The sequence below is a fragment of the Fringilla coelebs genome, assembly GCF_963513975.1.
Source record: "Fringilla coelebs genome assembly, chromosome: 9".
In the NCBI taxonomy this organism is placed as follows: Eukaryota; Metazoa; Chordata; class Aves; order Passeriformes; family Fringillidae; genus Fringilla; species Fringilla coelebs.
The window spans coordinates 3,787,600-3,859,688 of NC_140067.1; positions in this window are offsets into that span (position 1 = coordinate 3,787,600).

The window sequence follows — 72,089 nt, forward strand, 5'->3', positions numbered from 1 at the left end:
ATCTTGTAGTGCTGGAAGAATTTAAATGCTTCAAAAACATATGCAATAGAATGAAACTCTACAAAATTCCTTAAAAAAAAAAAAACAGCTACAAACATGCTTTGAATAAGACTTGAATATTGTGATATGTCTCTTGGATGTGGTTCATGTCTTCTGGAGATTTGCTGCTCTAGAACCCCTGTGACAAACAGCAGGATTTGTGCTGGGAAAGGAGTGTCATCCATTCCAAACTGACTCAAATTCTGGGTTGGAATTGGGATTTTTGGGGTGGGTTTTATTGTTTTATCTATTTTTTGCAGGCAAAGCCTAGGACTGCTGTAGGTTAAAAAAACTAGAAAGGAAGAGAAAGTAAATAAACCTTTGCTTTTTGATTTATTATGTTCATTTCACAGCTGTTTTGATACATTCTATTTTGCTGTCTTTTAGGTAGTTGGGAAAACAAATTTGGAAATTAGGCAAATATGATTATAAAATGACATACAACTGAGAAACCTAAAATCTGAGGAGCAGGTGAACTGCCTGAAACAACTTACTCTAGAGTATTTTTGGCTGATTTCTTAGTCTGACTCACTAAGACAATGTCATGTCCTGTGACTGAGTTTTAACTGAGGATGTCTGTCTCTTTTTTTTTTAATATTTAAATTTTTTTTAATGTTCTGAACACACTCCAAGGCTTTCCAAACCTGAGTGAGACGGAGTCTTGGCCTCAGAGACAATTTTGTAGAGGTAAAGGCAGCATTAAAGTCTCCATACAAAGAAAATATTGACTGATTTATGAGGGATCCCTGTATCTTTAAATCATCCTTTCAAAACATGTTATGTCAGCATAAAATTTCATGGCAGGAATAGTCAGTTTTAACCCCTTTTAGCTTTTCAAAGCTCAGATAAATCACTTTTGAATTCTATGTGACTCGTGAAATACAAGTGTCAGGCAAGTTAGACTCAAATACTGCTTGTGTTATGGGTTGTGGTGATTCTCATTGCTTATGCCCTGGAATAAGAAATGAATAAATGAAAGATAACAGCTCCCAGTTATAGCAGAGGTGAGGAACAGGTGATTCAAATAATTCCCATCTTGGATTTATGTTTTTAGATGAGCAATATTTCATAGGGTTTTGTGAGGGGGAGGAGAAGGAGAGGGAAAATTGAACAGAAATCCCAACAGATGCATTGAAGAAGCAAGAAAACCCAAAAGCAAAGTAAAATCTTCAGTCATGACAGGTCTGTGAAAAACTGGGTGTGGACCCAAGACCTTGGTGGGATCCCACAGCGCAGGAGTGTTGCCAGAGCAGTGAAATCCCCGCTAATATTGGAATTAGGGAATTGGGGGAAGCTGGGGCAGCTTCACTTGGTGCTTTTCAGAAGCACTGACTCGATACCAGCCTGTCATGGGACTGGGCTGTGTTTTTTCCTTTGCAATAGTTATTCCATCACAGTCAGGGTTCTATTTCTATAAGATTTTAGTATTGTATTTATAAAGATTTGCTGTGTAATTAAATTCTTGAGAAGTTTTGCTTCACCCAGTCCTTCTGATACACAGCTGATAGACCTATCATTTGGGATATGTTTCATATTAGGGAAATGAAATGCCAGTGCTTCAAAAGGCTAGAGAAAAAAACCCTGAAATTTATTAATTTAATTAATTTATTCTATAATTATTGTTAATGAATGGTGAGTTGGGTTTTTTTTTTTTTCCTTTTAAATTAGCTGTCCTTAAAGCACAAATGTGCATGAAGAGGTATTGCATGTTTCTGGAGTCTTTTCAGATTCCCAGCTACCAACCTCTTGTCTCTGCATGAAGATCCTGGATGTCTGAGGGGATGTGGAGAACAAGCTGCTTATTTTATTTCATGGCATTTCTCAAAGATATAAAACATGTTTTCATTCCTGAATTCAATAAAACCCAAATCATTTTAGCTAAAATTGAATTGTTCCCACGTCTGCCGCTGAGCCATGTGGAGAGGGCGCGACTGGCGGAGGCACTGCTGGATTTCCAGTGGAATTCTTCATCCTGCCTCGTGCTGACTGATGCTCAGCCATGCCCCAGCCCCAAGCCCCAGCCACCAGCCTGCAGCTTGTGTTAGAAAACATTTGCTTCGTTCTCCTGTGCAGAAACACGTCCACCAAACTGTTGGAACGTTTTGGCCGCCGTGCAGCAGGGATTTGGGCAGAAATCCCTGAAATTGAACGAGTTCCCATCAGCTGCCAGGGGCCATTTGTGGGGTTCTCTGGGAGCAGTGGTTGCCAGAGCCATTAGGGATCATCTCATGTGGGATGCAGACACCCATCCTGGCTGCACAGGGAGCAAGCCAGGATCTGGGAGGACTCTTCTTTCCAAAACAAATGTGTTCCACCTCATCTCCTTTACCAAAACCACCATCATCTAATTTTTATCTTTATTCTGCCTATTTTCTTTTTTTTTTTTTATTTTCTTTATATTTTGTCAACTCTTCCCTTTGAAAAAGCCTTGTACAAAAGGGAGAGATGGTAAAGAGACAAAGACCTCAGTGAAAATTGAGAGTGGGAAAAAACCTAATCAGCTGAATTTCTTTTTCCAGTTTGGGTGAAAATATACATTAAGAAACATCCATGGACTTTTCCAAATTAAGAAAGGATGTTTTATCCAAAGTATTTTCATTTAAACATTTTTATTTGCTTTACTGTGGTGCATAACTCCTGTTCAGCACTGGTAAATTCTACCTAATCATCCCTAAGGGCCCAGGGGCTGTGGAATTGAGCCTGAATTTGTTTCATGGGGAGCAGTGCTGGAGAGCTGCATCTCAGGGCCAGTCCTACATTTCTGCTCTTACAGATTTCAGGAGCATGCTAATAGGATTAGGTACTACAAAGCTGTCTTGCATTCAAAATTAATATCAGAGGGAGTGTGCTGTGGAACAGAATTTCTTGCATAGAGCACTGATAACAGAAGCACAAACTCACCATGAGATTCCACTGCCTCATCACCATCCCTGCTCCCTGCTATTCCATAGCTTTGGATCTCTGCTATCCCAAACCCTTCTCCTTTTCACATGGCTCTTTCTCCAGAAGTTCCCCTTGGGATGGACCTTCTGGACCACACACAGATCCCCTCCTGCTGGGGTGTTGCAGATGTGGCTGTATCCAGGGTTGTGATGCCTTGGACTGGCTGAATGAGCAGCACATACTTAATTTCTGAAAATACCTTTAGCTGGTGATTTTGCAAAAGGCTTGGTAAGGTTTGTCTCAGGCTAGTATGTTTCCTAAAGTGAGTGATATTTTTACTCTGCTGCTGGCCTCCCAACCTCCTTTCTTTTTATTCATTTTGCAAATTTCTACAGCACTGCAACCAGAAATGTAAAATTACCAAGTCAACATATGCTGGGTTAAAAATAGAACAAACATCAAATTCCTGCTAAGGGATACAAAGCTGAGTTTCAGATAATAGTAAACAGGAATTGACACAAGATCCAGCCCAGCATCCCCTCTCCAGCCATGGCCATGGGCTGGGGGAGTATGAGCAGGGCAGGCACATGTGATGCTTCTCCTCTGATGCTTCCCAGGTTCCAGCTGTTTTCTGCTCAGGGACTTTGTGCCAGGAGTCATTTCTGTGTAGATAGTAAGCATGAATAGATTTTCCTTCTGCAAACTTAATCTTCTCTAGCCTTAAGCCAGTGCAGGCTTGTGACATGCACAGTTTCTCTTGTTAGGGACAAAAATCACCTTTGTTTGTTTGTGTTAGACATGGCTCCACTTTGGTTTAAGGGGTCTTTGTGTCAGTAGTGGAAAATTCCAAGAAGCTGTCCCCATCCATGCTGCCCATGCTGTTTCCTTTCCCTCTAATAATTGCAAGCATTTGATCTGTTGTCTTTTTTCCTTTGCCTGTTGGTAGCACTGGGCTGACATTTCCATGGTACTGTCCATTGTAAATCCAGGATTTCACTCCCCTGCAGATGTGGTTGGCTCAGAGTCCATCATTTCATATGTGAGGTTAGGATTGTTTTTCCCACATGCATATTTGACATTTATCTCTCTTGAATTTCATCTGCCATCTCATATGTCATATCATTTCCTAAGGTCCTTCTGCAGTTCCTTGCATCATCCTTTGTCCTCATTACCCTGGATAAATTGATATGAGCAAACCTCCTCCCCCTGCTTTCCAAGAGCATGCTGGAGAGTGTAGATCCCTAATTTGACCAGTGAAGGAGACAGGATTTCAGTCCTGCAGGTCTGTGCATCTTCCTTGGTTAATTTTACTCAGTATTGCTTTGATAAATTTGGTGTGCTGGGAAACGAATCCATGTGTGTCCTGTCTGCTCCAATGAGTTTTGTTTGCAAGAAACCAAAACAAACTATGGCAAAATGACTGCTAACACTTCAGCTTTTGATGTTCATCATGTGTGCTTGCCTGAGTCCCTGAGCTGGTGGGTGGGAGACAAGAAGCAGAGAACAAGGATCACAAAAAATTTCCTGAACTATTCACAGTTTAATTCTGTGGATAACATGAAAAGCACCAATACAACCTGGAAAAGAAATGGAAGACTCAGAGGTGTCTCCTCTGATGACTGTGATGTAGGTGACTTGGAAGAAATGTGTCACTGGTGTATTGCGCTGCTTTTCAAAATGGGCACAGTCAAAGTTGTAGCAGGAAGGCAAAGACCAAAGAGGATTTGATCAAGTACATGAATATACAGACAGGAGAGGGAACAGGGTCCTGTGAAGCTCCTTTGCATTCCTCTCTCCTGCAACAGTAGCTTTTATTTCAGCTAACACAAAGCCTTAGTGGTTTTTGGCAGTATTTCAGGCGAATCTTCAGATAGGGATGAACTGTTCTTGAACCAAATCTCCAAAGGATTTGGCACAAGTGTGCTCTCCTGCAATATGAAATGTAGATTTTTGCTCAGTATTTATATTTGAATAGACATTAATGAATGCCTAAAGAAAATCACTATCTCCACTCTTTCTCTCGCTATTTGATTTTCCTTTGTCTGCTTAATGCTTATGCAGATTGTACTTATTGTACTGGGAAATCCTACCTGGTGTCAGTCTCCCTGCTGGGGCTGGGAGGTGCTGAGGGGCAAGGTGATGTGACAGAACATTTGCTGATCAAGAGTATCAGTTTCAGTCCTGCCTATCTGATGGTGATGCCAAACTGGAGGAAAATCCATCCCTTATTTTTTTGGGTTTACTCTCAATCTTTCCTCCACAGTGTGTGGAGTTGCTCTGTGGGTATCACTAAAAGGAAAAAGTACCACAGAATCCTGGAATGCTTTGGGCTGCCAGGGACCTTAAAGCCTGTTTTATTCCACCCCCTGCCATGGGCAAGGACACCTTCCACTGTCCCAGGCTGCTCCAAGCCCTGTCCCTCCTTGCTTTGGTCACTTCCAGGGATGGGACAGCCACAGCTCCCAGAATCATGTCAGGGAAGCAGCTGCTATCACAGGACAACAAAATGCCTGTCACCCTCTTGGCATTGCTGAATCAGGAGATTTATTGCTCTTCTATGTTCTTTAAGGGTGGTTTTTATGCACCACCTGTCAAGTTGCAAGTCCTTGGAACAGATTAGCCCTGCAGAAGGGATGCACCAAGTTTCCTGTAGACTTTGCACATTGCACTGAGTAATGATTCTCTATTAATGAAAAATTGAGTTTGTTTCATTTGCTGTCACGTTTGAAGCACGAGGATATTTTTCCTTCCCTAGGACTGGTTACATTTTAATGCATGTATTCAAAATTCAAGTCCAATCTAAAATGACCTATCAGCTATGATATAGTCAGGGGAAAGCATCAAAACATGATGCATTGAACATATTTTACATTCCTAGCCTAACAGCATCCTTGAGTTGATTTTATGCAATGCATATATCCGATATTTGATTTTGATGAGAGGGGCTGTAGATGCAGATGTACTTCTCTGTGAATATATTTTGGCATTGGTAACACATATATTGCTTTAATTTTGGATGCAGAAATCACGTTGATGATTTTTTTAAGCTGTGATTAGGCAAACACAGCTGAAAGGGTCAGGGAAACTGTCCAAAATGACTTTTTAGAGTTTAATATGGAAGGAAAAATAAATTATTATAAACCAGGCATGGCATGGCAGGTTCCAAGTATTTCACTAAGTTTAGCAGATGTGGCAGGTTCTCAAGTTATTAATTAACCTTTTATTAATCTCTTTTTTCAGTTAGACTGTCAGATATGTAAAAATATTTGATTTAAGATCAGCTGTATCTGAGTTGTGTGACTCAGAAGATATTGCAACTATCCTCATAGGCTGCTATTTAGGGCTGAAGTGATAAACTAAATAACATGCAAAAAGTGGTTAATTAGAAGCTGCCTGTTTGCTTCCAAATTTCTAATCAGATTCATAACTCCTGCTTCAAATGGATGGAATAGCTTTTTCTTTTTTTGTGCAAAAGTAAAAAATAAATATTTATCATATCAAAACCATTCCAACATTTCCCTGAGCACATCAGGATTATAAGACAGAGCTTTGTAGCTAAAATGAGTCCCTCAATGGCTTCCTGAGCAGAAAGGAAATATGAAACTATCTCAAAGCAGAAGTTATACAGAAAATTTCATACATCACACCTTATTAACATGCAGACTTCAAAAGGGATGTTTGAGGATAGCTGGAGACATCTGTAAACTCTGGGGCACACTGTGAACTCTGCAATGAGATTATTTTAGCACAAGCCACATCTTGTGGCGCTAACAGAGATTTGATAGAGAATTTTAAAAGTTTCCAATCCCAAGAAAAATGTCAACTCAAGAATAATTCAGCTTATTGAGCCCTGGAGATGAGGTTTCAGCAGATACCAGTCCTCCAATCCACTCAGGAGAAATCAGCTGCCCAGGAGCTGACTGGGGACTTTCTCCCCTGTGTCCCCCACTCATCCTTTACCTGCAGAACCTCTTGCCACTGGAAACCCAATTACAGTTTAACAAAGATTCACCTCAGTGCCTCGTGGAAAGCTTTGAAAAATGTTTTGCTTAAAGACAGTTCTGTCCACATCTGTCTAGGTGGGGAGCCAGCATCTTCTGAAGGTTTTAATGCCGTGTTGCACCCTCTCCTGAAGCAGGATATTGGCTAATCCTGACATTAGTGCTCATCTGGACCAGTCTCTTTATAGCTCCAGGGGCCGTGTGGGTCACAGTCTTAGTGCCTGTTTTCTTGTGAGACTGCCTTAGAAAGCTTTTCATTAAAATGAAATGTTTTCTCTTTCCCTTTAGTTTTTGGTCTACTTTTCGCATTGTGTCATTTCAGCCCCAACATATTCAGGATTTTCTCTTCCTTCCATGCCTTCCTTTTTTAAAACCCAGCAGGTAGAAAATCACTTTGACTAAAGCTGATTCTCACATTAAAAGCTGAGATTGTCCAGCTTTTCAAAGTATGTGATTATATAAAGTATCAAATACTGTGAGAATTGGATTAAAAAACCACGAGGGCTGATATGGAGACAAATGGTAATGAGCAGCAGGAAAAGACAGTGAGTACAAATACAGTAATAGATAGCAAATGTCAAGAGTTCAGCATTCAATTTTATTTCCCTGTTTTTATGAGGTGAATTTTTATTATATATGTCATGGGGATTGTGTGTGTGTGGTTAAGGGAACAGATGAAAAGGTGTATAGAGGAGAGAGGTTAGGGGTCAGGATAGTCAGAGGAATTTGGGATGAAGAGGACTGGGATGTAGTCAGGCCATGAGCACCAGTAACACATAAGGGATCAGATTGTCAGGCTCTATGGGATGCTACAGCATTTCTCCAAATTTGTGTTTGCCAGCTCCCTCAGTAATTGCACAAAGTTGATTCTCTGGCCCCAGGTGTGTTGCTTCAGTGTATAATAGGGATGGATCCAGAACTGCCTTCCTTGCATGGATGCAGAAAAAAACCCATGAGGAAAACCATAGGTTTCTGTCCATGCAGCTTCTCCTTCCCTCCTTGGGGAGCTGGCTGGGCATTTTAGGGATCAGATCTGATTGTGGAGACTGGGGCTCAAGCATGGTAAGATTTTCAGCATATTGCAGCAAAGAGAAGTGTTTTTCCAATTGAGAAGAGTGTCAGGAAAGCAAAGATGTTCCCCAGCATCCTGCTAAGCTGTAGACTCCACCAGTGAAAAGAATAATATTTATTCCATAGCTCCAAGTGAGCCATTTTCCAGCACTGGGTTCAGCAGCTCCATTTGCATGGTGCATTCCATGGGAGCTGGGTATGGACACTGGCCATGCCTCAGTGGTGCTGTGGCAGCTGCAGCCAGGCACACTCTGTTCTCTGCTGACTTGCTCATTCAGTTTTGCCCTTTTTCTGTTTTTTGTTTTTTTTTTTTTTAAGTCCATCCTGCCTTTTCTTTGTTCTTCTCATCTCTGCGTTCTCTAATGAGTGCCCAAGTGTGCTGTACAGCATGGCCTGAGCTCCTGCCATCCACACTGACCCATAAACCCTGCACTGGTTTGAGGATTAAAACCAGCTTCTGACAAGATTGTGCTTCTGAAGCTCCTCTTGGCCACGTCTCCTCAGCCTCCTGCCCTCTGTTTGGCAACTTCTGAAGTGCTGCTGCCTTTTGCCTGATTTAGGATTAAAAATGTGTCATTCCTGCCACTCCCTTATCCTCTGTCCCAGCTTATGTGGAACAGGAATGACCTGTGGCTTGTTTGAAAATAGGCTTTAGGGAAGAGGGTAGCAGAGATGCCCTGCAAAGTGATTGAATGTGCTTGGCAGGGAGTATTGAGTCTGGATTTCATCCACAGAGAGCCCAGGCAGGGAGAGCTCCTTCCTCAGGTTTGACACTGCCCTGGTTACACATTGTGGGTTCACTGACCCCTGCACAGCTGGGCAGGTGCTGTGAGAGTATCCTGAGCACATCCATGCCAGGGCTCTGCAAAGGGCACTTGTGAAATGTGAAACTCTTCTCTATCCCATTTTGGTGCCTCATGTTCGTTCCTGCTCCTTCAGTGACCTCTTCATCAAATGTGCTCCATTTAAAGATTCACAGTGAGATTTGTCTCCACTGCCAGCTTTGCAGCAGCAGCCTGCTCTCCAAGAAACCAAGCTGTGTGCTGTCTGCTCCATCAGTCATTCCCAGCCCGTGCTGACAGGGAGGATTCAGGATGGAGACTTGGCTGCTGACCAGGAGGCTCAAACATGGAATGGGCACGGGGCTGTCCTGTGCTCTGGGCTCTCTGTGCAAATCCTGGGGAAGAGAAGTTTCCTCTGTTTCTTAAGAAGGTCACCATGTAGTATCCCAGGCCAGGCTTTCTCTTAAATTTAGTTTTCCCCATTTTGGGGCTATTCTATCTTGAAAATTAGCATTCGATAACAGCAGCAACATTTGGTTGTTGGGTTTTTTTTTTCCTTTTCATTTTTTGTGAGGGCAAAGTTTTGGGATTGACAGCTTTGGCATCCCTTCCCAGCACTCCTCTTGGGACAGCACCGTGTCTTCACCACCAGCCTCAGGGACAACTTCACCAGAGCCACACCTGTCATCGTGTCTGCTCTCCCCTCTGCTGCTGTCAGGCTCTGTGTGCCACACGCATCCCACAGCACTGCACAGCATTTAGGAGCCTTTCAACAGTCTGGAGCCCTCCTGCATGGCTTGATGGATGAAAGGCTTGTCCAAGCCTTCAGTGGCTGTTTGGAGAAGTCAGAGTGTGACATGGTGTCAGGCTTTCTCGCGCCGTGACACGGCGCGCGTGCCGCACGCACCGAGGAGCTGCTGTCCCCTTGCACATTCTGTTTGCTTTCACACATGGCTCTCTGAAAGAGCAAAAGGTGAAAATGCATCATCATCAACTGATCTTCCTAGCTGGCTGAGGAATATTTCCTCAGCCGTGAGCTTTACAGAGTTTTTTGTGAAAGTTGCTGGGTTTGGAATCAGGATCGATGACAGGATTTGGGAGTGGGGAAATCAGAGCAGCATTTCAGGGTGGGGAGCAGGGACTGTCACCCAGCAGCAGTAATTGATGCATTACTGTCTATCATGAGGATGCAGGGCTTGGATCAGGTAGACTTGAGACTTTGCAGGGAAAAGCCATCAAACAGACAGTTATTCCCATTTTTGCAGGCCTGTCTACAAAAGCAAAACCTCTGATGTTAAGATCTGCAGTAATTTTGCAAAATTGTTTCCCCTTCTTAAGTGAAAATGAATTAAGTCATACTGTGAGCAGTATTGTGGTCAGTGCCTCGTAATGGAAAAATAGCAAATAAAAATTACTCCTCCAGCAATGATGGGTTAATGTCTTTTTAGTACCAAACAAAATGTTGATAGTTATTGCTGATGTATTTTTTTAATAATTGACTGGGATGCTTAATAATGCTATGTCTAATTTAGGAATCCAATTTATTGACAAAACCAAGTAAACAGACACAAAAATCAGTTTAATGCAATTCATGGGGAGGCATTGTAACTTCACAGCAGGCAAAATATAATAAGCACTAATGTAACCTTGTAAAATAAAGATTAAGTCAAAACCTCCCAGCCTGTCCAGAGTACAGCATGAGATGCTAGGGAGGCTTGGATGCCTTGGTTCAAAACCTGGGATCTCTGTGTCCAGCCAAAAAAGCTCTGGACTGTTGACCATTGTTTTACTTTTCACCTTTCACTTGAGCTGCCTTCAGTTCCCTTTTCAAAATGTCTTTCCTTCTGTGTACTCTTCACAGGATTTTGAAAAAACTCTTCCATCGTGGCAGGGCTTCCTTCAATCCTGTTCATCTTCAGCAGCTGAGTCTGTTTAGTGAGTTTATTAATTACCATGTTGGGCTCATTAAAGTGAGCACCTCATTTGGAGAAACCTCCTGGGGACTCCAGCAAATACACACGTACTCATTAGACTGAATGTTTTCCACTTGTAGATCAGCATTTTGATAATAAACACTTCATAATCCTAAGGAAAATGGTGCAAGTTGAAAGTTAGAATTCAGCTGAGGGTAGGTTTTTTGAGGGATTTTTTTCCCCCCATGGGCATCAATATGGCTATTAGCTCTACAGCTATGGGTCATCAAACAACCAGCAAAGTAATTTTTCACATGATTTCTGCACTGTGCTTAAAGAAATTCACCCCTTCTGTCCTGCTGGTTCATGCAGCTCATTATAGGACATTTGCCTTGGCTGTTGGCAAGTCCAAATCTGGAGGGCCATGCAATTAAATGCATTTCTGAATTTCTCACCTTCCAGCAAGGGCACAGTAACAGTGCCTGACATGGTTTAGCACCAGTGGCTGTGCAGTTTAACTCAGCATAGGTGGAAGATCCAAAGTCAGATAAAACTGTGGATTGGGTAACCTATAGCTGGCTTTAAAATTCAGATTAACAAGGTGACAATAAGGTATGGTGGTGCCTTGGCTGTGATGTCTTCTAGGAGGGCTGCATGTGGAAACATTTTGCAAATCCTTGTGATGCAGTGGCAGGTCAAATATAAACCTGGGAGCATTTTAAGCTGGTCAGTTAAAATGCCTCTGCTGTGTGTAGGACTGTGCCCATTTTTTGGACTCTATCAGGCTGGCTCATTTGCAGCTGCAAGATCCCACTTCCCTCCTGCCTCTGGATGAGCTGTCTGTCACAGCTCTTGACTGCTGAGGGGCTGGAACAGTTTGGTTAATCCCTTGCAGGGAGATCTACTGCACCCTTCTTGCTTAATGCTGGAGAAAACAGTCCCAGATGTTTCTGTCTGAGAGGAGGATGTTTGGCCAGGCTGTTGGAGCTGTCATTTCTTTCCCCAGAGATGAGCAGAGCTGTGAAACTGAGCCCCAGGTCACGCCATGCATGGATCAGCCTTCAACCTCCCCCTTTAAATTTTAAAATCCCAAGGAAAGAGGCTAAAAACCAGCTGGGTGACTGGACGCTGCTGGTGCCCTCCACTGCTCTTGCAAGAGGAAACACAACACCTTCACTGAGTTTCTCTGGGGGCACTTAAGGCAGAGTTTATTTACTGTGTAACGTGGTAGTTTAGTGGGATTCCTGCCTGCTGCCTAATTAGTTCCACTAATTTATTTGGAATAACGCTTCCTCCCTTTCTGTTGAATGGCTGGAAGTGGGTTCTGGGAGCCCATCTATTCCCTCATTTAGCCCTTGCACACTTGCAGGATGCTGTGCTCCCTCTGCCAGGCCCATGATGGAATAACCATTACCTCTGTGAGTATTTTAGCTCAGCCATGCCCAAAGGCCCTTGGGGAACAATTGCTGCAGGCTCTGTGCAGACAGGAGGTGTCCTGGTCCATTAGGAAGCTGTGTGTTCCTGAGGAGCTCCAGTTTAGGGCAGGCACTGGAACACAGGGGTTCCTGAGAGCCTGAGATTTTTGGGTACTTTCAGTTTCTTCTGCTGCATGTCCTGCTGCCTGTTCTCCCCTCCCAGCCTTGCTTACTATCTGTTTATTTATCACCCTTAAAAATGGTGCAATTAATTCTATAACACACTATAGCAAATGCAAAACACAAGTGTGCAAATAATTCTATATGCAGACTTTTAGATAACTAAAAGTTTTTATTTTGGAGAGTGATTTGTGCAGAAGCAGACTTGGTACTGAATATTCCTGTGGAAGTGCTGCTTCTCTGCTCTCTCCATGGACAGCTGGAAAAAACCCCCAAAACCTTTGGGATTTCAGTAGGTGGGGTGCAAGAGAAGGGATCTCACAGGTGGTGCTGCACAGCAGCTCCTCTTGGCAACGAGGTAAGGATCAGCACCAGTGGGTCAGGATGCAAAAGTGCCAGACCTGGCCCCAGGAATCAATTCCTGTGTCAGATTCACTTCCTTCACTTCACCTTTGCCAGTGTATGCTCAGAGCCAAGAGGATGCACAGGCACTTTGAGCTCACACAATCACATGGATGCTCTTCAGCCTGTCACAGCTTCTCCTCACAATTTCACATCCATTTTAAAACTGTTTCCTAATCAAGGTGGTATTTTCATCTGGTCCTTTTCTTTTTGACAAAGGAGACTTTTCCCCTTCCCTGGCCTGGGAGCTGGAGGGCACTGCAGGCTGCTCTGCCAGAGCAGACATGAGCTAATCAGGCTGGCACAAAAATGGGCTGTTATTTATGGAGCCAGCCCTTTTCTAACTTTTCCTTTGTTTATGCAGTGTAATTTCAATGTCATAAATACTAAAAGGTTTACTGCTGGGAGAGGAGAACTTCCCTCATTCATCTCTGCAATTAAACTTCTTGTGCCCATGGTGGCTTTTCCTTTTAACTGCCTTTTAGGATGGAATCCAGGATTTTAAGAGGTTTCACTGACTGAATTTTTTTAATGAGGTCAAAGAGTTTTTGAGGGAAGTTGGAAGACAATTTAGGGTTGGGTTTTTTTTTGTTTGTTTGTTTGTTTTCTTTGCAGGTTTAGGCTTCATTTTTCAGCACAGTCCTTGAGTTCCTGAGTGATTTTGAACAATTTTTTTTCTGTGTCTTACTTTTACCAAATTTCTAATAGTACAAGCCTTATTATTGATTTTAACTGTCTTTAAAGTGTCCAGAGCTGTATGCAAGTTACCCTAGAGCTGGGTGCTCTCCCTGTAACCACTCTGCTCCTCCCTTTCTTTCTTCCTTGCACAATCTCTGCACCCTCTGGGCTTGTTCTGGAAATGTGCCACACAGTGACAAATATTCTAAGGGAAGGAATCCTATCAAAGAATGGGGAAAGTTACTGCATGATAATCTCAAGGAGCTCTGTGTGGTGTTTCTGTCAGCTGTAGGACAGGAGGTGCTTTTATTCCATGGGCAGAGCTCACCACCCTCACAGTAAAGAATTGGGATTCTAAAGATTTGGGATGGAAAAAACACCCAAGTAAGTTTGGGCTCTCAGTTATCTGCATTGTCCCTTTCAGCAGCAGTCACAGATTTGCTGGGTAAATTTTATCTTGAATAAGAGCATAAAGACATTCCATGGTCACTTTAGGGCTGTAATAGTTTTAAGCTGTAAGTATGAAGTTGCAATTGCAGGAGGAGCTGGCATGAATCAACCCAGTCTCATTTCAAACAGCTGTTTAATGAGAGCTTCTTGTAAGATCCCCTGTTAAGAATAGGCCATAATGAGTATGATGAAACCACCTCATCCTTGAAAACAAATTCCTTTTCATGGCTTAATTAAAAGTGCTCCTAGTACTTCTGTGAGCATACATGATAGCTTAGGAAAGGCTCTGTTTTAATTTATATAAAGAAGTCTCAATTAAGAAGCTAAATAGATAATATGTTGCTTTAATATTATATGGTGAAAACTGTTATTATTTCTGAACTTCTGCTATCTCCCAGTCAAATATATTTGTCTTAACAGTTTAACAGCTTTCCCTGAGAGACCAGAGTGACAGCCACGTGCTTGTATGCTTTTAGTTCTGTTTTAATGTGATGGAGCAGACTGGAGCAACTGGCTTAGGCATGATTTGTGGGTGAATTTTTTGGGAGATCGATTACAGGTGGTTGAGCCCTGTGAACTGTTCAGACCCAGATATTTTTAGGAACAGGCAGCACTAATTAAAGCTGCCTGTGCAATGAGCAGCAGTGCAGTTTACCCAAAATGCAGCAGTAGTGCAATCTGCTGCAGGAGGGGTCTGTGTTAGTGCAGGAGAAGCTGGATGAGCAGCAGCTGGTGTGGCCAGAGCAGGTTTGTCACCTCTCAGTCCCTGTCCCTGCTGCCCCAGAGCAGGAAACATCCAGGTGTGGGAGAACAGCCCTGCTCCACGCTGCCAGCAATTCCTGGCAGGCTTCTGGCTTGCTGCAGTGAAACATCCCTCTCTCTTTGTAGTTTCCTTGTAAGATGCTAATTAAAGGAAGAAATGTTGGTTTGAGAGAAAACTGCCAAAGTGAGTATTGTAAAAAGCAACTGTTTCTTTGCATTTGTCTGAAATTGCTGTGCCCTTGGGAGAAACATAAAGATAAGAGTTCCCCGTGCAGGGACTTCCCAGCTGTGATACCTGGGGGGGAGGGGACAGGAAAGCAGATTGGTTCTCTACTGTTTCCTTTGTGGGTGTCTCTCCTGAAATGCTGAGAAATCAGTGAATAAATGGCATAGAACCTCAAAAAGGGATCTTTTTAAAAAGAAGAGTGAAGTGTTGAAGGAGGGTTGCTGGCTTGGGTGAAGAAGTTTATTGAAGTTATTTCTTTGGGAAATGCCTTGTGTTCTGGCCTGGCCTTGGGCATGGATTGTCTTTTGGGGAGGTCATGGACAGCTGTGCTGGGCAGTCAGCTGGGGAAGAATTCAGAGTTGTGGATCCAGCTAGTGAGGAACAGCCTGAAGCTCCCAGTGTCAATGTAGTTCTGCCACAAAGGTATTGTCCTGTTCCTCTTTCCTTCTATGTTCTTGTAGCTGCAGCATTCTGATTTCCTAAGAGAAGGCACATTTGTATTTTGGACAAATGTGTTCTGATGTATCACTTGGATTGTTTTCACATTATCAGATTTTCTGTACTTAACAATGACCTGATATCAGTGTGCCAGTGGAGCATGGTGGTTCATCACATGGAAGTGTGGGAGACTCAAATCCAGGATTAAATTGGGACTTGGTCTGTACTGCAAATCCCTGACCTCTGCACTGAGACACAACAGGTAGTGTTAGCAAAAGGTTTGTTAAAAAAGAAATAATCACTAAGGAGTCTTTGTTTTCATAGTGATTTCTGGTTTGTCTCCTGAATGATCAGGCTGACACCTTCATGGCTGACCCTTTGCTTTCCACTCACTTTACAGCTCTGATCTTCTACTTTCAGTTCCATCAATACTGCAGGCTCTAATTTTTACTGATTTTGGGGTTTTCTTGCAAATGTCAGTCACACTGAACAATTTAGGTGTGATCTGTCTTTCTCAAGCTCTGCTTCATACAGAGTTGCTTCCCTGTCTCCTCTCAGTGGGTTGTTGCAGACAGATTTGCTTTCATGCTAGGTGTGAGATCAAACCCTTCAGCAGAAACTGCCCCTGATAGCATCACTTGAAAGTTTTATTAATTGCTCTTTGATGGTGCCTTGGCTTGCTGTTATTCTGTTGTTTCCCCTAAAAAGAGGTGTATTTGCAGTGCTGAGTGATGTTCATAATTGCCCCCCTACTTTGCCAAAATGCCACTTGTGAGAGGCTGAGAGATTGCAAATGTCAAGCGTGGGACCCATGAGGACAATCTACCAGTCACTGCTGAAATGATTTGAACTAGTGAACTCTTGTTAAAACTGTTAATTGCTTTTTTAAAAACACTTAATGGAAATTGCCACATTTAAGTAGCCCATAAAACCACGATGACACCAGCCTTAATCAGGTGTCACAAAAGCACATCCATTATAAGCTACCTGCCTGAAAACTTTGACAATGGAAATCAGTTGTGACAGCCTGGTGTTTACAGTCCTGTATCTCTCTGCCAGAGGAGAATAATTTATTTGTTTTACTCATGAAGAGACTCCTCTCTGAACTGCACCTTTATGTGCAATAAAGCTTATGGAAGAGAATGACCCCAGGGGACTCAGAAGGCTGTAGGATAAGGTAGTGCTACCTGGTTTTGAATATTTCATACTGGGGTATGCTAATTTGTTTGGTGACCTTGCTGCAGACTCAGAAAAACCATGGATAGCTCACTGAAAACCACAGTGCTGCGTTTTTCCAGGGATGTTTTTGTTGATTCCAAAATGTTGCAGGGAGGAAACTCTGGTGCTGGGCAGTGAAGTCCTGCTTGTTTTAGGTAATATAGTTACTTGGGACTGGGTTTTGAAGAGCAACACATATTTATGGGACATTCTTTTTAAAAAATGCTAAATGAGTTAGCTCTAAATCCTACTGAAAGCTTGGGTGAGCACTTTATTTATGAGAATACTGGGAGGTTTCTATTTGCCTCTTCAAGCTGTCAAGTTTGATAGGGAGGGTGTAGTGGGAATAACCACACTTCTTCTCTGGATTGTGTATCCATATGACCCACTGGAAAAGATCTTTGGAAAGAAAAAAAGATGGGAGCAAGCTTCAGGTGAAGGTGTTCACGAGAGAGAGGAGCATTTATGTCCTGTGCATGCAGGTCAGACTCAGCCTCCAGCTCGTGGCTGCTCAGAGCTGGGGATGGGTGTGCTGGGCTCCCTCCTGCTCCCCATGCAAGGCTGTTCCTCTCCTCAAACCTTCCCAAAACCAGGTCATTCATGGCTGTGCTCATCAGCAGTCTCAGAAGAGCCCTAAAAACAGAAGTGGCCCAGTGGAGTGACACACTTTCTAGCCCATTGCCGTGGGTTATTTCAGGTCATGGCAGCTCAGCAGGGACCTGCACCAACCTTACAAACCTGTTCTGTTGCTCAGGGTGTTGTTTGCTGTCCAGCCCCTTGGACCTTCACATATCCCACTCACATATTTTATTATACTTTAAAAAATAATATCTGGAATTGCTGTTGACACTAAGACTCCAAGAGAGCTGCTGTAGCAGCAGTATTGCCAGGATGGGATGTCTCAAGGAGGGTGTAGGAACAAACACTGGTATAAAATGCTACAAATCACCCATCCCAGTGTTTGCACCTTGGAGTTTCTTCAGTGCTATGATGGTGTTTCTTTTTTTCATGCTCCTGAAAGTTTTATGCTGGCTCTTGCCACAAGTTATTCGAGGTAACTTCAGGATATGACCTTAAATTCCAGTGATCTCCCTGAAAGACTTCTCAGAGCCCTTCCACTTCTTTTGGGGTGAAAGTTCACTTTATTAGACCAATTTAATTTACTGACTGCTCTGATCTTGAGCAGAGCTTGGGATGCATAAGGAGGTACCTTTCCTGCCAGTATCCTGAACTTTCCCAGAGCTGCTGTCAAGCAGCTCCTTGCCCCTTTGAAGCTCTGAAAGCACATAAATAAAAGTAAATATGAAATAAGAAGTAGTAGGTCTTTACTGCACTTGTGTGATATTTTGTAAAACCTTATTTACCTGTGGTCCTGACATTTTATACTATTATTACTTTTTAAAATATGAATTCTGAATAGTGCAGACAGATTACCAGCAGAGCTAAAGGTAATTTAAGACAGAAAATTTACAGTGGAACTTGAAAATCCCTTTTTTTTTCTTTTTTTTTCTTTTTTTTTTGAGGCAACTGTTCTAAAGGAAATGTTCTTAGTCTTCATTCTCCAAAGGGAAATTTTGTCTCTCCCAGTCAGGGCAATAAATAAAGGTGAAAGAACCACCACTAAAACATCCCTGAATTATTAATTTGCTGGAAACAGCTTCTCAGAAGAAAAAAGCCTCCTCAGGATAGCACAGGAATGTAAAATACTCATTATTCACCAAACACATAAGGACCTGCACAGATAAGTAATGCAGCTGGGTCCACACACCTGAAATCAGTGGCAGGTGTGAGCCAAGTTTAGACTTTTAAAAATAAAATATGTCTGGCTCAAGGCATCCCTTCTTTGTGAGTCAAATGGGGAACACCTCTGAAAGAAATCAAACTGCTGTAAGGTGCAGTGACATACATGCTTTAGGTTTGTATGAACAGGAAAAAGTTCCTGTTGCAATGCTTGGCCCATAGATTAAAGGCTGCAATCAGAAATGTAACAAAAGCCTTATGAGTCCCAGTTCCTGCTTCTGCAACCACATATCCTTTCACTGTGGGTATCTTTAAAACAGAAGAGAGGTGAAATATTACCAGTGGATCATTTACTATATCCCAACAGTTCAATCATCAGTGCTGGAAAGTCAATATTATATTAACTTCAAACTAGTCTCTACTGTAGTTCTCTAAAATGATGGAAATTCAGAGGTCCTGGTTTTCTAGCTGTGCATTTGGCTGCTTATGAAATGTCATATAAAAATGATGTTTTGGTAAGAGATCATTCCCACTGTTCTCCCAAAGGCAGCAGTTCTGGGTTACATCAGGTTTGCTTTCAGAATAGAGTTTGCTACAAAGTATGTCATATAAATTAAAATAATATTGACATAAGGTGGCCAGATAAGGAACAGGACTCAATGATTCTTATTGGAAATTGCTTGAATATTTCTCAAATTGAATGTCAGCAATAACTTCTGAATGTCTGTCAACAGATGACTTCCCAGAAGGTGTTTGTTTTCCACCCTGACCGCAGTGGAAGATCATTACCTGGGATATAGATTGTTTCATCTGTATTCTTCCTGCTGCTGCCTAATTGGCATCTACAGAGTGTTTTAACACCTGGATTAACAAAGACCTTTGTCTTCCATTTACAGAAGATAAAAAAGGATTTGAGCTTTTTAAACTAAGTGTATTTTACAGTATGGTAATAGATGAAACTGCTTCCTATCATATAAAATACAGTCAATTTTTGCTAAAAGCTTCAGGGGCTTCCCTCCAGCCCTTGGTCACCTTCTGTAAAGCAGCCTGGCAGTTTGCCAAGGGAGCTGGAAAATCTGAGTTTGATCCCCAAACTGCTGGATCCCAAACTAGTGAAATAATTTTGTGGAAATACTTTTAGTTTTGTAGCACATCAGCACACGGCAGGTGTGTATGTGGTGGTTTCCTTTAAATGCTGTGGGTTGTAGTCCATGCAGATCTGTGTGAGTCCCAATCTACATTTCTGAAGGCTGATATCTTGCTAATGTCTGATTTCAGTATTTGTACAGTTCACAGGAATCCTTCAAGGGTTTATTTGCTCTGTGTTCATCCGGGATGGAGTGAGTGTACCATGTAAAACAATATGTCAGCTCATAAACTCATGTACAGTGATGAGATGTGAGCTCGTTTCACTTTTATCACAGGACCTTGAATCAGGCTTGTTCTGCTGCCATGTCCCCAAACACCTCCTTGCAATGTGCCTGGAATTCACTGCTCTGGAATTGTGGTGTTTTGGTGCATCCCTCTGTGTTCTGTCAGGCTCTGGTGCAGGGGACTGGTTGTTTCACAGATGAGAGCCGGGAGGGATGCAGCCAGCACACCTGGGCTGCTGCTGCATTTTGGGTCCTTCCTGAGGAGCTCAGGATTGCCCACTGACAACAGCAAAACACTGTAAGCTGTGCTTCCTGAGACTCTCTGGACTGTTTGGGCTTCCTCTACCCGCTCTCATGGTTGCTGCCATGTGCACATTGATTTTTGTGCTTTTTCTCAGCTCCATCCTCCTCTGTGCCACATGAAGCGCTGCGATGAGTCCTGCTCGCTGTGAGCCACGATGGGACGTGGTACCTCAGAATGGAGAGAACCCCAGCAGGGTTCCTTTTCTTCTGCTCACCTGCAGAGCTGTGCAGGCAGAAGGATGGCTTCTTCCAGCCTCTGCTTCAGGGAACTGCTTTTACTGAGCACGATGTGCAGCATCCCCATTGTGCGTGGAGCGGACACGTCACAGGAGTGTGCACTGAAGAGGTTTAGGGAATTTATGGACTCGGCTCACCCACAGTGGACTTAGTGGGGAACATAATTCCTTTTACTTTTCCTGTTGCAGATCACAAAATGACTGCTTAAATCCCAGCATTCTCTCCCAGCTCTGAACGCCGTCTGTTAATCCCCTTGTCCTGCTGGTGACAGCCGCAGCGTTGGACAGCAACTGTTGCAGCAAACTTGGGGTTTTTTTCCCATCTTCTCTCACCATCTCTCCATGAACTGATCTGCCGTGGCTATGAATATTTTTGGACTCTCCCAAGCCTCTTTTTTTGTTGGCAGACTAATACTTGTCTCCTCATAGGTTGCTCCTTTGCGAGACGGGATGAATCACGCTCGGAGCGAGCTGTCGTGTTGTCTCGTGCTCTGGAGGAGCTACTTGTTATTTGTGCTCTTCATATCCTCATGACAGCTTGTCAGGGAAGAGAAGTTTTCCTTTATTTTCTCTTCCCTCCATCGTTGTTGACTAATTAGTAGCCAAATAGACAGCATTTGTTTTTGTATTCAAACTGGTGATAATTTAAGGCTTGGATGCAATCCAGAGCTCTGGGAGCAAATAATGAACTTTGGGGATGGTTAGGTGAGGATGTGACTTGGAGTGGGAAATTTTCCATCCATGATGAAGGTTTCTGTATTCTGGACTCAAAACAATCATGATTAGCTCTGAAGTGCCATTTCAACAGTTCATGTTAGACAGTTCAAGATGTCACACTCGAGAATCAGGGGGGATTGGTCTGAAATTTTGGATCTGACTCTGATCTCCTTTGTTTGTTCAAACAAGCTTCAACCAGGGCTTAAGAAGTGAAGTCCCTGAGCGGAGATGTTGTCTCCTTAAGATGAGTAGTTGTCATTTAAACTCCACGTGACTTTCTGGGTGACAGATCACCCTTGTACTTTGTGTGTTTATTTGAACCTGGCTCCAAACAGGAAGGCCACTCTCAACCAAGGCACCTGTTTGTCCAAAAGAGTTAAACAGCCACACATTTTTGTCCTTTGGAGAGTAACCAGGGTTTTTTTCAGCCAGTGATTAATTGCACAGAGCAGTAGGTGGCACACAGACATTTTTCATACCTAACACGTTCTGGAAGGGGGGACTCGTGGAACTGCACATCCTGCACCTCCCCAGCACAGCCACAGTGGAGAGCAGACCTTGTTGCTGGCAGCTTTCCTGATCCACCTCACCTCATGCGAGGAGACTCCATCACCTTCCCACAGTGGGACCAGATGTCCCAACATGCAGTGTAATATTGCAAAGAAGGGAAAAAATGAAGTAAAAAGCTCTGAGAACTAATCTCTGTTTTGTCGAACAGTTGGAGAGCTCCTGGCCATGGCATCTCAAACCTGACAAAATTACCCCAAAGTCACTGATTTTACATTCCATTTGGCAGTAGAAAACCTTCCAAAGCATTCAAATTCTGCTTTCCTTCATCAGCTCCATTGGGAGGTGAAATAATTCAGAGTAAGGGATTCCTGTGTTTCACTCAGGTCTGGGAATGATTAGGCATTTTTCTACAAGATTCCTTCTTTAAAGTTTTTCTCGTCTTTCCTCCTCCTGGCTGTGTTTGCAGTGCACTGGCACGTGTCTATCCAATTTGATGAGGACCAGCCATCTTTGGGAGGCTGGTTTAGAGTGAGACCTTTGCTGTAAAACTCTCATTAATGGCTGGAGAAAAGTAGTTGGGAATTTCATCTCTGTCCATGGAGCTGATTATCCATCCCAGGCTGCTGCCTTGGGGACAGGCTTAGACCCTGCAGCCTTAATGCGTGTGTGTATCAAGCACAGCTCTCCCAGAAGGTAGCAAGTATGTTTGCTATGCATTATTTATGGAATTCAAAATGCATTCTCCTGAAAATTACTGTGGACTGTGCACTTTTTTTGCATTGCAGCTGGAAACACGGGGATCTCTGATGTTGGGATGGGCACCCACCCAGCCTTGTGCCTTGCACAGGGCAGGACCATGAAGCACTTTGAGGTGTTTAAGAAAAGCAATTAATAGTTTGTCTGTTGGAGTTGAAGTTTCAGTGAGGGAAGATTAAAAAATAGCTGTGCAAAAACATGAGTATGGCATAGCAATTCTGGAAAGGCATTTTATTTTCAAACAAACAAACAAACAAAAAATCATACAATGTTTTGTCCATCTTTTTTGTAATGAGATGTACAAAGTTCTTTTTCAGATGTGGAGGTTTTCCAGGCAGGGTGTGTTTGTCCTGCTCACCAGGCTTTGTTCAGAGGTGCAAATTTGCCCTTAAAACTGTGTTGTGCTCACAGGGTAATTGGAGCACATGGAATTGGGGTATGCAGAGAATTCCACCACTCCTAACACCCTTCTCCATGAGTGTTCATCCTCTTTATCATTTGTGCACACCAAAAAGTATCAGGCAGGCCTTTTTTTAAATTTTGATGAAATTTTGGCTCATCCAAGCAGAATGTTGTTTCCAGTAGGGATGGACAGGCTCAGGATCTCCCTCACCACTCTCACCTGCATGGATTTAGGTGAATTTTGAAGCCTTATGGTGCTCTCTGTAGTGAGGAACTATTAGTGCCTGGACTCTCCTTTCTTCTTGTTCAGCCTGAAAATGTTGTCTGAGAGCCAAGCTTTAGGCTGTGCTCTGGCTGATGTATGGTTGAGCTCAACCAAAGACAGATTAATATTTGTTCTAGCAAATTTAGGGCTTGTTCCCATGCCTTTTGTAACTATCAGGAGTAGTTTGGGTGTTACTCATTAATGATATGCATCATCTATAAGGCAGGAGGATGAATTATATAAATTGCTGGCAATCTCCAGCCAGCATTTCAGTGTGGATTTAAAAGTTTTATTTTCCCCTACCAAGAGGTGTGCCTGGAGTGTGCCAGGGATGGCCTGCATGCAGGTAATGTACACAATAACTTTCTTATTCCCAGGTAATAAAGAGGAAAGCATCAGCACATTGCAGACATTAAAATGTATGGTTTCTCTGTGGCCTTTAATGAGGGTTTGCAGGAGTTCCAATGCTCCACAGAAAATATTGGATTTTTCTCCTACTTTCTTGCAGGGCCCAAAGGGACAGGAGGAATTTGCTGCGTGTGTGTTTTGAGGAGAACAAATTTAGGATGATCAGGGTTTTTTTTCCACTGGTTTCTCACACACACCCAACCTGGAGCTGGGTAAGCTCTTTAGCCATGCATCATTCCTGTGCTGGTGCCTGGAAGAGGTTAAAGTCCCTGTGTCCCTGCTTAGCAGCTGGAATTAGCCATAGGTGTGTTTTCCAAAGGCAGCCACTCTGCCTGGGCTTGGTTTGGTTCCCAGGACTGTGTAAGCTTGCACAAATGTTCTTTTAGATATGACAGTAAATCAGCTTTAGTTGTTTATTTTCCTTTTACATTTATTATCTATAAATGCACTAGCCAGTAGGTTTTCTGGCTGCAGTTAGCACTGAGATAGGAGGATTGAAAAATGTTCCCAGAAGGGACATTTGGGATGGGTAATTGTGATTGTTCACCCTGGAAACCTGACTCTGGGCTTGTCTTTTCCAGTCAAGGAACAGATACATTGTGTGACTTATGTCTTACCAGATCCATTTTGGGATCTCACACAATCAAACACTTGGAAACTTGTCACAGACGAGGGCAGCATCCACAGAAGGTGTTTAATGACTGATTTCAGGTAATATTCAGGACACTAATGAATGGTTCTCAGAGATTTTGCAGAAAGAAAATCAGCTGATGAACTTTAGATACTCCTTGGCTGAGGCTACATCTGGAGACAAGTCTGGGACACTATCACAGAATGGGTCAGGTTGGGAGTGACCACAGTGGGGCCATCTGGTCCCACCTCCCTCCTCAAGCAGGGTCATCCCAGAGCACAGGATTGCATTCAGACAGTTCTGGAATATCTCCAGTGAGGGGGACTCCATACCCTCTCTGCACAACCAGTTTCATTGCTTGGTCACTGCACAACAAAGAAATTCTTCCTCACATTCATGTGGAGCTTCCTGTGCACCAGTTTCTGCCCCTTGCCTCTTGTCCTATTGCTCAGCACCGTGGAAAATGTGGATTTTTCAGTGTATTTCCCTTTGTTTATGCATCCAGTTCTAATGGACTGGGGCATGCACACCTTTACAGCTCCTCCCTCTCGCTGGGTAGGGCATCATCCTATCTTCCCAAAGAGCTTCTTGGTCAGGCTTAAGTCCCCTGAGAAATGGTGACTCTGAGTGCCCTTTGCATCTCACCTGACTGTCACGTCCCCCCTCCAGCAGCACCGTTTGTTTTGGGACATCTGGTCCCCCGTGGGAAGGCGGCAGCAGGAGACAACATGAGATCAGTTAATGATTGTGAGTAGGTTCAGGCAATCTGCCAGTCTGAGCACTCAGCCCATTCTCCTTTTTTTAACTTGTCAGGAATTCAGAGTAAAAATATTGCAGCAAAGAGGCTCATCTAGAAAAGCAGCATGTTAATTACAGGAGGCAGTTTCTTGGCTATCAGTTGCTGTCCTGCACAGAATAGCTTGGAGATGTACATTTTTACTGTGGGGACACATTAAAATCTGGAGCTACTGGCTCTGCTTCTTGCTGTTTGATACTGCTACTGCCATTCAGTGAAATCTCTATCAAAGATTTTTTGGAACCTATAAACTGAAACCCCAGTTTTCTCCATATTCTCTGTCCACATAGACTGAAACCCCAGTTTTCTCTATATTCTCTGTCCACATAGACTGGAACCCCAGTTTTCTCCATATTCTCTGTCCATATAGACTGGAACCCCAGTTTTCTCCATATTCTCTGTCCATATAGACTGAAACCCCAGTTTTCTCCATATTCTCTGTCCATATAGACTGAAACCCCAGTTTTCTTCATATTCTCTGTCCATATAAACTGGAACCCCAGTTTTCTCCATATTCTTTATCCATATAAACTGGAACCCCAGTTTTCTCCATATTCTTTATCCATATAAACTGGAATCCCAGCTGTCTCCATATTCTCTGTCCATTTATCCAATTCTTTGACCATCAGATAAAGTTTCACTCCATCAGGTCAAATTTCCAAACATTATCAGGGAGTTTTGTGTTCAGATATCTGCTAGGTTTTAGAAATAGCTCCAAGTGCCAGTGGCTGGAAGTGATGCACCCCTGTCATGGGGTTGATGTTTTGTAATATACAGCAAGGGAGAAATGACAGCATTTCAGAAATTTATGGCTTATATGCCAAGATGTGGTAAAAATATGCAAAAAACATAGAAAAAGAGAATGCAGGATGATGAAAAGTTAGGCCCTTTGTATAAATTATCAGAGTAACATCAGATCTGTTTGCTGAGTGGCAATCTTTGTGTGATCCAGGGATCCAAAGCTATACAGCATATAACTCAGTCTCTGGGCAAGTTTTAATGTCCTGAAATTAAGGATGCAAATAGAAACCATGATGGGGGCAGTGGGGCAAAGGGATTGATATTTTAGTCTTTAGTGTCTACTTTGATCAGTTTGCTGCATGTTTTTAAGCCTCAAATTCATTTCAATCAGCAAAATAACAAACCCTCCCTCATTTCAAGCCAGCCATTTCCCAAATGCTACAAATGAAGGGTTTTACCCTGAATGATGGAGAAAGACCCTGCAACGACCCCAAAAATACAGTTGTCTGCTCTCAATTATGCTTGAAAAGAGCTCAGGGATTCCAGTGATGGATGACAGTATACAAATCTCAAGTAGCTTTGCTTAGTGTGTTTTGTGATATGATACAGGAGAGATAATTCTTACCCAGTGTCTCTTAAAGGAAATCCTGAGGGTGAATCAATTACCTTTCTTTTCTGAATCAATAGAGAGGGGATGTATTGCAGTTACTTGGTGCTTTTGCGAGTGCTCAAGCACAAAGGATGGCTGCTGATGATAACCACTGCAAAGAATGCTGTGCCATTTTTTTTTTCTCTCTCTTCTTTTAAGGACACTACAACCCCCTCAGTTCACACACTTTATCATTCCCAGTCACAATCTTTTCTCAACTAAGATTTAAGAGCGAGAGGAGGAAGTAAGCTCTCCAAACACACAAAACACAGCTTGGAGTCCTAATGGCAACACTTCCCAAGACTCTCCAAACCCTTGGCATTTGTGAATTTTGCCTCGAAGAACATCCAGATTGAGGAGATGGAGTAAGAGGGAATGGGATATGGGCTGACACAGTGGTGCTAGCAAAGGTTAAATCAAGTAGTTGAGGCTCAGCCAAGGATAAAAATACATATTTCTTGTATATTTGACAGAAAATACCTTTATATTTCTTGCAAGGTGTTTCTGTGTATCCCACCACAGACTTTTGTTCAAAAAAAGGTAAAATACTGCTGTGGTCAGACATCGTATTTTAAAATTGTCTGATTATTTATTGCCTTCATAAAGTCATTATTATGGTCTCAGAAGGGCATTAATATGTGTGTGTAATATGATTCAGCAAGAAAACTTCCTGAGTGGAACCCATATGGTAGCCTGAGAGTAGTTAAATTGTAGGAACACAAAGTGCCACGTGGTCTGTAGTTCAAGTTCTCATAAAAACTGTCTGAAGACAAGTGAGGACACGTTTCCTTTTGCATCTCTCCAAAGATCCAGGTACACCTGAGAGGGCTGCACAGGTCACTCTGGGTGTCTGTGCTGCCTGAAGAGCGTGGGGAGACAGAAAAATGGAAGCTGGATGACAAAGGAAGGCTTCTTAAGCTCTGCCTTTTTTGCCTGATTCCAGGGTCCCAGGAGGGCAGAGGCAGTCTGAGGTGACCGAGAGCTGCACTGGGCTTTTCTCTCTGCTTCCCTTGATCAGGAGCCTCTTTCCTCCTCAGAAGCTGAGAGGAATCTAAAGGCACTGCAGAGACAGCGAGGGGTCTGACCACAAACCAGCTCTGCCTTGATGCAGAAATGGATTTGCTTCTAAGAGAGGGTTCTGCTCTTTGCATTTTGTAGCTTGAATAGCAACAAATGTAAAAGGAAAAGAAGCCAGTGTGAACCTTCCCACCTGGTGTTGTGGCTGTAGCTCCTGTGTAACACCCCCCAAGCCTTTATTTGAGCACCACCCCCATGTCAGCTCAGGGTCCATGACCCATAATCAGTTTTATGCAGATCTTTAATGAGGGGGGTGTTTTTAATGTCTAAACTTAAATTAAAATGGATTCAGTGATGCTTTGTCTGGGAGTCAGAGACATAATATTCCCTCTGCAAAGAGCCTTTTTCTGCCCTGGAATATAGCATTTATCTACAGGTAGTTCAATAATAGAACCAGTTTAACAAATTAGGTGGAATTCAGGAAAGAAAGATGATTGTGTCTGAAAGGGAATTTTCTGGGTGAATAACAAAATAGTTTTGATATATTTCATTTTGATGGAAGACCAATCAGCTTAAAAGGGGCAACTACCAACAAAAATATTTCAAGGATATTTAAGGTCCAGGAAGGGCTTTTTAGAAAAGTTATGTGTGTGTAAAGTACTGACAGGGATATAAATGAACTCTGTCTGGAAAAGCTGGATCCTAGAAATGCTGTGAACACCAAGCAGAGTAGCCACAGATACAGCAGCACCACAGGGGTATTTATGAGTCTGAGCTGAACCATGTTCAAGTGCCAGAGCTGCTTCTGAAGCCCTGAATGGGACCTTAATCACTGAAGGTAAAAAATAAATCTGTGCTGTGACTCCATGCACTTCCAGAGGAGGAGGAAATGCATTTCTCCCAAGGTGTTTGTCTCTCCTCTTTTGCTGGGAGGGTTCCCTTTGGAGAGGAGATCCTGCCAGTTTTCTTTTATGTTCCTTTCCACTGAGTTATTCCCCTTGGTTTCTCCTTGCATTCTTGGAGGAGAGAGAAGCAGTTTTCATACCTTGAGGGTGTAAAATCTGGCTCTGCTGGGGTGGATGGAAATTTTTCTTTGACTTAAAGGCGATCAGAATTTCCTCCTCAGAGGCCTCTTAGGAAAACCAGATGATTTAATCTGAAGCATCACACGTTATGAGGATCATACATAAAAGAACAACATTAACCTCGGTGCCACATGCAGAATCATCTCTGAGAGAAAATGAGCAAAATTTTATAGAGTATTTTCAAGGCCTCCTCAGTAAGAGAAAATATTACAGATGATGAAGAGAAATAAGAATTACAGATTGAACCACTGAAAACCTCTTTTTTACACTGTCTCTTTAATTAGAAAAAATGAGTCCAACCAAGATGTATATCACCATTGATTTTTATAATAAGCTTTTAAAGCAAACATACGTGGTGTCACGGTGCTATTTTATAACATACACTGCTAACCATTTATTCTGTCGTATAACAGTTCACCAGCAGACATATTTCATTATTTTTTCTGTGTAATAAAAAAAGATAAAATCAATACCTATTATATGGCATACCTTCAAGGTTAAAAAGTACTAAATCTTGATGCTAACATCTTTCCTTGTATGCATCAATTTAGAGCAATATAAATTCAATACAAATACATTTTCTAGCTATATGATGAAATCTAGATGCAAAGTATAACAAAGGATTTGGACATTTGGAAACTGAACATCCAGAAACTGTCATTGGGCAGAATATTTGTGTTAAACTTAAATTTTGCAGGAAATCAACTATGGAAACTTGAGCAAGCAGGTGCAAGGACCAGATATTATTGGAAGTAAAAGTGATGGGATTTCCCTTATTGGGGTGTAGTTTTTGATCCAACAGAAAATCATTTGGCCTAATCAGGTGCAAATTAATGGCTTTATAAAAGTTCCACACAAAACTGGAGTGCTTTTCCCCAGCCCTGTGGCTGGCAGTCATTTTGCAACAATTACAGAGTACACTCAATTTAATGATGAATGAATTTAATTCAAAAGTGAGAAAGTGAAAATGGAAGTGTCAAAGCCATCAGCACACTCATCTTTGCTGGGTTATAGCTGTGACTTGAGGGCCAGAGTGGGAAGCAATGGGATAATGTTGCAGCCCATTACTGTGCACTTTGCCTCTGCTTCGAGGCAGCATCAAAAGAAGAAGCTCCAACACTTATCTCTGCTTATTATGAGTTATTTCAAGATCTAGAGTGATTGTGGTAGTTGTAAATGAGGAAGGACATGCTGTCTCTGTTTTGTATTAAGCAACTGAAGCTTTTGGCTTTGTGATGCAGAGATGAGTGTGTGGCAGGTGTGAAGCCAAGGACACTTGTTGGTGATGTAAAACACGCTGTGTGCACTTTGTATGGATTTCCTTCAGAGTTACAGCAGAAACCTTTTCTATCATTGCTGCTTTTTCATCACTCAGCAATTAATTGTGTGCTGAGATACTTATGAATATGCAATGCCTGTTTCCTGCCTGGGAGCAAGCTTCTCCTCTCTGCCTTGGAGGCACTTGCATGGAGTTAAATAAGAAATAGTTGAAACTCCTTGTTCAGAGTGACATCCTTAACATGCAGAATGCAGATGATGCTGGAAATGCTAATGAATGGATTCATATTTATGGGATAAAATTCTGCCCTTGGGTTCTCAATGCTGTTGGGCAGGAGGTTTACCTGGGTGCCATCCCTGTGAGGATCATCACCCCTTGTGCTTATGGGGAATGAAATCAACCTCCAGGGCTGAAGACAAAAAGGAGCAGCTAACACTGGTGCCTCTTATTCTAAGAGTCTTCTGTTCCTCTCTGCAGCTGGATAACAGACAGCATAAAATTATTAAATGTGAGGTTTTTTCTCCACTTGGCTTTAGAGATGCTCTCACCAAGTTCAGATAACAGCTTTCACCTGGAAACATCCTTTCCTTTGCTTTCAGTAACACCCTGAAAAGTTCTTTAATGCACTTACTTGCATGGCTTTGTCTTAAAACTGAACTCTTCTCCCAGCTGACTGGCAGAACTCCCTGGAGCAGAATAGTCCATGTTTTCCAAAGTATCTGTCAGCTGAAACACCTATTCTGAGAGGAGTGCCTGGACTTTTGTCAGCCAGATGAATTCATGGATATTGCTTTTTTTTTTTTTTAATTATTTGGGCATTGCAGAAGAATTCCTTACTGTGAGATGAGAAAATTTCTTTGAGAACCTCCATGCCAGTTATCAAATCATCACCAAGCTCTGTATTCCTTTGAAATATGCACTTACCATTAACTATATCTCTTTCTACTGACAGAATTTGAAGGAAGAATTCCATGGGCTACCAAAGAATTGTGCTCTTGCTTTTTTTTTTCTTTCTTTTTTTGAGGGCAGCTGTTAAGTGAACCAAATAATACATCACAGGCACCTTCTTTGTACATCATACATTTGCTGGCTTTATTTTTAGACAAATGTTTTCCTGATAAAACAGCTTTTTTTGGCCTTGGTTTGAAACATCTTGATGTAATTCAGCTTGCTTGCAAATATCGCAGGAAACATTAATAAGAAAATACAATTTATGAAGAAATACATGGGTTTGGGGCTTTTTTAAAAACAATTTGGTGGAGAAATAAAAGGCTAGCAGATAGATTAATGTCTTACACGCTAAGTGTAAGTTGGAGAGACATTTCACTGGCAAGCTGTAAGCTTCTGGATGCAGAGGATTATAGGGAAATGCTCACACAACCTTAGCAGCATTACAAACAGCAATGCCACAATGAACAGAACAGCCTCGTTGCAGCGATCTAAAGCCATTGCTGTTTTCTTTAAGGCAAACATTGTTTTTATGCCCTACAGATAAATCCCATTTTAAGCTTTGATCAAAGCAAATACACTCACTTTGAGGCTTTGGGCAGATGTAAATTGCTTTGTTATACACATGCATTTGCATACATTTGCAAGGAGACACGGTCTACATGTAATGGTGCCTTTTATTTTTGACAGAGCGCTGAAATTCAAATAACCAGTGGTTTTCTGCCATGGAGAAGGCAAAAGTTTCTCTGCAGAGGAAATAAATAACACCAGTGAAGCAGGGCTGAGGTATGCACAGAGCTCTGTCCTTGCCTAAGAAGGGCCAGGCAGGGCCCTGAGCATCAAGAATTGTTTTATTTTATCTATTTTGCTGTTCTGTCTGGCGAACAAATGTAAATGGAATAGTTCCTGGAGAAGGACATTTCTCTTGTTTGACCACTTCTGGAGTGGCTGTGCCGGCAGTGTAGGAAACGTGCAGGTTGCCAAAGTGTTTGGTATCTGTCTTTGTTACAGACTTACATTTGTTTTCTCATATTTCTCTACTTAGTTTTCTGAATTAAATTGGATTAACTTCCACTCTCTCCCAATTAATGCTGTTAACAGTAATAACAACCATAATGTGTGAACATCTGGCATTTTAGTACACAGTAAGCTTTTAGAAATACCAGATATGAATCTATTGAAATCTGTCTCTATAGTGATTTTCCCAGCATTTTGTGGATTAGACAAAGATTTCTTCTTTCCTCTCTGCTTTCCTTTCACTATTAAGGTTTGTTAATCCTTTAGATGCCAGGGTTAGATAATTAAATACCCCTTTGTAATTACCGTGGTGCCTGTGGGTTTGAGACCTCCAGCTCATTAGGCAGCGTGCTGTCCTTCTAAGATATTGGAGGGAAACACTTTCATACTCATCAAAGATCTCTGTGGCAAATTAAGGTCAGGGCTGGCTCTGTCAGGCTGAAGGCAAAGGCTTTATTTTTATTTCATTAGTTACCACTGGGGCAGTTTGTACCAGAGTCAGCTGAACCCAAATATCGAGCAGCCAGTTCTTCAAATCTTCCCTGCTTTCAGTGGCAAACATCTCACCCTTATAAATTACCAGTGATGACTTGGTTATTGTGAACAGAGAGATTTTGTGGGGCAGCTGCACTTTCATTCACTCCAAGGTGAACATTGGCCTTGCACCATCTTTTATTTCTACTCTGTCACAGCTCTTGACTGTTTCCCAAAGCTTTTTATTATAGCTGAAGAAAGAATTGAAGCAAACCTCCAATTATTCCCCCCTTGCAATTCTGAGAAATTGCCAGATAAGAAGTCTGAAACTCACACTGTAGTTGCTGCCTCAACAATATGTGTTTCTTTCACTCCATTTTGTCTCCCAGAGATCTGTGTTGACTTTTTGTTGCCTGTTTTGATGTCCTTTCATACCCACCTTCACTTTGTTCAAGTGGTTCTGGTGGATGCAAGACCTGCTCAGGAGGGTTGGGATTGCAGTGTGTAAACTCCTCATCCAGTCCTTCGTTGTGCTTTTGCCCAGTAAAACCTGGTTTGATTTGGTGCCTCTTTGCTAAAATGGGGAGGAAAATAATTCCCTGTTGTAGAAGGATCATAGAATGTTCAAATGGTGAATGATGCAGCCCTGCCTGCTTAATGGGAAACGAGCAACTGGAGCCAGTGAGCTCTAACGTGAAAACCCTGGAGAGACACTAAGAAGGAAAAATGGGAGATGGATGTGGCTTATTCAGGAAGGAAACCTATTTTTAATCCAGAGAAGAGTTAGAAAGGAGAAAAAAATTCTTTCCAAGCAGAAGGATGGAGCGGCAGGGATGCAGACATAGCAGATTTAATGGGTTAATTTCATGTCCCCATCCTCACCCCTCCTAGACTGTCCCCTCTGCAGTGCCTGGAAAGAATTGGGAAGGTAGATTGGGATGTGAGCAGACCCGAGGCACCCAGAGAAAATCCTGGGCAGAAGCTTGTTTGGAAATCCTTACAGAGGCACAGTTAATTCTCGTGTGAGGCAGGAGCTGCTTCTGAGCAGCCAAACGTGCTCGGAAGGGAGCCCCAAGATGTTTTTCCCTACTGGAAAATTAATAGGGAGTAGCAGGCTGCTCTTCTGCTGGCTCCAGGCAAGCGAGGGGAGGAAGGGCATCCCAAAGCCTGCCATCACAAGCCTACCAGCACGGAGGGGGGAGGGTGTCAGCACCAATCTGCCAGATGGAGCATGTTAAAGGGCAGCCTGCTGAGCAGGGCAGGCAACAAGCCTGAAAAGCCAAGCGTGCCGAGGAGCGCTCCATCTCCCCTAGGAAAAACAGAGCTGCAGCCAGTGTTTGCAATTGCATCACTCTGATTCACTGAGGCAGAGCTGAGGGTGCAGGTAGAGCTTTGATTTGTTGGGTTGTGTTGGTAAATGAGTGCATCTGGTTGTGGCTCCCTGGTTGAGGGGCTGGGCGTGGGGCTGACACTGAAATACTCATCCACCAAGGTGGAGCTGAGATGTCCCAGAGGGCACAGCACTCCAGCAGCCAGGAATGAGGGCTGCAGGGGCTGGGCAGGACCTGAAGAGTGAAGCAAATGCCATTGGGCAAAGCTGGATCCTGCTCCAAATGCCAAGAAGAGCATAATAGACTTGTCATAATTTTGTGGCTCCGTGATTTTATTTTTCTCACCTCTGCCTCCATAATGGCCATCAGAACCAAAAGCCAGCTCTGTGTCAGCTTTGTTTGAAGTGTGCTGTGCCTCATGTGGTCACCTCTGATCCTGGCCATAATCTGCCAACTTCTGTTTCCAAGAATTTTAACTCTACAGGTATGATGGCATTTGCTGACGTGAAGTTGAAGGCCATAACTTACCACTGTTATCTGCAAAGTTTTCAGTTTATAGTGCTCCAGTGCATGGAGCTATGAAGCAGGTTTTCATAAATCTTCTCCTTTTACCTCATCTGGTGGTTTTCTTTTTGATGTTCTCCTGCCAGCAATTTTCCACTTTGCTGGACAAATGAGTGCATGCAGGTAGAACATTCATGGCAGCTGAAAGGTTAATAGAAGGAATTGCAATGACATCAAAGGAAGTTTCATTAAGTGAAGCTTTCATTTTCTCCATCATGGGCTCTTTGTATGAATAAACTTTAATTCTCTCTAAAGCACATGAGCACAGGCTAAACAAGAGCAGAAAGCAGGAGAGTACAGCAAAGAATATTAATTTGTTGTTTTTCTATAGTTCCTTGCAGCTGAAGGTCACAATGATGCATTACAGCTCAAACCTCTCTGGTCTTACATGTGTGTTAAATATTGCCAGTTTCTTATTATAAATAAATAAGAAATTGAAGCAGAGAGCTGCATATTTAAAGAAGAGAGTGAACATCTAAGGCAGTCCTAGGAGGAGGGAATGTTGGAAATTTCGGTTGCCAGTTTTGGCCCTTCTCTAAATGAGAATATTTCCTTTTCAAGGCCATTTCTGTGCAGATACTGGGCCCAGGCTCTGTCAGCACTAAACAGAAAAGTAATAATCATCCCACAGATTCCTCATTGCACCTGACACACTGAATTTATTTGAGAAAACTTCTACTGCTGGCAAATACTCATTCCACGCCTGCGTGCCAATTATGGGATAAGTACCTTTTGTGAAGAAGAGAAAAGCCTATTGTTTTAAGGAGTTTCCAGAAAATTATACACCTGAAAGAGGTCACTTTCCATTATTGCACTTGAACAATTCCAGTTCTCTTAAAAAAAAAAAAAAACAACACCTGGAAAAAAAAGAAATGAAGATCCTGTAATTTTCTAAATTGCAAAAAGATTTCTCTTTCTTGTGTTCTTTCTACCAGGGTTAACTGCTGTGTTATCAACTGCAGGAGCTGAGGGCTGGGAAATGCAGGGGCAGGTTTCAATTTCAGGTGAAGCTGTGCAGAACTCACACATTTTCTTCTTCAGGTACAGTGTGGGATTTGTCTTGGACACCTGTGGGGGTCAAAGTTACTTGGGGATGGGAAGATGAAGAGCAGAGTAAGGATAAGGAAAAACCAGGCAAGGTTTCTAAATGTTGAGAGTGACCCCCCCTTCTTCAAGGGCTGGAGATTGTTGAGAGCTCTGAGGAAATATTATAGGGAGGAGAAAGCAGGAGCTCTGTCTGTGTTACAAGTAAAGATTTTTTGTGTGTGTTTTTAAGGAAACATACTTGAGTATCTTGTGAGTAGCTTTTGTGAGGGATTTAATCTTTTTTTGGTGTAGAATAATACAAAAATAGAAAATTATTATTGGTACATACAGTTTTAAACAGAAAATTTAGCCATTTTTTTCCATAAACACTTCCAGTTAACAGTAGATAATATATCCATTTCCAACCCTGATGAAGTAGTATTTTTGCATAGTTTTGGGAGGAAAACTCCCAATTTTCTTCTCTATCCAGTGATAGCACGCAGTGCTGCAGTAATGGGATTTCCTGTAAATGCAGATTTTGTAAAGATGTACTGGTCCTTTATTGGTCAGGATCCTTTCCCCCTCTGTGCTATGGCAGCTCCCACCACAGATCAGATCCATAACTTGGCCTATATGTGATTTATACTCACAGCCTTTATCTTACCCTCTATAAAAATCTCTGGGAAAAAGCTCTCTGGAAATCCAGTGTGTCAGTATAAGTGTATGTATAGGGATGTTGCTTCTCTTTAGCTAAACCAGTAGCATTAAAAACTGGTGATGTAGGGATTAAAAGAAGAGGAGACAAAAAAAAAAAAAAATTAAAAGGAGACAAAACCACAAGGTTCCAAAATCCCATTGAAAATCAATAAAGCTTTAGCACAGGAGTTATTTATATCCTTTTGTAAATGTTATCCACCTTTTCTGGGTGCAAAGTGCAGATTCCCAGTGGAAGGCCAGCTGAACACAGCAAGGCTAGAGGAGGAAGATGGGAAGAAGATAACAAGGCCACTGGGGAAGGACACAAGGCAGTGGAAATTGTCTCAGGCACTGCAGACTGGTGGGTAAAGAGGCATGAAAGAGGAGGTGTGAGAAGGGTAAGCACTGAGGAGGGGTAGAGGGAATGAGAGGGCTTAGGGGGAAAGGAAGAAGCGTCAATGCTGGCTGGGGAGGAGAAGCCCAGCTGCCCTTTGCCACCAGCAGGGCCTCAGGAATAAGGAATAATCACCACCTCGTGGTTCTGCTCACACCTCTTTTGAAAGAGCAAGATTTGAGTGTGGCTGCTCTCTGCAGTTCCCAAAGGTGTCTTGTGGGAATGGCAGAGCTTTCCCTCCAAGTGGAAGCCAGCCCAGTGAGTCCTCCTGGGAAGAGCTGTTGTGGTGCACAGGTCAGCTCATGGCAGGAGCTGATCAGAGCATCCCAGAGCCAAAGGATCTCAAGGATCATCAGCCAAGGTTGGGCAGCGCTTGCCAGGCTTTGCTGGGATTTCTCCCACCTACATTCAGGTTTTATTTTCACTTGGAAGAAGGTGGAATCAGGGAGGAGAACTTATCAATATCTATCAGTATCTGAAGGAGAGTGCCAGGAGGATGGACCAGGCTCTGCCCCATGCTCAGCAATGGGACAAGAGGCAGAAATGGATGCACAGGAAGCTCCACGTGAACACGAGGAAGAACTTCTCTGTTGGGCAGTGACTGAGCACTGGAACAGGTTGCCCAGAGAGGGTGGGGAGTCCTTCTCACTAGAGATATTCCAGATCTGTCTGTGCTGTGTTTTCCAGGATGATGCTGCTTGAGGAGGGAGGTGGGACCAAATGACCCCACTGTGGTCCTGTGGAGATACAGATAAATTGGCAGAAACTGCCTGTGGTTCTGTTATTTTATAAAAAGTACTTTATAGATACACTTTTTTAATCCTTCGGAGTAAACAATTCAGCCAGGGATTTTATCCTTGCATTAAATCCCCCCTGCCATCGTGGAATTTCATTTTACTGTAACTGATGAGTTGTTTTAGGGTGGCACAGAGTTTCATGGTCAAAATGGAAATGAGAAAGAAAGGAGAGCATAATTGAGAATTTGGCAATTTTACGTATCAGTTCCCTTATGATAATTGGCCTGCAAGATGAAATATTTAAAAACACAATCAAACCCTGCCTGTGTACATGAGGCCATGTTTGTGTAGCTGTGTGTTAGCACTGCACCATGTATTAGTTGCTTGGAACTAATTAGTTGCTAGCTACTCACAGCATCTGTATTTCAGATCCCATGGGACTTTAAGGAATGTGACCTTATTTTAATGCTTTTCTGTGCTTTGAGAATTCCCCCTTTGTATCTGCTCCTAGGACGTGTTTTGTTGCTTTAATAACAATAATGCTTAGCACTCGTTTTAGATTTAGATCCCAAGGACATCTACAAAAGTAGGCAAACATTATCTCTGTGATAAAATCATATTCCTACTTTAGAGCTGGCCACATAAAACCACAGCAGGCTGCTGCTGGTGCAGGGATTACAATAAATTGTGCTGGAAGAGCCAAAGGTGGGACTTTCACAGAATCACAGAATGCCTGGGTTGGAAGAGACCTTCAAGATCATCAAGTCCAACCCAGTCCCAACAGCTCAACCAAACCCTGGCACCCAGTGCCACATCCAGGCTTTGTTAAACACACCCAGGGATGGGGACTCCACCACCTCCCCGGGCAGAACATTCCAGAACTTTATCCCCCTTTCTGTAAAAAACCTTTTCCTCATATCCAACCTGTATTTCCTTTGACACAGATTGAGATTGTTCAGCTCCAGGAGCTTCTCCATACACACCCATGGGAGATCTGCCCTGAAATAAAGGGCTGTTGTAACAGGGGAGTGCTGTGATCACTCAAAAAACTCATTGGGAAAGGAGCAATTTGGAGAAAATCCATGTACACACAATGGGGACTTGTGACAGAGGTGGTGGTACATGTCCCACAAAGAGAGAGAAGAGAAAGTGGCTCTGCCTCTAAACAAGGGCCATGGATTTCTGGGAGCCTCTGAGTCCATAAAAAATGCATCATTTTAAAGCAGGGGTTTTGCTCTGCTTTCCCTGTTGTACCTCTCTCTGCAAGGCTGGAGAGGCACTGGGGCTCACCAGGACAGATTCATTCCCAGCATAAAGAGCAATGTTGATGTTCTCAGGGCCAAGGGGAGTTTGACTGAAGTGGTTCATTTGACTCTGTCTGGAGTTTGGTGTAATGCTTGGTGTGCAGTGCTTAAACATGCTGAAGTTTGCCAAACCACTACTTAGCTTGTTGTTTTTGAGAATGTTGTTCGTGTTAGTAGATGATGGAAGATTTTTCTTCTTTTTTTTTTTTTTTTTATTCAGAGTTAGACCTAACATTAAAACTGCAGCTGGTTCAGTGGCTATTTTCTCTCTATAAAGGCCATATTTTATAGGATGCTCTACTTTGGGATCTTGCCACTTGTGTTCATGGCACCTCTGGTAGGAAGGGGGTGGCTGGACTTTGTGTCCTGGCTCGTGCTCCAGTTTGCACTGGCCAAAATCCAGTATGAGTAATTATATTCTGTATGCCTTAATTCCCCCAGTAATTCCAATTAGAGTTAGTATTGTTCTTGGTGCCTGATCCTCAAATGTTGCTGTGTGATTAAACTGTTGTGACATTCCATCCCAGAGGTAGGTAAAATGTTCTTGGCTTCACAAATTGTAGAGCATTTCCTTGGAGTAAATGGGCAAAATAAGCGTAAAAGATTATTAGTGTTTATCTGAGAAATATTTATGAGAGGGTTTTCTGCTTGTTTGTTAGTCTTTTTTATTTTTTTACACTAAAGCAAGGAGTGTTTGGAACTCCAGACATGATGAAGAAAGCATAATTAGGCTGGTTGCTCAAGGTGTTTTAAAGGTTTTAAACCAAATTAAGATAACGTACCTTAATTGCATTTGCATAATGGACAGAGTTGAAATCAGGACCCTTTTTTTAATGTCTGTGACTTCCTCAGCAAATGCATGCCAGAGCCAACCTTCTACCTGTGGCAAAAAAAGCAAATTAAAGCTAAATCTGGGTGGGGATGCAGTTGTGGCTGTGCTCAGTGTGCAGGGAGGCAGCCAGCCCTGTTCAGAGTGGTCACATTTGGGATTTACCCAGCCCTTGATCTCTGAGATACTGAAATATTCCATCCCACTGCACACTCAAATCAGGCCTGACTTGCAGAAGATAAGCCCTGCTGCAGAGTGCATCCATGGCTGGTTTTTCCCACCCCACTATTCACCTGGCCCCAAGATGTCACACCTAAGCTGGATTTAAACAAAGCTCTGATGGCTGAGAAGCATAAATAATATTACAACAGTCTCCTGGAGTCAGAGGAGTCCCTGAACAAGGGCAAATCACCTGTGTGCTTGTTCCTGAGCAGGGAAGTAACCCTGGGGAGCTGAGAGTACATGAAAGTTACCCTCATGTGCTGTCCCAAACCTGCAGAATTGGCTGCATTTTCAGCCTGCAAACCCAACTTGTTCCTGGAAGTAATGTAGGTCCTCGGGGGAAAAAAACAATCTTCCTTGCTCCAGAAATTGTCCTTGGTATCAGATGTCAGTAGCTCCCCCTCCAGCAATGCCAGCAAGGCTGAGACAATCGACAGCCATGCATGAGCACATTAAAATATCACAGAAAAAAAAGCTGTTAACAAGGAAATTTGTGGGTGCTGGGTGATATTTTAGTGGAAAAGGTTGCCTTAGGCTGATAGCACAACTGTTCACTTGAGCTGGTGGCTTTTGGTGTTAGCAAAATTCTTTAAGAGCGGTGTTTTGGGCAAAGTGTGTTTTCTACCTCTTTTATAATTTCCAAAGCTCTGTAAAACATGCCTGAGCTGCAGTTTCTCAGCTTTAAATAATTCAGCACTGAAACCAGTGGCCCTTCCCATGGCAATGCCCTTAATTGAAGGAAGATTTTTTTGCTTGAGCAGGATCAGACTTGAGTGAAATAAAACTTGGGACACTTGATAGGAAAGAAACTTTTTGAAAACACCCAACACTTAAGATAACACTAATAACTATTAATAACAAACAAATGTCTTTCCAAGAAGGGCAAAATCACAATAGCTCATGTAGCATTTGGATATGTCTGTTCCTTCACATGTCCAGCATGTTCTGAAGATGAGCAGCACAAATGTCACCTTGGGTTTTGCCAAGAGCAGGTTCCTGGTGCAATAATATTGAAGGGTTTTTATTTATTGGGCACTAGAATCCAACCACAGCTGCTCACAGTGAAGAGATTATCTGCAGAATCGAGGGCTTTGCTGTTTGGGGATACCTGTCAGAGCCTGGGTGTGTCTTTGCTGTCCTGAGTGCTGCCATGGCTGATGGAGCTGCTGCAGCCAGGGTCACCTGCTGTGCCCCAGCTGTGCTGAGGTGGAGCTGGGCACTCAGCTCCCAGACCTTGGCTCCTGGCTGTGCTCTGACTCACTGCTTGCTCTCACAGATGGGATTTTCCCTTCAGGCATTTCGCTGCTCGCTCCCTGCTCATCCAGGGTCAGCAGTTCCTCAGTCCCATGATACTCTTTGTGCAGGACTGAGGGGATGAGAGCAGGGAGCTCTGGGCTGGAAGTGACTCTTTGGAATTGCTTGTTTTAACATGTCAGAATAAGCCCTGATAGGATGAATTCCCTTTTGACATTTCAGCTGCGCACTCAAAATGCATTTTTGCTGAACATATACGAGATTTAAATTCCATTTTACTTCGATTCTACCTCCTGTCTTTGTTTGAAGAGGAGGGACCCTTTTTAAATAAAGAGGGTTTTGGTTTTGTACCTCGTTTTGATTTTTGGTCTGCTCCCCAGAGCCTTTTTTGAGTGTGGTCTTTAGTAAATCACACTGTGTGAGTTCTGCAGCTGCACGTGGTCAGAGGATGTTACCCCAGGAAAGATTAACGTGGGGCATTGTCTGTTCTAATGGACAGTTGTGACAACTTCATTTTCACAAGTGACTTATGCAAAGGGCAGGCTGTGATTTGCTGCTGGGTAAGTAATCTCAAATATTGATTCTTAAAATGTCTGTATGTTTCCTAAAGAAAATAATCATTACTGTAGTTGTGAGGAGAGCTGTAAAATGCAAGATTTCTTCTTGGGTAATTCTGTAGGTGTTGAACATGCTCAGTCAAGAGCTCTAAAGTAGAAAATAATATATGATAGTGAATCTATTTCAGAAAGCATCTTAAAAAACCACCCTGTTGGATTATTCTTTCCACTGATAACTATTTCTGGTACATATCTCATTTGCCTCATTTATGCCATCTGCTTTCTTTCCAAGTTTAGTGTAATTATATTAGTTATCCATCAGACTTGGAAAGTTTAAACACTGCCTTGGAAGTGTGTGAAGACAGTTGAAGTAATTGTTGTCTTCTGGCTTTGAATTCCACAGTTTCTAAGTATTGTGTGTCAAAATAGCTGCTCTAAGAAAAAGCCACAACTACCACCTTGAAAAGTAAATGAAGTTAATAATGGTATAGATAATAATCTGACTTCTGTAGGCTGCAGATGTGAATTGTCAGAGGAGAAAGAACATAAAGCAGTATATCATCAATAGGACTTGATCTTAGATGATTTTTTTGCATAATTTGCATAGTAATGAAAGACAATTATGCTCTTAGACTCCATTGTAAGCTCATATGAATCACCTTCAAAATAATTTATAGTACATGTATGGAAAAAAAAAAAAAACCCATATAGTTCTAGTGATGTTTCATCTTGGCCGTGTCAGCCTGACCTTCAGTCACTGTCAATTGTTCCATTCAAAGCAATCAATGAGAGCATCGTTAGCAGCAGTCAGTGCTCACTTATGACAAATCAGTGCAAGGTGATTAAATTGTCAGTGCAAATGGACGGGATTGCAGCCCCACTGGAGCCTGGAGACTCTGTGCTCCCAGAAACCAGTGTGTGGAAAGGGTGGTGAATGCTGAGAGATGAGTAGATGGCTTGTTGAAAAAACCACGTGTGAAATTTGAATGCCAGAGAGCAGCAACAGCAGCCCACGCTCAGCCACAGTGACATCTTTCATTTCTGCTCCAGAGGAAATCCAGATCTGCTTCATGCCAACAATTCTCATGCTCTCCTGCTGCAGCTCACTTCCTTCCCAGGAGCAGCTTGTCCTTCTTGAGGCTGTACCCCAGCTTTGAGCAGTGCTCTGGGAGAAACTGTGCCTGCTGTCACCTGGGACAGAGCACCCACCTGGGCTGTGAGCAGGAGACTCTGCTGGCAGCGCTGAAAGGTTTGGGCACGGTCTGTGTTTCCCAGGTAGCTTCCCTGAATTGTCACCAGCCTGAATCCAGACGGAAAACAGGACTGGAAACGATCCAACTTGACAGATGCACCCGTGATGGGCAGTGCTGAATGCAGTCTTGGTGTTTTTTCTGGCTTCTAGGAGGTGACAGCGACCATAATTATGGTTCTCTTCCCCCAGAGTCTTTCCTCTCAGGGCCAAAGAGCTCCTGCACTTCCAGGTTGCAGGTGTCATGCTGTTTTTTCTAGATCACACCTGGCTTGTTCACAGTTCTCAGTGCCAAATCCAGTTTCCCTTTAGGACACTCAATCTTTTCTATTTAGCTACTAACAAGAGACTTCCTTGTCTCCTGTCCCTGTTGATCTCTGAGGTCTCCTGCTTTCTATGGGAAGCCCATGTCACTCAAAGGGTAACAGACTACTCCAAACAACCATCAGAAACAGAGGGGTTTTTTTTTATCTGCTGACAAAGTAAAACCACTTTTAGCAAGTGCTGTGTGCTGCTTACATGCTCCTTGAAAGGTCAAGGGAGAGGGAAGAGGAAGGAGAGTGAGTGGTGTTGATTTTTGTGCACGTGTAAGGTAGAGTGATAACTGTAATTGTGTGTGGAGGGGAACACTGCGAGCTGGAGATTTCATTTAAAACCTACTTTGGTTTGATTGCGCTGTTGTAGGCAAGTCTGGATCTGGTTGAAGATTTATTTTGGTTCCTCCTTGTGAGCAAATACTGTTTCTGGAGTTCTTCTTGAACAGGATGTGTGCCAACCCTCCTGCTGTTCTACTCTGGGGAGGGTCAGGGGTGACACTGAACCTTCCTACCCTTGTAAGGCAGGGTGCCAACCACCACCATTGCCATTTTGTTAATTAAAAGCTGAAATAACACTAGGCCCCTTACCAAAACTTAGAGGTGCCCAACACTAGCAGAAAGATGCTGTGCAAAGTGGGGATTTCCAAGGGATTGGTGCACCAAATGAAAGAATTGCAGCACTGATGGTCTGAGACTGTGGTTTGGGGTCAACTAATGGTCTGAGACTGTGGTTTTGGGGATTGTGGTAAGGAAAGAGCCAAGAGAAAACACTGAGTTACCTACTGGCTGGCAGAAGAGCAATCAGGTGGTGCCTTGAGTGCCACTGCTTCTATGCCATAGAAACTGGGTTTGAAAATGAATAGGATATGTAAAGGGCACTTGGAGTTCCTCATGAGATCAACTTTCTTGCTGGAATTCCTCCTGAGATGATTTGATTCCAAAAGGATAACGCTGCTTTTGGCACTAGACAAGGGCAAGCTCTTCTTGTGCCAGCTGATCTGTCCCAGCAGCACCTCATTTCTCCTTCTACAAGCTCTGACAAATTTCCAGGAGTTGCTTCACCACAGGATCCATCTCCAGCTCCTGGATTTTGGTTCAAGTCTTCTGCCTGTGCTTTTGCAGCCTTGGAGAACAAAACCCTGCCAGCTCCCAGTCTCCCAGGGATTTAACTGAAATGCATGAGTCCATCTCTGGGCAGTATCAGCTTTACTGTTGTGATAAACAAGCTCAGTAAGTTTGATAAAAGCTGGTGTCACTCCCACTCTTCCTTTGTACCTGCCCAGCTCTTCCCAAGCCGTACAAAGGTTCAGCATCATTTCCCTCTATTTCTGAGAGCTGTGGAAAACAAAAATCAACACGAGCACCCAGCTGTGTTACAAACTACAGCTCCTGTCAGAGAGATGACCATTATACAGGTTACATATGTTCAGGCTGAACCTTTGCAGTAAATTTTACCATAGAGGGACAAACCCCTGGTCAGAGACAGCCTCACACACCAGATCTGATCGAGCCAGGAATTAATATGCCAACACTTGATGCCTTCCCTTTAACTGCTTGAAGCAAAACCAAACACCCCCCACCCCCCAGCCCCAGGTCTCCCCAGCAGGCATCCTTCCCTTTTCCCTTTTCTTTGCCGTGTTTCACTCCAATTACACAGCGAGTGTGGTTCCCCTTTGAAGTTCCCTCCATGCTTGGCCCTCTATTGACTGTCCCCCACCGTTGTGTATCATCAGCACATCTGACAAATTCACAGCTGGTTTCTCCCCTGTAGTTGCTGCTGATTAGAAAATAAAAGGGGCTTTATTGAACCTTCCCCCTGTACTCACCTGCTTTCCTGCTCTCACAGTATTCTCAGTGTTTCTCTTGAAGGGGGTCTCAGCCTTGATTTCTCTTTCATTAGGTTTGGGTCATTTCATGCCCAAAAAAATGGGGAAGAGACATCTTTGGGATTACAGCCCAATTTGTGTGCACACACCCTAAGGTGCACACCCATGCACCCCATCACTTGGGTGGGGCAAGGAAATGTCCCCTTATTTTGACAGGGGGAGCCTCTCCCTCAGGGTGCTGGAGATCCTGAAAGGAACAGGGGATGTTGCTGTGTGATAGAGAGCTGGAATGAGAAAGGCATCTTGGAATTAGGGGAATATGCTCCTTTTTTGCTTTGGGAATAATCAGGCTAATTCCAGTTTTGTGGGATCTTTCAGGAAGGTGCTGTGTCCTAGAGGAGGTGAGTGCTGGCTGACAACATTTATCACGGGCAGCAGAAACGCCTTCATCTCTAAAAGGGCTCCCTCTCTCAGGGTGAGAGTAAAATCCTCTGATTTCCTCATTTAAGGTATTGTTTGGGTTTTCTTTCCTTTGCTGAAAGCGTCCACAAGGGGCCAGTCTGCTGATTATTTGGGATGCAAACACATGCACGGGGAGCTGGAATGAGCCCCTCCAAACTCTGGGATGGCCTCTCAGGACAGCATCTGCTCCTTGGCTGAGACACACTGGAGTGAAAGGTTCTCCAAAGGATTTTTTTAAAGCCTCTGGTCTCCTATCCTGTCTAGTGCTTTCCTTATTGTGCAGCCACTTTGTGGTTTTAATTAATTTTATGATTACACAGCAGACATGCTTCTATAGCGTCTGTTGCTGTGGCAGCTAGACACTTTAATTACAGAGATTAAAACACAAATCAAGGACAATACTGAGTCGTTATGATGATAATTACCAGATTCGAGTATTTGTAGTAAACTGGCCATTCAGCCACTGAGGTTTATGCACAAACACGTGCCACTTGGTGGCTTCTGGACACCTGGATTCAGTGCCAGGTTGGACAGGGGAGGGAGACCCTCTGTCCCCCTTCTGAAGTGTTCCAGTTGTTGGAAGAATTGAGAAAAAAAACACTTTTAACCTGGTTGGTGATGAATTTGTTCATGCAGGTTCAATGCCTCGATCAATTATTTTGTTATTTATTTGGAAATAATTTTTATTTAATCCTAAAGGAAACATATTCTCATTTCTTACCACAATGAAAATGCTGGACGAAAGACTTTTAGTATTTACTCAAAGGAACCTTGGAAATTCATTTCATATTGAAAAATTGAAAATATTAATTTAAGAATCTTTACTGGTTTAGATCACAAGCTGTTTGGTGGGTTGAAACAGATTCATGTGTTTAATACAAATTCGGAAATATTCTGGTCCATCTCTAGCTGCATTTCAGATTTTGGGGGTGGGGAGGAGGAAGACTGCTTGCCATAATCTGGCTGTAAAATCACCATATCATTTAAGCTTGCAGATCCAGCCCAGAAAGCTTTCATAAGGCTTAAGAATACTTGCCAACCTCAAAATATGGTTACATTCTTTGTCTTCATTATTTTTTTTTACATTTTACAGAAAGAACTCTGTAGTTTAAGAGTCTCTGCATATTGCTCTTGTGAGCTTGTAAATACCCCCTTCCTTGATACATGACTGCGTGTGTTCTTTCCACTGAATTTTCTGCTTGCTTGTCTGTGTGATCACTTACTTTTTAAATAGAAAGAACAGAATATATCTCCCCTTAATTCTTGGCCCAGAGGTCTGTAACAAATCTGTTGTTATCTGGCAGTTTGGAGCTGTCAGGATGCTCTGCAGTGGTCACTGGGAGATGGAAATGCTGCTGCTTTGAATGCAAAGGATCCTGATGCTTTGGTCCTACGCTCCCTGATTTTGCCACCCCGCATCCTCCTGCATCATTGCCAAGTCCCACTTGTCTCATGCTGTCACTCTGGCAGGGAACTGAGAGTCTTTATCATATTAGGAACGCAGCAGGTTAAACTTGGGCAGGAAAAGGGTCAAAGACCCTCAAAAGGGTCTCTCCAGGAGGATTCCTGACTGTTGAAAACCCTCCAAGTCACCTCGTGCAGCGTCGAGAGACACCAGGACTTTGTCACCTGCGGTGCAGGAAAGGAGAACATTTCTTTTTTGAGAGACTGCTCCACTGATTCCTTCCTTTAACTAGGCAGAAATAAGGGGCTGCCAGCAGGAGCTGATGTAAACCTGCAGAGTGATAAATGCACCAAACCCAAGCCATGGTGGGCGCAGCCGTGCGTGGCTCGTCTCCCCGGAGAGCTGCAGGGATGCTCGTGCCAAGGTGGAAGGAAACAGCAGCCTGGACACTGCCCTCCCTTTTCTGTCACCCTCTCTTGATAGAAACTCACAGCCCCTCCTAAAGGCACTCCTGATGTGAGACAAAGCTCAAAGAAAGCCCAGAAAGTGCTTCCCAGCCACGTTCCCTTCCCCTCCTTGATTCCCACACGTGGAAGGAAGCCAGGTCTCTGATTGTTGCTCTGATTTTTGTCCCCATGGATCCTCTTAGAGGAATAAGCTGTTTCCCATGGGGAGCTTCCCTACATGTTTTCAGGAGTGGGTTTTCTCCTTGCAAATGAAAGAAGACTTTAAGACTCAGTACCAGACTGAATTTTGTCCTGTGGTTTCTCCTGGGGAGTGGGTGCTGCCTATGGAGGGCAGGTGAAGCAGGAGCTCTTCAGGCTTTATTTCATATGGATTATTTCATTTGCAGGTATCTCCAGCTAACAGAATTACACAGCAGAGAGCATGGGGTGTAAATTAGAGCAGAGTACAGGCACAGAGCAGTGCATAAATTAAAATAGTAAATAACTGGAAGCTGAAGAGCTTGCAAAGTTGGGAGAAAAGAAAAACTCGTTTTTCATATTAGGTTTCATAAAAGATGGTATCACTAAGACAAAGAGATAAAATGCCATTCTGATAGAACCTAGGATGAAACACTGCTGTGGGTAGAGTGGTGGGAAGCATCAGCTGTTTCCCTGGCCCCCTTGCTGACAAATGTAGAGCAAGAGGCAGCTGAGAATTTTCCAAAATGCTCCAAGATGGCTTGAGCTCGTTCTAATGATCAAGTGACCTCTTGCCAGCTGAGCAGAAGTGGCTTTGTTCAAGCTTTTAACCTCCAGTAGAACCAAAATTCAAATTCTAATTTGGCTTGGTTTCAGTTTTAAGAGAAAAAGCTCAGTGTCCCAGTGCCTGGACAGTTCCTGGCTTCTGTGTGCTCATGTGCTGCAGTTCTGACCCATTTTCAGTGAGGAGTGAGCCACCAGCTTCTAAACTGTCATGGTCCAGGACAGAAGGATGAAGAGGGTTATATGGTTTTGTTTTGAAAGGGGAATTATTTTGAACCAGGCCATGTTAAATAAAGAGGGATGCTGTGGATGTGGCATCTAGGAGGCTTCTTGGAGAATAAATCATCTGCAGGAGTATCAGTGCAACTGGACCATGGAAGGCCTGGAGCTGCAGATCCACACACCAGGCTCAAAACAAAGTCAATGTACAGAATGAGGTTTCAGCAGATGGGCTGGGGATGGTTTTACAAAGCTTTCCAAAATAATGTCCCAGAAACAACTTTATTCCTTACATGAATTTTCCACAACATGCTGTCTCCTATATTGGCTGTGTGGAGCTGTTGCCATCCCAGCATCCAATGTTCTGAGACTTCTGGCACACACCAGTGTTTTCCATTTGCTCAGAGGACATCCAGGAGCTGGTAATAAACAGCTCCTGAGGGACTGTTCCTTAGATTGTCCATGCATTATCTTCATTTCTAAATGTGATGGCTCACTAATCATACTGGTGGCATTAAACAAATTAAGAATGGAAAAGCCAATAAAATGTTGCATTCTCCTGAACTTAATAGAGGCTTTGTCAAACACTTTAGTGGTGGTGGGGTTTCATCCTGATTATTTAAACACTTAAAACATCTGAAATGCAGTTTAGAATTGTGTTAGTTAAATGCTTAACTAATCCAGATATTTAAGATCAGCAGGTGTATGTGTGTGCATACACACACTTCCTGTGGATATAAACTGTGTAAATGCCTGGCATGGGAGTATCTCCTTCCTCCTCAGGTGGAAAACTCCTCACACTCTTCCCTGCTCCAGTGTGGGACACAAGAACCTCTCCAGCGTGGATCCTTCCCTGGGGCAGCAGTTCCTCCCAAACTGCTCCAGTGTGGGTCGTTCCAGGGGCTGCAGTCCTTCAGGATCAGGCTGCTCCACGGAGGGTCCCCTCAGGGTCACAAGTCCTGCCAACAAACCTGCTCCAGCATGGGCTCCTCTTTCCATGGGACCACAGCTCTCCTGCCAAGAGCCTGCCCACGGGGTCAGAGCCTCCTTTGGGCATCCCCCTGCTCTGCTGTGGGGTTCCCCACGAGATGCAGGTGATTGTCACCTCCACCATGGAGCTCCATGGACTGCTGGCTCACATCCTGCCTGTCCATGGTCTTCCACATGGGCTGCAGGAGAATCTCCTGCCCCTCCTTCCCCACTGAGCTGGGATCTGCAGGGCTGTTTCATATTCTGACTCTTCTTCACAGCTGCAATTGCTCTTGCACAGCAACACTCCCCCTTCTTTATGATGTTATTCCAATGCACTCCCACCATGGCTGATGGATTCACCTGTGGTGGGTCCATCCTGGAGCCTGCTGGAATTGCCTCTCTTGGGCACCAGGGAAATTTCTGGCAGCTTCTCACAGAAAACCACCTGTGTAGCCCCCCCACAACCAAACCCTCCCAAGCAAACCCCAAACACTTTGTTACTGCTCCAGACTTGCTTGTCAGACCCCTTTGGGCAAGGTAATTCAGAGCATTAGCAGTGCTTTGTTTTCATTAACAGCCTTGTTAATTTGGGAGGCAGTAGCCATTAGAGTACAGTGTGCAAACAACAGCCTTGTATCTCAAGTGTTAGGGAATTTCTGGGTGTTTTGACATCTCCAACTCAGCCTTAACCTCTTGGTCCCCCTCTTCTACCGGGCATTGTGTGCCCACAGCTGGATCTGCCCCTGAGTTAATAGGGAACCCCGCCTGCCATCCCCAGGAGCTGCCAGAATGCCCCTTCATGCTGCCTTTCTCTTGTACCATGGCACACAAAGTCAACTAATTCTGAGCCTTACCTTCCTCCAATATTTTTTTTTTGTTTTAAAAATGCCCAGTCTGACATTTGCTGCTAAGGTTTCACTCCAGAAAATCAATCCTGCCACTGAAGCAGCGCCCACATCCACCACATTTACAGGGAGAAGGAAGGTAAATCCTGCAGTCCAGATGTACATCCTGCCCCAGCTGACATCTGTGCTCCAACAGACATGGCATATGCCTCTATTTCATTCTGCTCCCCTCAGCCCTTCACCAGTGTGAGTCCTAATTTCACTAAAAGTGTGTCATTTCTTTAGTGTTTTGGGGGTTCGAATCTAGGACAAGAGTATCAGCAGAGAGCAGCAGGTACAAATATTCAGCCTGTATATCTTATCAGATATTCAAGAATGCAGTAAGAAATGTCAGAGAGAGCTTTCTATGAAATATTTAATTAACAGCAACAGCTACAGAAATGAAAAACAACATCCAGGCAATTACAGTGTTCAATAAAGCAGCTCTCAGAGGATGGAGCAGCCACGGATTAGTGACTGACTGGCATTTAAATATGTTATCAACCAGTTAGGGAGACCAGAGTAAATTTGCTCCCCTGGGGATCAAGCCAGTAGAAGTATTATAACTATATTATTGTTTCTCAGGGCAATCAATTGAATTATATGGTGCACTAGTCTGGGTGTTTGGCTGTTGCTCCAGCAGCTGGTTACGTGATTTGTTTCACAGAACCACAGAATGTGAAGAGTCCACAGTGGATGTTCATTCCACTGGACATTAATCCAGTGCTCTGGGTGAGAGACCCCTGTCAGTTTGTAAACAGCCTTTTCTTGTTTCAAATCAACACTATGTACATTTCACTTCTGGATTTTAAATGCAGAGTGTGCTGGAAACCCTGTGATTTAAAGGAGTGGAATATGCTAATCTTTGGATGCTAAATTAGAGCACAATGAAGAATTTATGTTATTGTTACCTCTAGGGCCAAATATATGCCAAGAAGGCATAATTAGTGTAGCCCTTGAAGTGCCCTGTTATGATCATGTGAGAGTGTGGATGGTGCACTGATTGGGGATTTTTGGTATTATAGATTTTTCATTAAAAAAAAAAAAAAAAAAAAGGAAGCCCTGGAATAAATAACTGTGCTTTTAGTATGATGGGTAAGATAAAATTCCATGAACTGAAGCCATACCTCATGGTGAGCTATTGCAATCCCTTTACAAATATGTGCAAACTTGGAGATGCCAATCCCCATTTTGTGGTGTAAATGTGCAGGAAAAGCAGCGTGCACAGTGTCCACTCCACAGGACACAGGAACATCTGCAGGGCAAGTTCTCTCTGCTGCTGCAGCTCTTTGTCCATTGCTTTTCCTGCACTCTTGGGAGAGACATGCAAAAGAATGATGGGAGGGATGCAAAAGGAAGTTTTAGGAAGGTGGCAGTTTTTAAAGTTGGTCCTAATAAATGGGTTTGTATTGATCTGTGTCTGATGCTGAATGATTAGCCAAGCAAATTAAATTGAATCAGCATCCCTTCAATAAATAACTGGTCCAAATCAGTACGAGCCAAAGAAATGATGTGGTAAGAATTCACATTCCTTTGCTGTTGTTGATTCATTCTTGTTATTTTTTTTCCCCATTACTTTCCTACAGAATAATTTCCCCTCTCCAACCCCTTTTCTCTCAGTTTCTCTTCCAAAGTTGAGAGCATCCTTTGCTCTGAGGACGCTGGGGGCCAACATATCCTTGATAAACGTTGATTACACCACAAACAGCTAAATTGGGTGGGATGCTCTGACCCACCTGGCAGGAGAGGAGCTAAAGCAGGGTCCTGCTGCTCCCTGCTGACCAGCTCATCCTGAAGGATCAGGGGGTGTCCTGTGCTGCCTTGTCCTGCAGATGCCAAGATAGAAAATACTTTATTGAGTAAGAAATCCTTCACTAAAAATGGGCTATGTGCCACATTCTGTACACCTGAGAAATGGCTAAGGAAGGAAAAAAAAAATGGGACCAGCTGCCCTGAGATGTTGCAGCTGGAATGAAATTCTGGGTGAGATAAAGTGCAGAGTGAAAATGCATTTTTCAACTCTGCTCCATTGCATCGAGTGCTGAGCTGTTCTGGGGGTTCCCAAGCACCCCTCAGCAGTCTCTGGTAATTCCACATTGCAGCAAGGAGAGAGGGGCAGCGCTCAGGCAGGGGAGAAAATCCAGGAAACTCATGGAAATCTGTTTGTGCCCTGCTCAGTCTGCACAGTTCCCATTAAAAAGGGCAGTGTGGGTCCACTCCAGTGCCTTACAAAGACACCTTGGAGAAAATTTGTCAAGGTGGAACCAATTCTTGCTGTGGGAGTTATTAAGTGACCCTCTAAAGTTAAATATTCAGTATCAAGCTGCCTGAAGCTCACAGGGTTTTCCCTGTTGCCCCTGTAACACAGGGAACTGAGGGAAGCAGAACAACAAGTAAGATATTCTGAACAACAGAAGTCTGAAGTTAATTAGTGCTCAGAAAGTGGTTTGAAGATGAAAAGCACTGCTGCTAAGTGTTATTAATAGTGGAGCAACCCTGCTGTTAATTATAAATAACAATAATGCTATGGAGCATGCTACATGCAAAGATCTCATAATGCTTTTGAAATATGAATCACTGATTTATTCTGATATTTGAAATGGGAGGAATGAGGCATGGGAGGCATAGAACAACTTGTTTGATTAAAGTGTTTAATACACAAGTAGAGGAGTCCAAGGCTGCAATTCAGATCCCAGGCTTGCATTTTACAGGTGTAACTCCTGAGGGCCGTTCTGGGCTGGAAAACACAGTCCAGCCTCTGCCTTGTCTTCAGCTGCACAGGGGTGTCTGACTGTTCAGAATATTGCCCATGAACTGAGAGATCTGTATAGCTGCTCATGTGATTTACCTTCTCTATTGTTAGGAAGGATTCAGTAGCTGTGTAAGATGGACAAAGTGATCCAGCTCTGATGCAACAAGCATCCCTGGGATTCCAGTCCTGCTAAAATCAACCCATCCAGTGTTTCTCCTCCTTGCAGTGCATTGTTTCAGCTGGGCTGATCTCTCACGGGAAGGTTTTCCAACTCAGAGCCTGGTACTTATTCCTAGAATTCTCAAAAATTAAGTCTGCAGATGAAGTGACTCAATCAGGGCTGAGAAACAGTGACTGAATTTCAATGAGAGAGGCTAAACAGACCCAAGGACCCTCTTCGTTTTAGGCATTGACAATGGGGGTGTAAAATGAACCAGCTCCTGGCATAAACAGAGCATCTCATCTGAGCCTTGCGCTCCCTTCGTATCTGTGGTTAATAGACTTTCACTGCTGTATTAGTTTGGCTCTCTTTTTGAAAGGGGTTTTGAGTTCTCCGGCTAATCTCTGTGCAGGAGGGTTCATTTGTGCGCTGTTACTGTCACTGACTGCAGTCTCCAGCTGCAGTGGTGGTGTGCCTGTTCTGTGCTTCCTCAGGGCAGCCGGGAAGCTCTTCTGCACTAACCCGGGAGTGCCTCTGCTTCCACTTCTTGCTGAGGACCATTGTGTATTGTGATCATCTGCTAATAGAGGAGATTAGCTGAATCACAGCAGTCTCCAAGCAAGAGATGCGACACTCTTTTTTTTCCCTTTCTCGTTTTTGGTTACTGTTGTACGCTTGTCTTTTTATACTGGCAATAATCACTTTGTGTTGTTCTTTTATTGCCATTCCTCCTCCAAGACTTCCAACTTCAGAGTCCTAAAGCGCTTCCTTGTTTCATCTTCATGGCCATTCAGAGTGTTTAATGGGCTTACAAGCAATCAAGGCTTCTATCTTCCTTGAATGGAGCTTTTGTTGGAGTCAATCTGCTGGCACAACTGGGATCACAGGTGTGTGCAACCTTTCGAGCAGTGGTTCTTGTTCTCCAGACCAAATTTACCCAGATGTTATTCCGAGAGCAATCAGAATTATTAACGTATAGTTCAGCAAACTGTTGACAGAATACAAAACATAAAACACCTTGCACTGAAATTCCAAACCCAATTAAATGGGCTAATTCACCTACTGTTTAATTGGCTGGAAGCCATGTGAGTAATTACGCCACTGACATCTCCCAAAATTATATTCTTAATTGTTACATTTATTTGCATCACAATGAAATACCCACACCTCAGCCGAGCTCAGTTCCCCTCCCAGCACCAGCACCACGGTGAAAGGCAGGAGGCAGTTTTGCATTTCACAGGGTTGCCTTGTGAAAACCTCAATTGGCAAAGCAGCGAGCCAGGGCCGCTGGGAGCCGGGGCAGGAAAATGCAAACTTGGTCTGTTTATTCCTGAACATATGTAGCTTGTTATTGTAGGACGTGGTGGCTTTTATTGTAGCACATTGCAGAGACGCCTCTCTTTCTTTCTTTCTTTCTTTTTTTTTCCCCCTTCTCTGTTATTGTTCACTAAAACTCATGAACGTGGCAGGGCGACGCTGTGTTGGTTGTGCTTGCAAGCTGCAATGGAATATCACACTCCAGAGATGCAGTGTTTCTATTTGCTGTCATAAATTTATTTCGTATTTTCTTCCCCTTCATAAAATATCCCCCTACTTCTTTATACAAATAATGTCATTCCAAGGAAAATGTATGCAGAACCACTTTACAGAAACCCTCTATAAGCACTGTTTGGTCTTGCTGTGTAGATCTACTCTCTAATTGCTTTGAATTTACTTTATTGCAAGGCTGGGGATTGCTTTGAAGTGATTATGAAAGAATAAGCAGGCTTCTGCAAAGGGAATTTAGGAAAGAAAAAGCTTTTAAGAAATCCTATTTTGAAGTTCCAGTTCCAGAGGGTCCCTGGTTACTGAAATGTAATGCCAGTGCATTCCCTTCCCTTCTCTGCCTTTAACAGTGAACTCTTCATCATTAATAAGACTTACACTGGCATGAAAATTGTTTCTTGAGATCATTTTCCAGCCATGTCATTTTGTTGTAAGGGCCACAATATCACTGTATTTATTGGCTTTTTGAAAGTCCTTTATATGCATTCAGGAATATTTTCATCCCTCTCACAAGAGCTTTGCCCACTTCTAACCCTTTTCCAAAATACAATGGACACATGATGGGTTTGCTGGCTGCATGATATCTTCTTTCTGAAGTACATGGCTTAAATGCAAAGTTCATTCCAGTGTCTGTTTGACCAAAAGAAATGGAATGCTGAAAATAAGGATTTAGATGGAGCAGGTTAATATTATTAAAAAAAAAAAAAGGAATAATAAAAAAGGAAGTGGGGATTTGGGCTAGAATTTGTTATGTTTGTGGGCAGTCTGGAGATGGAGTAAATGCTGCAGAATCTGATGGCTTTCTAGGAAAAAAAATGTGAGTTGTATTTTCCAATATATATATATATATATTATATAATGGTTAGAGATTTGTATAAAAGCCAAAACCAGATGCATCCATCTTTCTGTCTATCCCAGCATGAACATTAGAGGATGATGAAGAAGGAAGGGAAATCAGACCCATGTTGTTTTCTTCAGGCCTTAGGAACAGCATGGTTCCCAGACAGCATTTCCTGTTAGAAACTCTCTGCTGCCTTCATTTATGAATTGTTTATTTATCACCAAACTCAGGATTTTCATCCATGCATAGAAAACATGGTGGTTTTCTGATGCAAAACTAATAACATCTGCTCTTAATTAAACATTAATTGTAACAAATGGCTGCCTATCAGGTTTTTATCCCCTGTCAATCTGAACATTTTCTGGGAGGGGGATTTCTCACACCACCCTACTTGGGGGCCCCTGAACCCCAACACTCCCAAAAGCATCACCCTTACAGGCATGTTCAGGGCTGTCTGGTTCAGATTTGGCTGCTGGACACTTGGAAAATGAATCCCCCACGTTATTTACAGGAATGAGGCAAAATAGAAATGAACCCACTGACTTGAGAAGCTTCAGCAGGATTCAAGGTGAGTGGGAATGTGCTGGGGCAGAACTGATTTGTTGCTGATTTGGGCCTCCTGTGCTGGCCCCAAATTAATAATATTCAGCTTGAGATCCTTTTTTCCCCCAAAATTGTCTTTAAGATGGTTGTTTGGGAAACATATCAGGGGAAAAAAAATGGATGTGCTCGTGAAAAAGGAGCAGGCATGGCTGACAGTCCCACAGCAGATAACCAAAGCAAAGAGAGCTGCAGGCACAGGAGGAAGGGAGAAATTTTTGTGGTACATAAGCATTAAATTTGTGATAAGTCGTAATTTCTCTGGGAAAAATGTGTTCCTATTCAGGCAGCCTATGGAAAAGTTTAAATGTGTTGTAAGAGGTTTATAAGCTGCACAGCAGCTCCTGCCATAGTGGGTGAAATTTGGCTGCTCTTGTACCTTTGGGGTTGTTCCCTCCAGGGTGAACTCTCCTTGACTGGTTCCATATCGATTTTTTTTTCCCTTCACTAAGACCAGGCACCTTTTCCCCTCTCATTTACAGTTCATCTCCACACAAGTCAATCAAATGGTCTTACCTATAACTCATTTCAAACACCTACTAACTTCAAAACCACCAGTTCAAAGAACTTTGGTTTACTTGCTGCTTTTGCAGCAGTTACAGCTGACATAATTAGCTATACCTTTTAAATATGTGTTTTAAAGATTATGGTTTAAATCCCCCAAACTGTGTCATCATTTGGAAACAAGCCTCCTTAAAATTGCAGAGCTAGCAGAAAGCACAGGAAAGCTCCAGATGGTCCAGTAGTTTGTGGTTTATTTACAGTAAACCAGATCCTTCCCCTCATCCTTTTATCTCAGAAAATGCAGGCAGTTAGCAAGAGGTGAGGGGCTTTTTTGGAGCTCTGTGTTGAGTTCTTTTACAAACCTACGAGTGAAAAAGCCAGTTCTGCTGGAGGGATGTTGGAAAGACACCTCTGAATTTTTTATTATTTTTTCCCCCCCTTCATTGTTTGTTTTCAGGATCTTGACAACAGCATTTTATTATTTTACAGTCGGTGACTTTGAAGGTAGAACTGCAAAAGAGATTTGACTGAAATATTTGGGGTATTTGCAGCACTCACATTTCCAGCTCTGCTCTCTCATCTTTCCCAAATTGCCACTGTTTTCATGGATCACAGATGTTGCCCTAAATCAGAAGAAAGCCCTGACGTCCATCTATGCTGAGATCTGTAGATAACATCTTTTTGGGTCTCCCAGTACATTTTTTGTCAACTGTGTTTTCCTTGTATTCTTGTTTGTGCTCCAGCTGGGCCTTCTGTGCCTTGTACAGAGAAGCAAACCCTGCCAGCACATTACATTATTTATAAGGCAGAGATGCTATCAGATCTCACTCAGGTTGGAAGAGACTCTGCTTTCAAATAATTATAGAATTTACATTTATGTGTTGCCTCTCAGGGAGACCTTGAAGGGCTGTGTGAGTGTCAGAACAGAGCTGGGGTTGTTAGTTCACTGCTGAATAGAAATATTGGGGTCAGAGGGGGATCAGAGAGTGAATCCCCCACTGGTGTCTGGCTGCTGAGTGTGTGAGGAGAGTTTAGGTGGAAGATATTGTTAAAATTGGAATTTCAGTAAGGCTGAAGAAGTTGTAAAGAGCACTGAGCTGATAGGTGACCATTGTGGACAGGCCTTTATTTTTTATTATCTATTATTTAATTATTTATATTTATTTATATTTTTAAAGGAGTTGTTAATTGCTGCACAGTTCCTTGTGCAAAGCAAATTGGCATATTAGGTCGAGTGCCCAAGGCACTGCTGTGGTTTCGGCAGAGGGCAGGGCTGGACATGGAATGGCAGAGAATTTTTTCATGGCCTGGGGTGAATTCAGGATGGAATCACAGCCACCCATGGCTGGGCTGCCTCACATGCCATCTATTAATGGAGCTTTCCAGTTTTAGCCATGAATTGGCACAGCTCTGGCTTCTCAGCAGGGACAGGCACAAGCTGCAGTTTCCTCCAAAGTTCATTTGATTGGAATGTTTGTAACGTATGCCTGTCTGTAGGAACGTGTTTGTTGGAAGGAGGGTGTTCTGGAAGGATGCAAAAGATCCATATTTTAAGTGCAAAGCCTAGTAAAGAACTTAATTTTAGTGCATTTGCAAGTGGAAGAAGAGCTCTGCTCATTCTTGCCTTGGCACAATGCAACACATCAGTTAGGCAGTTTGGAAAAGTAGATTAACTTTGTGGAGAGGTCCCAAGTGACACCCTTTGTTCTTTGCAAAATCAATTTTATAAAGGAAGCTTTGAAAGAAAAGAAAATGGGTGGGGAGAAAGGCCCTGGAATGTCTGGAATGGGATGTCAGAGCAGGTTTGATTTGAGATAAACTGAATTCCTGCTGGAAAGGTTGTTTCACTGCTCTGCTCTTGGAATATCTGAGCAGGGGTGTCTTCACCTGATGTGCTTGAAATACATTTGGGTTCTGCTTTTTGGAGACTCATGGCTGATAGAAAAGGTTCCCAATTTAAGATCATGAGGGACCTTTGTGTTTGGTGCAGCACAAAAAAAATTGAAGGGACACTCTGAGAACATAATAGAGTCTGTGGGCTTCAGTCTGAAAAGATGCAATTTTGAAATCTGGCTGAATGAGCCGTGGTATTTTTATTGGTATTTTATTTTGATTTATAACTAGTGGCTTTTAAAAGCACACAGAACTCCCAAACTCTGAAAATTAATATTGTACTGATGGACCTGCTTGAACAAACATACTAAAAAATGTGCTCTCTGTCATGGCAAGCTGAAAAAGCAGATGGCAGTCGGAAGCTGAGCAGCATACAGAAGTTTGAAATTTTAAATTAAATCAATTTGAAGCTTTGTTTGTGCCTAAGGCAAGCTTTCCCCTCAGATGAAGGAGAGTGGCTAGCTGAACTTTTTTACATGGGCTCTGGTTTGGAAAAGGCTGCTGGAAGATTTTAAATCCTCTGTGATTTACACCACTGTATTAGTCTGGTTTAACAGTGGAGTAGAAATACCTCATTCAGGTTGGTCCCAGACAGGAAGCCTTTCCAAAATTGTAAACTCCTGTAATGAGATGGGTACAGAAGAGGGGCTCCTGCTTTTCCACAGCGTGCCATAAATATTCAGATTGTGTCATATGTTTCCTGTGCTCTGAAGAGATGAAAAAAGATAACTGTAGCTAAGAAAGAATCCTGAAGCAGATATTCACAGGTGGTGGTGTTCTGCTACGATAAATTGACTTACACCTTGATTTAAACATCATGAACCATCAAGAACTTTCCTGAGAGCTCACAGAACATCATGGAGTAGAGCAGGGAAGATGCTCCAAGGGCAAAATGTTGTTCTCTCTAGCTGAGAGTTCATTAGTAAGATGGGATAGGCTGGCTGCACCCTGAGGGTCTTATTTTTACTTGCTCAATACTCTGCCAGGTTTTAATGAGGGCTTTACCTGAATAAAAACTATATTTTATCCCAGGCCAGTAAGAGATTGCTGTGTCCTGCAGAATGAGCCTTTTTCTGTTGTCTCCTCGTTTTCTGATAACTGTGTCTTTATAGTTAACCAGCTTTGTGTGGGTAGCCTTGGAGGAGGTCTCAGGCTTCTGCTTCTTGGCTACCAATTGCCATGTGAGCTCCGTGGTGAAAGATTTATTTCTGCTGCTTTGTTTGTTGGCCTCTCTTCCCAGAAATCCTCCTGTTAAATTGCAGAAGTACTCATGTGTTGCCTTGTGCTCTACAAACCTGCTGCTGGTAGTTTGTGTGATTCCTACTTAGCTAAAACCACATTCCCAGGGATTTTGGATGTCCCTGAACCCTCAGTCTTTCTGTGAGGCAGAGGGTGTGCAGCTGGTTTTGAGAGGATGCAGAATGCACAGAAGGGAAATACTCATTTCAGCAAAGCACAAGAGTCAAGAGACATTAAAACGAAATCAGTTTAACGACTTTGAATTTTGTAGAAAGAAAAAAAAAAAATAATAGCAGTATTCTCAAATGATGGCTGAATTCTCAGCCAGCCTTTTAAATACATGAGCCAGTCTGTTCCTGGCTCCTTCATTAGGGAGCTGCTCATCCATTTGGTCAGGATGAGTGGTTTGTGCTGCAGTAAACATTCACCTGGAATCCACTGAAGGTATAAACTATACATTTGTTTGGGAAAGCATGTGTTGAAATAAGAACTGCAGCAAACTCAACTGCACTGAAATCCCAGCACTCATGGCTGCAGTGCTGCTGAGCAGTGTGAAGGAGAAGGGCGTGATGCCCAAACCTTCTGCTCCAGCACATCCTGGGGTGGGGAAATCTAGGATGGCAGCATGGCCCTGGGGTAAAGAGAAGGAAAGGACCAGAGTGGTTCCCCCATCAGGCACCCAGACTGGACAGTGGGGTTGGGGCTCAGCAGTGTCACTGACAGGACCACGCCGGTGACCCCGGCTCTGGGCACGGGGACACACAGAGCGCCTTTCTCCAGTGCTGTCCTTGCTGGTGGCTGATTTACACCGCCAGGCCTGCACACCCACAGGTCACCTCTGCCATTAGCATCTTTCTAGTGCTTGAGCACTGGCTTTTCCTGCTGCACAGCTCTATTTGCATCCTGCGGGGCGGAGCAGTGTGCCCAGCGCTCGGCGTGCTCAATCCATGCTTCCCTGATCACTGATTATTATCCCTGCTGCATGCCCAGGGCTCCACTGCAGCCAGGCACTTGGCATCACTGCCAGCTGCACTCACCACCAACCAGCTGGCAAGGGACAGGGAAAGGGAGCTGAGAGAGGGGGAGAGACCACACACACACAAAAGAAAAAAGGTCTTTTAAACCCAAGTACGTCCTTTTTGGCAGTCTACCTCCAGAGAGAGCAGTGTGGCTTTTTAGCAATAATAAAGAAATACAGCTCGTGGAGGAAAGAGAAGCTGGATTTGGTTGGCTTTCACTTCCTCAATGAATTCCAGTGACTCCATTTGGCCTTAGCACCTATTGTATTTGGGTTGCCCCCAGACAAAGGGAGGAACGATGCATCTGACTCCATGTTCTCAGAAGGCTAATTTATTATTTTATGATACCATATTATATTAAAGAATGCTAAACTAAACTATACTAAAGAACACAGAAAGGATACTTACAGAAGGCTAAAAAGATAATAAAAGCTTGTGACTCCCTCCAGAGTCTCAACACAGCTTGGCCCCAATTGGCCATTGAGTCAAAACAACTCACACCAGAATCCAATGAAGCAATCACCTGCGGGTAAACAATGTCCAACCACATTCCAAAGGAGCAAAACACAGGAGAAGCAAATCAGGTAATTTTTGTTTTCATTTTTCTCTGAGGCTTCTCAGTTTCCCAGGAGAAAAATCCTGGGCAAGGGATTTTTCCAGAAAATGTGAAAGCACCCTTAGTGTTTTTAGGGGCTTTTTATAGAAATGACAATTAAAAATGGCCAGAGGAAGAAATTTTTCCTCTTGCTACTTTTCTTCTACTCTCTCTCAATCTGCTTTGCAATATGCAAAGCTGCTGCATGTTGATGTGTGCAGTGGGCTCCATAAAGCTGTGGGGTATCCTGAGCTGTGGGAGAACTGGGAAAGCCACAACCTGGGGAATTAGGGAATTTCTCCTGCTGTTCAGCCTTTTTGGCCAGCTTCACTGTATTTTCCTTCTGCAGTTCTATATGGTTTTTAAAATCATTCTGCCTGGAAACCATGGAAGGACAAGACTGGACAAAACACTGAAGTCTGTTGTCTTCAGTGCTGGGCATTCCAGGGAGGGTTGGGAGTGAGAGGCATGTCCTGAATTATTGGGATTTGCTCTTTTTGCATGGAGCAGTGTAAGGCTGAGGCCTGAATATGAAGCAGATATATGGGAGGTGGAGTTCAAGTATTCAGCAAAAAATGGATGTAAAGTCATAGACTCCTGAGCTGTGTTCTGGTTTGCCTTTCAGTATGTGCTGGGAGTTTATGAGGAGGTACTGGGGTATCCTCTCAGATACCATTTGTCAGCTACCTAGACATGGACTCCTTTCCCTGATAAGCCACCTCCAGCAGCTCCCAATCCAGCTGGGAGCCATTGATTTGTTCAAGCAGAGCAGTACATGGGCACTGACTGTGAGTGTGCAAACTGAATTCCAGTGAGAGGGAGCCCAGCTGATGCAAAATTCCCCCTCGAGCTGTAAATCCCACCTCAGCTGGAGATCTACACCCTTAAAAAGGAGCACTGGCTTTTCCAAAGGCACTTGCACCCGTTTTGGATTTAGGTCTATATGCAGATCTTTGCTTTAGGTGTATCTGGAATGTGAAGAAGCAGAAATTAGCTCTGGCACTGTTGCTGCTGCTGCTGGGTGTTCGTGTGATGAATTAACCTGGCTAATGTAGCTCCACTGCAATGCTGTCTCACAGCCTTTATGGGTATAAACACACTTATAAATGTGGCAGCCAACTGCATAAATCTTCAGACGTGTTTGCATCTGGCTACCCTTGGATATCCAGATCTAATTATCTTCAGATAATTGAAAATAATATATCAATAGGCTGCAATATGAATAAAAAGGGACAGGAGTTTTGGAAGCCTCAAACCCATCTGTTGTGTAGTGATAGATGCACGTGCTCCATGGTGGGTGAGCTTTGCATCCCTGGGGAAGGGTGCATCGAGTTTCCCATGGAACAGCTCCCCTGGCCCAAAAAATGGTGGCTATGTCTTCTCTCTTTTGTGTGTCAGGAATATGTGATTTTGTTGTCAGCACATTTTTTGTAATGAAAAGCAAATGGTATCCAATATGTCTTGGAGAAAACGTGCAAACAACAGCAAAATTACATGTTGTTAAAAAAAAATAAAAAAATCTGTAACTTGTTTGCTGTCAATAGAGCTCTTAATGACAGGGTAGGAGGGAAGTGCACCCAGTGATCACTGCCTGTGTGCACTGATACGTTTGGGGCTGCAATCCATGTGTGTGTTTGAAAACTATACCATGAAAAGTTAAATTTCAGATCTTGGATATTTATCTGCAACCTTTCATGGAGCTGAGGGTGTGTATGGATGTGGAGACTGAGGGCTTGGGTCTGTAAAATGGAAGAATTGAGAATCCCTGGCTCATGTCTTCAGACAGAAGCCACAGACAGTTCCCTGAATTACTGCTCTGCAATCTGCTGGAATTTTAAGTTCAGGTGTGGGGAGTAATGTCCCAAACCGTAAGTCTGAACAGGGAAAAGGTCAAACCAAAAAAAAAAAATCAGTGTATTAATGTGCGTGTGTCTGTGTAGAATAGGTCCAGGAAGAGCCTTCCCTGATTTTTTGCCGTATTCCATTAACTTTGTTCAAAAAAATAGCCACTGAATAGAATTTCTCCTCAGCCTGGAGTTGTTTTTAAGTGCCCATGTTATTCAGTGTAACTTGGAAAATGGATTTTGTTTCAAAAGCTGTCTCATTCCGTGAAAGATTATGAATGGTTTGCTATTCCTGATGCCAGTAGAATTGATTGTTCTTGCTTTAAAATCAGCTAGAAGACATGTGGGGGAAAATCTCAGTATTTCTGAAACCCACAGCAGAGTTCCCATTGCCTTCACAAATGTCTGATTCTTCCCAAATATGAAAACTTCCTGCTCAAGTGAACATATTTTACACAAAGACCTAATCATGATAAACCATGTTCATGAAGTGAATTTTTTCAAGGAGTGAATAAAAAAGGGAATGCATACTTTAAAGGACGCTTGTGGACCTTGATTGAATGGCTGTCCATAAATATTTGATGCCAATATTTGTCCTGCTCTTGCACAGACTCTTTAAGAGGTTTTCCTCTCTGTTTTTTTCTTGACTCTTCTGTTCACCTTTTTTCTCCCCATCTGCTCATCTCTGTTCCAGATGTGGAAATGTACTTCTCAAAAGTGGAGCCTCCTTTAAAAATAGTGGTAGTTTAAAACATAATTAAGAATCTGTAGGCTGGTTGTAACAACATGTTTTTAATAGAAGCTCTTAAGCTGTGCATCTGCCCTCTACCACCTTGTGCACATGATACTGATACTTCTCAGTCAAGCCAAGTTTCAGATAATTACCCCCAAAACTGTCCATGTCCCACACACATCTACAAGTTCCTTGAAGTTTTATTGATTCTGTGTTGATAAAAATACTGAGGCTGTGAAGATTTCTCTCCTCACCCCTGCTGGAAGCCAACACATCATCCCCATGATAAATTCTACTGGGAGGGTCCAGTCCCCACTGTCACTGTGGGCACAAAGGTGGCTCCTGTCAGCAAGGAGCTGCTGTGCTCACCTTGGCTTCTCTGCACTAAGGCTTCACTGGTTCTCTCTAAAATAACTGGAATTTTCTATACAGTGTTACCTTGAGAGGTGTAAAACAGGAAATGAACAATTGCCTAATTGTAGTTAAATTTTTTTTTACTAATACATTTTTTTTAACTGGAGTTCATTTATTTTATATTTTTTCTACTGCTGTAGAACAGCAGTGAGGGGAAGAAAACTGGGATGTAGTTTCTGCATCACAGCCCCCATTAAGCCAAAGGAGATGCACACCTAACAGTCTGTTCCCCAGAACCAGCAAGAGGGAATCTGGATACAGAGTACTTTTCTGTAATATTTTAATTTTGTATTTATTTAAATAGCTTTTTGGTATCAAAGTCTTGCCGTTGCATAAATTCCAGGGGAAGTTGGGGCTTTTTGGTGAGAGCAGCTCATGTTGAAGTGTTTAATGTTTTTAGCAAGACGTTGTTACAGTTGGTGGCCTTCCCGATCAAGAATGACATTAACAAGGGAACTGGTCTTAAGGATGAGTGCCATTTCCCAGTGAACTGAGTGACATCCGTGCTCATTCTCATTTGAAATGTACAAATGCAAAAATGTGAAAATTAATTCAGAATATCTTTGTGATAATTTTCGAATAATTAAACACTCTGTCATAGGCACTCTTTCATTTCTTGATTCCACCCCTATGACCACTTTCTTTTCCATGGTAAATTGTAGAGCGACCTTAATCTGTGATACTGAAAGAATAGACTTTTAAATCAAAATAAGCGTAAGGGGGGGAAAAAAGGGAGCATATTAATTGCTCCTTCTTCCTACACAGTTTTTTTCCTTCTCTTTCCTTCAGGCATTCCTTGCATAAAAATATCCATTCACCAACTGTTCACCAACTGTTCCTCCGCTCATTGCCCTACCTTAGATTTCATTTTAAGACACCAGTGAATATTTGCTCTTCAGCCTCGCTGTCTTTGAAGTTTTCTGCAGGTTTTTAAAGGCAGCAATTGGAGAATTTACCAAACAGTGACAGCGAGGTAATGAGCACTTCTTGCAAGGGGCTGAGGTGTTGTTAAACTTGGGCTTTTAGGGAAACTGGAACTGGAAACATCACCCCAATGAACCAAAGCGCCAGCAGCGTTCCTGACTCCAGCATCCCTCGGTGGCTGAATTCCTCTCACTCCTTCCCTTCAACTTCTGACACTTCCCAGCCACAGCCTTCATGATCCTAAGAACCCATGGTGACTTTTTTGGCTGTCGTATTCACCTCATGGTTTTCAGTGGGGTTTCTCACAGAAAACCCAGGATGGTTTGGGTTGAAAGGGGTCTCAAAGATCAGCTCATTCCAACACTCTAGGCCAGGTTGCTCAGGCCTCCATCCAGCTTGGCCCCATCCAATCCTGTCAAAGGTAAAGAGACAGAAGAGGGTTTTTTTTTGGGATTTGTGTGGGGCTCTGGCTGCAGCCGGATCTCTGGAACACCTGGATTGTGCTGGAGCTGCAGCAGTGGCCAGGGCAGACAGCACATCCACCTTACCTTCTTGAGGCAGGAGTGGGACAGGACACAAGGCAGGGACTGGGGGTAGAAGGTGGGAACTCACAGTGGGAGCCAACTCCAAATCCCACCCCGTGCCCTGTTATTTATATCCTGCTCTCCCTGTAGCTATTTACATTGTTTTTCCCTTCGGAAATAGAGGAGCAGATTGAAAACCCAGGGTGTATCTATAACCATTAAAGTACACGTTCAGCCTCTAACAATGAACTCCTGCAACTGCCTACTGAATTATGCACAAACACACCAATTCCTTGAAGGCTGTGGACACGTGTAATAAATATCTCCTCTTACCAGCCAGGGGGGTTGACTCTGTAGTTTCTTTTCCCATTTCCACATGGTGGGCCAGGTGGTCTCTCCTGGAAGGTAGCTGAGATGAACAAGGCATTTGGGAGGCGGCATTAAGTTATGTTTGCAGAGTTTTCTCTTGAACTTCTAGAGAAAATAGTTATAAAAAGTGAAATACACTGTACACAAGCCCTTTATTTTCTTTTTTCCTGGAGTCCTAGCCTAAAGAACTATGAAGCTATGCAAAGTTTTAGAGCTGTGCTTGGAAAAGGGGGGGAAGAGGAGCAGATGGTGGCTGAAATGCCTGCTGCATCACTCCTTTTTTCCTGCCCTTTCATTTTTAGGGGCTCCATCATCATTTAGATGCCTGTGACAGCTTGTCTTCTAAGCACAATATAGGCACAGGAATCGAGTGAGACCTAAGGTCCATCTATTCCAGTATCTTGTCTCTGACAATATTCATTACTGTCTCTATTTGGGGGAAAGTGTAAGAGCCATGCAGGAGGGAGATATGGAATAATGTGATTCCCTGCATGGTCTCCTTGGATCTATAATACTTAGAGGCTGACCTCCCCCCTGAAGCACAGGGGGTTTTGTCCCTTCAGGGTTTTTTCCTGTCATTAATTATGACAGTGCTGGACATGAGTGGACGTGCTTGTTCTTCCTGTGGATTTTCTCCTCTTCCATCTCTTGGGACACGTGATCTTGCATCTTGTTTGTCTGAGCAGGACCTGCTCCTTACAAACCAGGGAATTGCAGAGACATTGCAAAAGGACAAAGTGCCCTCTCCTCATTTTTCTTTATGTCTGATTATAAAGGACCCAGGTTTTATGATGGAGCCCAGAAGAACTTGCAGAGCAGGTATTTGAATATTTTGTTGTGGCTTTCAGCTCTGTGGATTAGTTTGGCCCATTTCAATGTCTTTCCTTATCTCCCTAATGTAGAGGCTTTTATAGAGCCCCTCAAAGGAATATTAATATGCTCCACACAGACATTACTTTATTGCAGTATGAAATCCCTTGCACCTCTATTTTTTAATCCATTGTTTTTAAAGCCTCAATATACAGTAGTAATTTTGGAAAGCACTTAAAAGAATAGGTGGGATTTGCTCATAAATCTGTTGTGCTTTGATCTGTCTATTTGCTTCCTTAAGACTCTCTAAAAGGTGATAATATTTCCATATTTTTTATTTCCCTCAACATCTTGCTTTCACCAGTGGCATAGGTGTGTAAAAATCCTCAGTTTTTAATAGGCTCAGGTTTCTCTTCCAGTGTTTGCTTCCACCTTTTGATTAGTGATGCTTTGATGTGTCTGTGCTGAGGTTTTGGATGCACCCTCTTCTCTCCCAGTGACTCACTGCACTCATTCAAATCCTCCCTGATAAAGTGTGTAAGCAGCAAATGCAGACTCTGTAATGAAATACAGGAAATATTGCTGTAATATTTGAGATGCTTCAATTTGGAGAGCAAGCAGACAGGGTATGGAGTTTTGGTTTTATTTATTGTGTTGCTCTTTTTGCTCGTGCCGTGAGCCTGTAACAATAAACTGTGCTGTGCCACTTTGATTTAGAAGAAGCTTTACTTCAGGAGTGTAACTGCCCTTTAGTTACCACCAGTTCATTCCCAGCACATGGGAAACCATTCCCATATTTTTTTCCTTTGTCCTTGTTGGTGCTTTCCTGCGTGACATTCTCTCCACTCGTATGATCTCTGACCTCAGTGATGCACAAGTCACTTCTGAGTCAAACTACAGATGAACCCTGCTCTCAACAGCTGCAGAAAATATTGCTTGCTGCAGGAGCTGTTTGATGCTGTACTCCCCAGGGAAAGACATTTGTTTTCCAAAACAAGGGAAAAAACCTTGCTGCGAACAAAAGAGATAAAATATTAAGTATCATTTTGTCACCGACACAAAATAAAAATAATTTAAGCCTGGCCATGAATGACTTCAGCAGAACATAGATTATTTTCAGGTGGAGTGTGCGCTCTGCAATTCAAAGCACAGCTGAACATTCAGGCTTTTTTTCATTTAAAAACGCATCAAATGTTTGTGTTTTTTTTAACCAAAAAGCCATGCTTAACAGTACATTTTCTAAGGCTGTTGTTGGCTTTTAATGGCGAGTCAATTTGTCCTTTATCAGAATGGCAACACATGGCTGAACCAACATAAACTCCGTCGACTGTCTCAGGCACGTGGTTGGGCTGCTGGCGTTTGAGTTGAATTGCAGGGAGGTGATAAGGATGCAGCCACCGTTTCATCCTGGTTTCCATTACGGAGCTGGATTGCAGCAACATCCCTCCTCGCCTTCGCTATTCCCTTGTAGCCTAGAAGTAAAATAAAATCCTGTTTCAACTCCGGCTGGCTGGATCCTCGCGGGCGAGCAGCGTCCTTACCGATAACCTCGGCAAAACCGAGCGGGTCCTTTGGAGATAGAAACCCTCCACGCCGGTGCTTTAATTGTTGCTTTCCACTCGTTATTGAAGGTTTCTGCTCCCCTCCTTGCAGCCCATCCAGTTTCTGAGTTGCATCACGTACGGCTCACAAGCCGATGATGGGTCCTGCCATTCCCATGGCGTCTCCCAGGTCTAGCCGCAGACACGGTGCGAACATCCCCCCAGGGAACGTAAGATGCTCCGGATTCGTCGCCGAGCTCTGGGATGCCATCTGCAGTTCCCAACACTCCCTGCCCTTTCAGGGCAGCCACAGCAGGGAGACTTAATTGTAGCTGTCTCCAACTTTTCTTTCCGGAGTCGGGAATTCGTTACCGTGGCCCACAGGGTTCAGCGTTTTGGCTCGGAGCTTTTTTGATAAATCAGTTACGGACTTTCTTCAGTAGTTGTTTGCAAAGGAAGAAAGTTTGGTGCCAAATGGGGAGAAGATTTCAGAGCAGATACGTGACAAGATACATGAGGACCCAATGCAAATATGGATTATGCTTTCTCTGGCTGTCGACGTTGCCTTGAAATTGTGATTCTTCCTGACTTTTGTTTAGAGGCTGCATTGATGTGAAATTCACTTGATTAGATTTCACTGCTGCTTGCATGTTTTGAAAGTTTTATTTTGAGCCAACACTCATGTGCAGAGCGCCTCTTGAGTTATCTGCCATCAACTTCTTTGTGGCCAGTCCAGAAAGAGACCTGCCAGGTCACCACATTGATTTATTTACAGTGGTAGGGCATAATTTTAGCTACTTTTTGAGTTTGCCTCTCATTTCCTTCCCAATTCTGTTAATACTCACTTTCATGAGTACAACACAAAAACCAGACAGTCATCTTAATGACAGTGAAACTCTAACAGTGATACACTTGCAGAGCAAGGTGATTTGAGTGCAGTAGGGTAGGCAATTACTGTTGCATTAACATATCCACATCACATTAATGACAGAGTGCCAGGCTCTGGTTTACTTTTGTCTTGCGTGCAGGAAGGGATCATTAGAGTCCCATGAATAATAGAAACCAGAGAAGGGAAAAAAAAAAACCTATTAGGGTGTTTTATCTATCTTTCTGCAGTTGTGTTATTTTTTCTGACAAAATGTCTGCGTTAGTATTCCTGAATAACTCTCAGTGGGAAATGTGATCTGAGCGCTGTTGGGATCAGTGGCAGGACTCCCACTGCTTTCAGCAGTGGTTGAATCAGGACTCTAAGAACTTGGAACACGTCTTGGTAGGTGGCTTCTTCCAGGCAGGTTTTTAATCTTCAAATCAGTAGGAGATGGACGGGTCTCCCCATTCACTGTAGCTATGGAGCATTCGCAGGACTTCAGTAGCTGCTGGGTTTAGGCAGATGGAAGGCAGATGCAATGCAAGTGATTCCATGCACATTGACTATTGATAATTCAATATTCTTTCACCTTCAGAAAGTACTTTTTGGTCTATTCTGGTAAAAAATGTATTTATTTTAAAATGCCTTTTTGCATGGATTACAGCCTTATTCCACAGCTGCTGTTTTATTTTTTACTTGTGGAGCCCAGGCATCATGGAGAGAAAAGGGTCCAGGATGCAGACAATCTCCCTGTGTGCTGCTGTTCTGTCAGCAACATCCAAAGGTTGTGAAAAAGTATCATAATTTCTGCAAAATGTAGAGGAAAAGTTGTTGAAAGTGGGATGATTCTTATTTTTCATCTATTTAACCTTTGGGTAAAGCATGTGTGTTTTTGTCATTGGTTTTGCTCTCTGGACCCACTGGTCCAGCCAGGACACAGAGCATGGCACAGAAACCTGCTTCTTTCAGAGAGCTCAGGGAAAGCTGGAATGAATAGGAACATTTTCCACCAGAAAAACCTGTGCACTGCAGGGGACAACACTGGTCTGTCCATCCTGCATGGAAAAAGCCACCTGTGAATGCTGAGGCATGTGAGAGCTGCAGGAGATGTCTGTGGTGTAAAGATCTGGAGAACTTTTCTTCTTGCCAATAGCTCCTGTGTACAGCAATTGTCCACCCACTCAGAGAAAGGTATGGCTTATAACATTGGCAATATAGGGAATAGCAGGTAACCTGAGAGAGGGGACAAGAGATGATTTCTTTGGTTGAACCTTCAGCCCTCACTGATTAGAGATTTCTGCAAGTCTGATGTGGAAGTTCAACTGCAAATCAACCAAGGTGATGAAAACATCCCCTGACTTTGAAAATACCCCATAGGCTGAGTGGTTTCTGGTTCTGCCATCCCAGGGGGCAATTCTACCCTCCCCACAGTGTGCAGGGGTGGAGGCGTGGTAGGAGTTTTTAGCAAGGTGATAAATTATGGACAGATGCACTAACAGGATATTTATGCTTGTCAGATGTAAAACATTATGGGCTATAATATTGCTATTAGGCTTTTTGGCTGAGATCAAGTGCAGTGTCAGCTTTGGTTTATGTATCTTCCAAAGCAGCCTCACAGCAGACTCAGAGGTTGTGGAAAGGTTCTCTTGGGTTGGTTTTTTGCTTTGTTCTTTTAATGGTTTTATCTGAAAATGCAGTTATTGAAGTTAGTATGGTTTATCCTTCATATGCTAATGAATTGGCATTTACAAACAAGAAACATAAGTGTCAGTAACCTGATCAGGAACTGTAAAATAATTCCTATTTATCTCATCTACTCATATCTCAAAGAAGGCCTGGGGGTTCCAGACAGCAATAACATAAATACCAATTTAAGAGGTCTGGTCAATAAAGTGCTATGCACACACACTCCAAATGTAATTAGTTACTCCATTCTGTTCCCACTGCGTTACCTATGGATTACCTCTATGGATTAAGCCTTCCAGAAATGTTTCTTTCCTGGTGTTTCCCCCTTGCTATAAATCAGGGAGTTCAGGAGGCAGATCTCACCTTTGGATTTGCCTTCTGTGAGGTGGTGAGGCCCTGGCATAGGGTGCCTGGAGAAGCTGTGGCTGCCCCATCCTTTAAATTGTCCAAGGCCAGGCTGGACAAGGCTTGGAGAGTGGAAGGTGTCCCTGCCCACAGCAGGGGGTGGAATGAGATGATCTTTAATGTTACTTCCAATACAAACAATCCCATGATTCAATGAAATGTACTTTTTCATTTTGGCATTAGTCTAGGGAATTCCCCTTGGCAAAAAGAGAATGGGATTTTAGTGCACATGAGTACTTCCCTGGGCACTCAGGAGAGGGATCTGGATGTCCCATTAGGATATCATAAAACAATTGGATTCCTATCAAGGTTACTTTGGAACTCTCACTCCATTTAAGCAATGCAGGAACCAGTTTCTAGTTGTGTTTCTTGCAGGTCAGGGCTACAGGTTTTCCACCTGGGATGGAGAGTGCCCACCTGGCTTTGCAGTTTGCTGATGGGGAGCATTCACCCTCTCCTTGTCCAATGCTGCCAAACTTGGGGCTAATTAACAACAGGGGTCCACGTTACATTTCTTCTCAAAGCAGATTTCAAGGCCTGAAATCTGTTGAATTGAGAAGCTGAATCTTGAAGAAATGAGAAACAAAAGAGGAGATGAAAAGAATCTGCAGCATAGGTTTGATTTAGCAGAAATAGGTCGTTCAAGTTTTGTTTGCTTACCTTGGCAGACAGGTATGAGCCAAAAATACATTGCAAAAATAACAAGCTGAAAAACAATACTCCACTGAGGAGAGTGGGTAGGTAAGATGGGAATGACAGACCCCCTTTTCTGAGCTTGGATACTGGGGGTACTGGTATAACAGAAGATGTCTGGTGGAATGTTCCCTGCCTGTGGCAGAGGGGTTGGAAATAAGAGATCTTTAAGGTTCCTTCCAATCCAAACCATTCTGTGATTCTGTGATTCCACTGCATAAATTTAATGTTTGGAAATGGAAAGTTGACAAACTTGGTGTTGGTGTGCTGGCCCAAATCTTCTAGGCCATCTTAACTAATTTTCATTTTATTTTTGCCAAATAAAAATTGGCAATTCGTATCCTGTTGAGACCTGTATTTGCATTAGAACAGAAATATTTTGTGAAATTGGTTGAACTTGCCATTATTTGGTTTAAGAAAAATCTAGGGAAAGATGCTACGGTGTCTAAATAGCTCATCTCAAAGTTTTTAGAACAGAAGCTCTTGATTTTCATGCGCAGTCATACCTTAATTTAGAATTCATTTACTTTCATTAAAAGAGGTTTCTGATGTTATGCAAGTGAATGACTCAGATAGGGAGCATTTTGCTGATTGTACAAAACATTTTTTCAGGCAGAATTTTTCTATGCTGAAAATTTCAGTCTGGGTGTGCTTGTAGTGTCTGCTCTCATACCCCTGCTCTGTCCACCCACTCTTTAAATGCCTAAAACTTGAGGACTTCCACTTGATTGGTTTTTTTTTAGACTGTTTCTAAACCAAATGGTTCCACAATGAAGCAATTAGTCCTGGTATCATGGAAATGCCTCTGCTTGCTTGCTTTCATTTTCCTTCATGTCACCCTAAATATTAGGATGGTTTACAGGCTGGTT